At 41.3% G+C, this 72,089-nt stretch overlaps 2 protein-coding genes and 1 long non-coding RNA gene across 6 annotated transcripts; 1 reads left to right on the forward strand and 2 right to left on the reverse strand.

Moving 5' to 3' along the window:
- Positions 1-1,676: 1,676 nt before the first annotated feature.
- LOC116193287 lies at positions 1,677-6,309 on the reverse strand. The gene is made up of 2 exons (XR_004154229.1): positions 6,076-6,309; positions 1,677-2,781 (listed from the first exon to the last, which is right to left on the reverse strand). It is a non-coding gene; the product is annotated as an uncharacterized LOC116193287 (long non-coding RNA).
- Positions 6,310-14,766: 8,457 nt separating this feature from the next.
- LOC116206013 (kinesin-like protein KIN-UB) lies at positions 14,767-23,077 on the forward strand. The gene is made up of 16 exons (XM_031538738.1): positions 14,767-15,265; positions 16,033-16,133; positions 16,260-16,418; positions 16,605-16,848; positions 17,089-17,177; positions 17,463-17,666; positions 17,988-18,110; positions 19,048-19,182; positions 19,353-19,487; positions 19,744-19,879; positions 20,035-20,127; positions 20,786-20,911; positions 21,046-21,171; positions 21,477-21,620; positions 22,142-22,270; positions 22,516-23,077. Exons 1-16 carry the CDS (start codon positions 15,088-15,090, stop codon positions 22,674-22,676), a joined length of 2,283 nt encoding a protein of 760 aa, XP_031394598.1. The 5' UTR covers positions 14,767-15,087; the 3' UTR covers positions 22,677-23,077.
- Positions 23,078-25,007: 1,930 nt separating this feature from the next.
- LOC116210293 lies at positions 25,008-29,322 on the reverse strand. Of its 4 annotated transcripts, none has more exons than XM_031544160.1 (4): positions 29,222-29,322; positions 29,062-29,129; positions 28,026-28,206; positions 25,008-26,316 (listed from the first exon to the last, which is right to left on the reverse strand). In XM_031544160.1, exons 1-4 carry the CDS (start codon positions 29,247-29,249, stop codon positions 26,147-26,149), a joined length of 447 nt encoding a protein of 148 aa, XP_031400020.1. In that variant the 5' UTR covers positions 29,250-29,322; the 3' UTR covers positions 25,008-26,146. The 4 variants fall into 4 exon arrangements, 3 of the variants coding, with proteins under 3 accessions (XP_031400020.1, XP_031400028.1, XP_031400013.1); XM_031544168.1 differs by lacking the exon at positions 25,008-26,316 and adding an exon at positions 26,781-27,305; XM_031544153.1 differs by lacking the exon at positions 25,008-26,316 and having other exon boundaries at positions 27,693-28,206.
- Positions 29,323-72,089: the final 42,767 nt, after the last annotated feature.

Below are 72,089 nucleotides of genomic sequence, written 5' to 3' on the forward strand. Positions count from 1 at the left end.
GTGGAACTCGTGTACCTCATCCGGAGTGTGACATTGTTGAAGTCAAACATACTGGCAGGTATGGAGTTTATGATCCTTTCATCATTGCACAAAAAGCTCGACAAGTGTACTATGTTCCAGATCCAGGGAAAATAAAAACCAAATTGGAATGGTGGGTTGTTATTAAAACTAAAGCAATCGGTCGAGTGGAATTGGAAGACTCATTGGAAGTGGCGTATCAAAATGATGTGGATTCTCATGTAGCTCGAGTTCAATCCGATGCGTTTGTGGAGCCATTGACCGATCATAACAACATTGTAGAAGATGTACGTGTTATAGATATATTCTAGGAGGATCCCGATACAAAGTGATATTGAAGGTGCGGGTGGTTTCTATTACAAACTTAAATTTACTGTATAACTTTTTACATGCTAATATAAATTATAAATTCAAATCAATTATTGTTTTCATATTTAAACTTTTGTAATATATTTTTCTTTATGGATTCGTGCAGCACACGATTCCAATAAATTGATATTATATAAAATTGCATCACACCCTATCATAAAAGGGTGGAATAGTAAATATCTCTATTAAATAGGGTTAGAATACTCAATGTATTGCTTTGTTTGGTTTGTTAGTGTGATTTTAAAATCACACTTCAACTTAATTCTACCCACAATAAAACAAAATAACTCATACAAAATCAAAGGATGGGCTCCATTTATATCATTTTTTTCACAACAAAACAAAATAACTCATACAAAATCAAATGGTGGACCCCATACATAACCATTTATACAATTCTTTTTCAAAATCAAAATCTAATTTTTAAATATTACTTACAAACCAAACGCAGCATTAATAAATTAGTATGTTATACAGAAATTGAATTAAAAGCAATATTTCTAAAGGAAACATTAAGGAAGAATTCTAATCATATAAGCAATCGCTATTTTATTATTAGATAAATATACAAAATTTTAAAAAATTAAGAATTACACTTAATTTATTTTGCAATTGCTATTTATTATTAGATAAATATGCGTAATTTAAAGATATTAAGAATTATTAAATTTTACTTAATTAATTTTAATCATCATTATTAGCCTTATAAAATTTAAATTAAATAAATCTCTTATCAAAGTGATTAATCATTTTATCTATAATTATTCAAATTTATAAGACTCAATCTGCGAAATATGAGAGAAAAAGACAATTGCGAATACATAATGTTAAAATTTTATAGACTGTATGAATACTAATCTTTCTATCATTAACTAAAACTAGGAATTTTGTATTTATTGGATTTCATGATTACTAGTTGGAAAGGCCATGTGCGTTGCACGTCGTATGTATCTCTATGGGTTGTTCATATATATAATTTCCACTAATTTTAAAAACGTCATTATGATATATAAAATTATAGATAAATTTAAATAAACTTAAGAGTACTCTTTTTTCAGTTCAGAATTTTAAAATGAGAGATTCCATATAAGAGTACAGATATAGCGTGGACCAATCTCAAATAATGAAAAAACATACCATTGCATGAACTCGCTGCCAGGAATTATATAATATATGTTGTTTCTTTATACTGTAAGGAAAAAAAAATGCAGCTAATGAATCTTATTTGATTCCTCGACGAGCCAAAAGACCTAAAAATAAAAACATAATTAGATTTTAACCGTCAAAAAGGAGAAAAATAAACCTCCATTAAACAACTAAATAGTCGAAACATGACGGTCAGGAAATACGGTGACAATAGTATGAAAATGATATTCCATAATTCAATTGGTTTAATCTGTATAAGTTGGTGATGCAAGAAGAATAACCATGAAACATAAATTGCCCCCAAAGTGAAGTAACAAGAAACGAATATCAGAAGAACTGCAAAAAAATCCATAAGGCTGAATCTGGCAGCCATATCCGCGCCTCGCCTTCATCTGTTTTTGCTTATTGACCTAAATCTTCTTCATAAAAATGATTCCACCCAATACTCTATTCAGCTGCAAAATCTTTTATTTAGAAATAAGACTTTGAAGTCAAGTATGAACTAACCAAATCCTGCTAGAATCGAAACTCATTAGATTCAGAGAAATTACGCCATATATTCTATAGTTTCGCCGGATTTTCAAATCTATCATATGCTTTAAAAATTACCAAAAATATCTCATGGTTTACATTTGGTTCCAAATCTATCATGCCGTTATATATTCCGTCAACATTTAACGATGTTACTGACGTGGAACGTAAGTGGATCCATTCTTGCCACTGTGACCCTTTACCCGGGATAGATTTGAGAAAAAAATTAAAACCATGAGATAGATTTGAGAAAAAAATTAAAACCATAGGATAGATTTGAGAAAAAATTAAAATCATAGGATAGATTTGAAGCCTACTTACGTTTCATTAATAGATAAATTGACGGCGGGATAGATTCGGAATCAAATATAAAACCACGGGATATTTTGGGTAATTTTTAAAGCATATGATAGATTTGAAAATCCGGTGAAACCATAGTATATATGGGGTAATAACATAATATGACGACAAGTACCTTTACCAGTGCAAGAACAACAGGAACTACTCGTATCCAGTGGGGGGTCACCATTGAAAAATTGGTGATATAATGACAACTACCTTAATCTGTGCAAGTGGTTTGATGTAGCTTACTGTTTGCAGCAGAGTCTCGTTTTTTGTTTTGCCATTCTATTGCTCTTTTGACACGGGCTTCTTTCTGTTCTGGGGCCAAAGTAAAATACCGAACTCTATGGTAAGAGCTCTTTGAATTTGAGCATTCTGTAGCAAGTGAAAAAGTCAACAATCAATCATCTACTGTTTGCAAAGCAAACATGCATAAAAGTATGTACAGTCCATTTGCAAATGCGCAAGAGGAGTGAAGCAGGAGGCTAGCATTTATGATTTTGCATAACAGAAAAATGAAAGAAAACACCCTCGCAGCACTCATTTCATGGCCAAAATACTGTTAAGAAAATGCTAAGTTGTTATACTTTCATAAGTTAAAGCAACAACGATATTGCATTGTCAAGTCACTCCTGGGAACAATTTTCCATTACTGAATGATTATCAATTTTTTTAATGACTCCTAACTATTAGCTATTTCCCATTTTGGGTTGGCAAAAATGGTATGAAAGAAGCAGCATATTGACAAACATATTTTTCCAAAATCAAAAAAGAGATCAGGTTGATGTTTGGGCTTTAGCGGGGTTTGGTGATGCACATATTTTACAAGAGATGCTTACTTATACATCTGATCGCAAAAAAATTCAAAAATATATCACTAATATTATATTATTAATATGAGAATCAATCCTACTACTTCGGGCCCTGGAAGTTCCACAGTTGTAAAAAAAAGAACCTTGGGACCTATAGCTCAAATCACTGGTCATGATTTTCTACAGGCCCTTAATTTAATGCAGTTGTCATGGTTAAATGTCTCAAAAGTTAAATGAGGGAACGAACTATAAGCAAATCATTAATAAAAGAAAAGAGCAGCACGTTTTACATTGCAAGAAGAACAGGAACATATGCTCAATAGTATCTGTTGTACAATGTAATATATGACTTGGTCACTACCCTATATAGTTACTAGAGGGTTCCAAATAAACAGCCACTACTCTATACTGAATTGAAGCACAGGTGTTACAAGGCAAAGGCAACAGTCATAAATTGGTTGGAAGAAACTACCGCCTCTCCTTCTGGCCACTCTACGTAATTATAGTCAAACAAGAAGCGTTCACTGTACAGGAAAAGCATTATTTGGGAGGATATGGATGCTGGTGAGCGCAGTTGTTTCTGAGCACTATATAAAAAATGTTTTAAGCAATACTTTGGCAAAGCAGTAGTCTAACAGATCCTCCCCCGTGCAGCTGACAAATAATAATGCAGACAGGGGTGGCACGAGGCAAAGGAAGCAAGGGAAACAAAAGGACAGCATAAACCGGGCAAATTATGAATAAAAATGTGCCCTCTTAGATAGATTCCCACATACTATCAAGGGAAGCTTACGGGGACAACATCTAATGAGTAAATTATGTAATCGACCGTTCATAAAATGACTGCTGCGATTTATGCTCCTACATAGATTCCAGCCATATTAACTTTGTCTCCGATGCACAGCATTAAACCAATAAGTAAAAGCATGTACATCCTTTTCAAATCGCGAGTAAGCACTCAGGTACATTTATATTCATAACAGAAAAATGAAGAAAATGGTACCAGTATGAGAGCACTCATCAAGCCAAAAACTGCAAAAAATGCAGTTGTGATGGGCTTTCAAAGTTAGCAAAAAGATATTGCATTGTCAAGCACTCAATGAACAATTTTCCATTACTGAAGATTATGAATTTTTGATGATGAAATATAGTATTTCCATTGGGGGCAAAAATGAGAAAGAAGCAGCATATTGCAAAATATTTTTCAAAATTAAAAAAGAGATCAGGTTGATGTTTGGGCTTTAGCGGGGTTTGGTGATGCACATATTTTACAAGAGATGCTTACTTATACATCTGATCGCAAAAAATTCAAAAATATATCACTAATATTATATTATTAATATGAGAATCAATCCTACTACTACTTCGGCCCTGGAAGTTCCACAGTTGTAAAAAAAAGAACCTTGGGACCTATAGCTCAAATCACTGGTCATGATTTTCTACAGGCCCTTAATTTAATGCAGTTGTCATGGTTAAATGTCTCAAAAGTTAAATGAGGGAACGAACTATAAGCAAATCATTAATAAAAGAAAAGAGCAGCACGTTTTACATTGCAAGAAGAACAGGAACATATGCTCAATAGTATCTGTTGTACAATGTAATATATGACTTGGTCACTACCCTATATAGTTACTAGAGGGTTCCAAATAAACAGCCACTACTCTATACTGAATTGAAGCACAGGTGTTACAAGGCAAAGGCAACAGTCATAAATTGGTTGGAAGAAACTACCGCCTCTCCTTCTGGCCACTCTACGTAATTATAGTCAAACAAGAAGCGTTCACTGTACAGGAAAAGCATTATTTGGGAGGATATGGATGCTGGTGAGCGCAGTTGTTTCTGAGCACTATATAAAAAATGTTTTAAGCAATACTTTGGCAAAGCAGTAGTCTAACAGATCCTCCCCCGTGCAGCTGACAAATAATAATGCAGACAGGGGTGGCACGAGGCAAAGGAAGCAAGGGAAACAAAAGGACAGCATAAACCGGGCAAATTATGAATAAAAATGTGCCCTCTTAGATAGATTCCCACATACTATCAAGGGAAGCTTACGGGGACAACATCTAATGAGTAAATTATGTAATCGACCGTTCATAAATGACTGCGATTTATGCTCCTACATAGATTCCAGGCCATTATTAACTTTTGTCTCCGATGCACAGCATTAAACCAATAAGCAACATAAATCACCCGCATTGTGCACGATCCTTCTTCCTCTTAGTTAGAGTCCTGCGTTTTAGTAAATTTGCACTCAAGGTACACGGGTTTAATATTCACAGTTTTAAAACCACAATAAGTATGCGTGGAAGGGGGCAATATATGGTACCAGTATGAATGAGCACAAAGTCAATCAAGCTAACACAGACAACATGCAAATAAAATGGGGACAGTTGGCATGATGGGCTATGGTACGAACAGTTTGTAGGCCGAAAAAGAATAGGCGGCATTGACATGGGGAATGTGTACTTCACTCAATGCCAAACGTCAATAAAGACAGCCAATTAACAAAGTAATCAAAACTGGGCAGCATTATACATGTGGGAAGATGTCAGTGAGAGGTAACTTTGACCATGAATGCAGTAGAAGCAATTTCTCGAACATGTGGGGGGCACAAGGAATGAGGGAACGCACGAGACAGCAGTTCAGTAATAATTTGCAGGATGAATATGGGTAGCATTTTGCAAGATATTAGGAAGATGCAAATGTAAAAAAAAAGAAAAAGAAAAAAAAAGCATCCAATTCAAGCAAGCTTTCGAACCAGAAATCAGGAAAAACCAACAAGGTCAGCGTTCATGGCAGTGGAAGCAGCAGGGATTAGATGGGGATTTCTGTGAAGAGGGAGAAGGGAGCAGGTTACCTGTTCAGTTCAGATAGGCGGTGGCCGTTGCGTTTCCAGAAGAGATGGACGATGATGTCATGGTGGGGCGCTTAGAGACGCGTTTGATAAAAGCAAAGATAAGGAGAAGCAGAGCCGGAACAGGGGGGTGAATGAGTGAAAGGGAAAGTTCTTTGCTCTGGCAAAATGGAAGGAGCATAAACTGACGTTCAGGGGGGAGCGATGAGCGAAAGGGCATGTTTGGTGTCTGCAGGTGCGAAAACAGTCGGTGAGGTCCATATATTTTATTAGAGGTATATAGCTTGTTTGGTTTGCAAAATGTGATTTTAAAATCATAATTTTAACCTAATTCTATCCACAACAAAACAAAAAAGAATGAGCCACATTTATACCACTATTTTTCACAACAAAGCAAAATAACTCATATAAAGTCAAAAAGTGGGCTTCATTTATACTACTTTTTTTCAAAATCAAAATCTGATTTTAAGGCTGCGTTTGAAAAGTTATGCTGATTTTAGAATCATGATTTTGATTTTAACTCAACACACTACACAACAAAAATACACGTTTCCCAAGTCAAATTTATAATACCATCTCATTTGTCTTTTTCCACAATCAAAATCAAAATTAAAATCAAAATCAAAATCAAAATCATGATTTTAAAATCACACTAACAAATCAAACGCAGCCTAAAATCCTACTTTGAAACCAAACGCAGCAATAGATTTTCTTATAAATTGATTTGATAATTGAGATTATGTCAATAAAATTATTTTTTATATAAATTATTTGCTTATGAGCTCTAAACTTAATATTATATAGCGTGGGTGTGAAATTTATTGTATTAAAGTTTATGTAGCATAAAAAAATCAATATTAATAATTGTCTTGATATTTTAAAAGCATTTCATAATAAGTTTTCATAATAAATTTCTTTTTACAGAACCTGTGCAAAGTACGGGTTCAATAACCTATTATATTTAAGTAAATTGACTCCAATATAATAAATGCTTTCGCATTAAATCAAACCAAATTATTAGAATAATTTATTGAAAAGATTAAAAACATGATTTGAAGAATTCATATATCTCATATAGTTTCTTAAGATAATGTAGGAACTTATTGCAGTGCAAAAGATAAAATTATATATTTGAAATAACGATGTCATATAACTTCACATTTAAAAAAAAATTGTAATCAAATTTGTGTGGATATCTATAAAACAATATGTAACATACAATGATTACATAAAATTTACAATTCACAATAATTGAGACCGTTAATTGCAAATATTTATCAAACCATCCAAAATTAGTCTAATTTTATTAACTGATTATCTTATGAAACTTAAAAGTGATATTAAAAATATATGTTATTGTGTTAAGAAGTAAATAGATCTTTCAAAAATCAGAATCACTGTTATAAGAAATGATATGTACATATGTGTATGTGTGTGTTAATGAACATATACATACATTGCGAATAATATAAACAAAAATAATTAATATTTTATATAGAATTTTCAAAAAAATTATGCCCTATAAAAGAGAATTTTATGGCATAGCACTATGAACTTACTTTCATTAATAAATATAAAATAAAACTTAAAGATAAGGATCCCATATCCAATGGTTTAAAAAAAGGATGAAACAAATTTTTATTCTAATTACAAAACTTATTGTATTTGACAAATATATATCAATAATTAATTTAAAAACATGATGCATATAAATTGAAATAATTTGTTGCAAATTAATGTTATAATAATTAACTTAATCTAATTTTTAAGGAAATATATAAAAGATTAATATTTACCTAAAATAATTTAAGATTATTATTTGAAAATTAAATTAAAAATTAAAAATTATTAATATTATTAGAAAATTAGCGTTTTAAAATATAAATAATTACTACTAGGAATGGTATAGAGATATATGAAAACTAACCAGGCATAGGACAATAAAGCTCATGTATATATATATATAGAGAGAGAGAGAGAATACTTTCATACGAAACTTACCTGGATTAGTTAGCATGATAATTATTTGGGAACAAAGACAATGATTAGACATAATCTTTCCCCGCAGGTAGGATTGCTCATAACCTACCTATCAATAGAAAATTTTGGTCAAAAAGAGAAGCCCGACAAAGAGGCAATTGAGACTTCCCATCACTCTATATTAGGGACCCACAGTGCTCCCTCAAACGTACGAAGTTCCGCATTTACAAGAACAAGTGGGCCAATTTACTCGATTGTCAGAAGCCCCAATGTCGTGCTAATTTTGCATGAATACTTTAACATTTATCGACACTGGTTGATAACTCCCACGTCCGTCTTATCGGTATTTTTTTCAACTAAGAAGAAAGCATAAAAAAATAAAAATTTTAATAACTAATAAAAAGATATAAATAGTCCCATCACGATAATCGAATATAAAACGTTTTGATTATTAGGCTAAAGAGTGTTCAACTGTCCTACACCGTTTTTTCTCTTATAGTATCAACACTTAATTTATATAAAATCTGAGCATAATTTTAATTATTTTTATGCATAATAAATATACATCTAGTCTAGTAGTATACTACGCAATTGATCCCGCGTGACCCCTCGAAGTCAAAAAATTATATTTCATAATATACTAGAAAAATACAGATTAAGAAATTATTATTTCTTATTTATATTGAGGGTTAATTTTAAAAGAAAAGCCCTAATTTTACTCTCTTATTAAATATAGACAAAATTAAAATATGTTAGAAATTTATATATGTTCTTTCAAAATTAATTCTATTTATAAACACTTTAAGTTTCATGAATTTTTCATTACAAATAAGTTTTTTAATTTTAGAAAAATGAAGAATATATTATATTCACACCCGAGTTTGTTCATCTGGTAACATATTTCACTTATAAAACATAACTTTATTAGAACATCATAAGTGAAGTGTTTCTCTATAATTAGTAAGTGCAAATTTGCGTCATCAATAAGAATTTGAAATGGTATATATATGTTGTCCTACTATAATTGTCTAGAATATATGAAAGTATTAATCTCTAAATTTATATATATGCCAGATTTCCTCCACGTAGTGTAAAATTTTTCACCTAATTTATTTATTATAATCACATTGTGTTTCATCTATACATACATATATATATATAATATATAAGTTGTAACCAATGCATTAAATAGGGGTAGAAAGGAAATGTCAAAATAATATAAGGTAAAGGTAAATGATAATCATTAGTAATTTATATATCAACACAATATATTATAAAAAAATATTCTGAAATATACGAAATATTTCAATTATTTATTATCATATCATTAACAAATAAACATATTCACCATTTTAAGAAAAAACATAATCATATATACTAGTATAAACTTATAATTAATTTAAAATATGTAAGTATTATAGCTAATCTTTTAAAAGGATAATTAAGTAAAACTCTCATATATATATATATATATATATAATGTTATATCTCCCATAACCAATAGAATTAAAAAAGTAATTTTATATATAGTATAAGGTTATAAAGGTAAATGTCTAAATAAACAATTATAAATGTATATAGTACTAAATTAGTAAATGCATATAAATCATTAAATACTTAATAATTTTATTACACACAGCATATTCTTGATTTAAAATATATAATACCAAAATTTACTTATAAAAAATACAATTTCTTAAAATAAATATCTATAGAAAACATTTCATCATAATTAGTAACTAAAATAAAAATCTATTAAATGCAATAAATATATTTAAATATTGAACACTTATGAAATAGTAATAGATAAATCTATTTAAAAATTATTAAAAATAGATTATTTGTTGTTCTTTTTGTTACAAAATACATGAATGTCATTTTTTAGAATTTGATGCTTAAGAAAATATAACATGTTTTCTAAGTAATATCATTTTTTCATGCATATTTGGTATTATAATTCGTTTCCAATTTTTCTAAATTTGTTAGTATGCACTAATATTTGAATGCTTTCAATTTAAGAATATATGTATGTATGTATATCTTAATGAAAATTTAAACTGTGATGTTAAAAATTTTAAAAATTCATATAAAATAACCACTCTAAACACTGGCAAAAAATCTAGTAATTTAATAAATTTATATGCATAATAAATAAGGTCATCAAAATACATTTCAAGAAGTATATATTTGGATTAAAATAACATTGAAATGATACTTGAATTACAAATACAAAATTACATGTTATATTTAAAATAATACTGAAATTAAACCTTGTGGTTATGCATATCACTACAAATATATAGAAAAATTTATTAGAATATAAATATAATGATTATACTATAAGATTTTTACAAGGTATGTATAACATGATAGTTCCTTCAGTTGTTTTGGATGACATGCATAAAATAAGAATTGAAATCATCTAAAAATATAATTGAAGATAAGAGTGAAATTTTTGAAAGATATAAATGAAAAAAGAGGAAAGTTCAAAATAAAAGTTATAAGAAAATATTTTTTCTAGTAATAATTAAAAGCTTAGGCTAGAGTTCAAAATAAAAAAGAAGGCAATACGTGGCAAAACATGCTTGCGCATTCACTTTATAAGTGTTCTCTTTGTCAAAAGTAAAGTCTTGGATTTGATTGTTGTAAATGGGAAAAATCCAATATTAAGAAAATTTTACTTCTTAATACTCAAACTTAGATTATTCGAGACCTATTGGAATTTCGGGATATCATATGATGCAGACAATTGCCCCATTGCATTTAGCATGGGATGATTGACTTTAATTGCTACGGACGGAGAAAAATCGTGATAGGGGAGTTTCAAGCATTAATGGGCCGACCCAGCTCAAATCGAAAATTAGTTGGGACCTATTAGATTCGGGATATCAGGAGTGCATACTCGAAAAAAAAAATTAGAATTGTACAAAAGAAAAGAAAGGAAAAAAAAAGAAAATGGGGAAGGTCCCGGTGTATGGGGAAACCCATCTTGCTTGTCCGATGCATTAAGTATTGGACAAGTAGAAAGAGACTACTTTTTTTTTATTACTATTGCAAGGGGACCCATGTACAATGAAATAAAATTCCTAATAACTAATGGGGGCATGAGTAGGGATAAGTTATGCAAATAGTACAAAAACATTTACAAAATAACACTTTGGTACAAACATAAAAACCTATAACATTTGAATGCAAATCGTTTTCATTTCGTAACAAAGTTGTGCATTTTGTCAACTTAAAGCTAACGGCATTGATGGCTACTGATGTGGCTTCCTATGTAGCTATTGACATGTCAAACATCATCGATGTGGCTCCGACGTGGCACTTGAGTGGAATTTTCTCATTAAAAATAAATTAAAAGTTAAAAAATTAAATTAGTAACAAATACTAGAAATTAAAATAAATTAAAGAAATATAAAAATAAAAAGGGAGAAAGATAGAAATGGTCCTAAAAGTTTGCGATTCTTATAAGTTTGAATCTTATAAGTTTGACTTTGCAAAAATCAGTCCTAAAACGTTTAGAAAAGTGATAAATTTGGTTCATTCCGTAACAGACCGTTAACGGTCGCTGACGTGAGCATAACACCGTTAAAAAAACCTCAGCTGGTAGTTAATTAGTAAACGTGGACTAACTATCGCGCGCCACGTTAATAATTCTAAAAAAATAAAAACCATAATAAATCAAATAAAAAACCAAAAAATATATATAAAAAAAGAAAATAGAAAAGTAAAAAGGATTTGAAAATAATAAAATTTAAAAATATTTTGTCATTTTTATAAAATATCAAAAATTAATAAAAAGGAAAAATAATTTGAAATTTTTATAAATCAGAAAAATAGACATATAAAATTGGCATTTTTTATAAAATAAGAAAAAATTAAAATAAATAAAATTAAAATAAATAAAATTTAAAATATTTTTGTATTTTTTTATACAATATGAAAAAAATTCAGAAACATAGAAGAATAATTTGAATATTTTATAAAAAAAGAAAAATAATTTTAAAAAAGCAAATACAAAAATAGTCAGAAAATGAAAAAGTAATTTAACTTTTTTATAAAATAAGAAAAAATTACAAATTAATTAAATTGAAATAAAAATCAAATAAGAATTGGGAAAAATATACAAAACAATAACAAATAAAATAAAAACAAACTAAAATGAAAAATAGAAAAATAAATTAAAAAAACGGAGGACCTAGCCTTGACGGGTCTAGGATGAGGGGGAAGAACTGGACGAGGAGCCCTTTTGGGCCCTTCTCTTTCCCAGCGAGGTCGATGGGGTTTAGAGAAACAGGGATGGGGGGGCGCTCGGATCGAGGGAGCCCTTTCGGCCTCTCCTCCCTCTCGACGAGGTCATTAGAAGCACTAGAGCCCCCGTCGACCTCACCGGGAAAGAAGGGAGGCAGGAAAGACTCCCTCTCCCGTCCTTCCGCCTATATCCCAACCCCAATTTTTTTTTCTTATTTTATAAAAAATGTTAAATTATTTTTCCATTTTTTGAATTTTTCTGTGTTTTATTTTTATATTTTTCTTATTTTATAAAAATGTCAAATGATTTTTCCATTATTTATTTTTTTTCTATATTTTTTTTCATATTTTATTAATAATGCTAATATATTTTTATATTTTATTTGTTTTATTTATTTTCAAATTTTTTACTTTTTTTATTTTATTTTTTTACATTTTTTTGTTTTCTATTTGATTTATTATGGTTTTTTTTAAGAATTATTAATGTGGTACGTGATGGTTGGTACATGTATACTGACTAACAACCAGTTGGGATTCTTTTAACGGTATTATGTCCACATCAACGACCGTTGACGATCGGTCACGTTAGTGACGTGCCATACCGTGATTGGTACACGTGTCATGATGAATATGGGCGTGGCGGTTTTAGGTGACGTGATAATGATGGGTGACGTGGTGGAATGTGATTAGTACTTGTAGCAGGAAGATTCGAGATCAGTGGTGTAGTATTCTAGGTGAAAATTGTAAAATGAAAGTATAAAGAACTAGAAATAATTGTGCAAAATATGTAAATAATGGAAGGATGAGATTAAAAGTTGGTGGGATCTAATAACTGAAATTAATATTCCACCATATAATACAAATTAACGTTCCATCCTAGAATCACCCTTTGTTGAATATGGAGAAGAATAGAGTTAAGTTGGGTAAAGTTGGGTTATTACTTAAAAAAAACAAACAAAGCATGACAAACTCTATTTTAACCAAGAAGATCATCAACTTTTAGTATGGTCTTGCCTCTGTGGTACAGTTAATTGTTTCATCTATGTGTTGATGCAAAAATTCTGCACCACCAGCATGGTGGTCTAGTGATTAAGTTCCAAGTGTTCCACTTGAACATCACGGGTTCGAACCTTATTGAGGATGTAGAGCTCGCGCACTATGTGAGTGTATTATGGGATGGCGGTGGTCGGCCCCTAATGCTTGATTCAGTGGATCTTGGACATAATCCACTAGTTGTTGATATAGCTACGGTGATAAAGTTGGGCTAAAGTCTCAGCAAGTTATGGCGAAATGAACATTTTGTGGCGGTTAAGTTCTCTTAGTTGAGGCAGCCACAGCGGACTAATAACCCAACCTAATCTTTTATTCAACTAAAAAAAAAGAGCGAAAATGCTGCACTGGGTGAAAAATAATCTAGCTAGAGATAAAACTTAAAAGAATTCAAATAAACAATTTGAAACGTTAAGTAAAATTTTTATAAATAATTATAAAAATAAAACACAAAACTCACCTCCAATGAGGGGTGGGTGTTTTTTTTTTTTTGGATAGATGGGGGTGGTTGGTTATTTGCGGTGTTAGCCTTGTGGGGGCCCACATCTCGAGAGTAATTGCCTCTAACAAACACATAAAGTGTTGGTGTTCCCAATCTCGTGGTGGTTTTCGGCGAGGTACCATTCTTAGGGTGGACGTTGAATTTGCTCTTTTTTTTTTTTTTTTTCTCTTTTGAGTTTTTCCTGAATATTTTTAATTTTTCTCTTTTATTTTTTGGTCCAGCGTTCTACCTCAACACATAATGGAATATTTGACAGGATGATAAATGTCAGATGATATTGAAAGTTGATGGTTTTGTTATTAAAATTAAGATCATGATAGATTTGCAGAAGAATTAAAAGCTGGTAATTTTCTAAGTATTTACCAAAAAAGAGAACAGGATTATATGCGTGGCATGCTCCGTTCAAAAAATTTTCTGCGCATGGAAAAATTAAATTCTTGTCACGTTTTTCTCCTCTTAGGAACAAATGCAAGCACCGCGTGCCCTCCTGATGGCAATGAAATCAATGCGGGAAAAAGGCTTGTTTTGGCAGCAGACACCAAGGCATGATTTTGCCCATGCAACCAAAATTGTTGCCTGTCTTAATGATTATATATACAGACTTTTTTGTTTTTTTAACATGATATCTCCGATTTATTGATTTAGACTAATTCCTTTAGACTAATTCCTGCTTGGACGCTGATAGGATTAATATCAGTTACGAACACCGTTCATACAGTGCAGTTTATTAACTGACCGCGCCCTTTAGGATGAATCGCGGGCCGGCCGGCCCCGGGCAAAAGATTTCCTTCCACCGAATTTTGATCCGACCAAGGGCAAGACAGTAATTTCGCCCACTGCGTCCGCCATTATCACCCGCAAGCTCTGCCTCTCCTCCGCCAAAATTTTCCCATTCCCCGAAGCACCGGCGGAGAGGAGACCACCCCCCTGCCACCCCCACCCCCCACCCCCAGTGGGTCCCAGCCGCCATATTCGCCCCTCTCTCCCTTCTCTCTCCTCTCTCTCCTCCCCACTTTCATTTGAACTTCCCACTTTCCCCTCTCTCTCTTTGCAACTCGCCCACTGTTCACTGTACTCTCAATTTGCTTTGCTCCTGTTCAATTCCGCCATTGCATTCTCAGTGCTCTGTTCTGCAAATGCCCTTCTCGGGGTGTCCAGATTCGAATCCGATCCCTCCGTCTCTGTAGTGTACTCCCGGGTTTCGTTGGTTCCTGCCTTAATTTCGGGGGGCGATGTCTTCTGTCGCCCACCGCAACGGCAATCACAAGGTAGGCCCCAGGCCGCAGGGATCGGCCCTCAAAGCTTCTTCCTTCAAGTCCAGGTTACCCCCATCTCCCTCCCCTAGCCCCGCTGCCGTTCGCCGGAGCAGCCCCGCCTCGCTCTGCGGCCCTGTCAAGGACCCAGATGGAGGTTAGTCGCATCCTGACAAATTCCCTCGATCTTGCCCCTGCATTTGGTTCGTGATAACTTGGGTGGATGTAAAGCTTAGTAAATTGCTTCTGCTCCTAGGACATAAGATTTTGTCGGTTGTAAGAGAATGGCAACATGCTGTGTAGCACATCAATTTCCATATCTTTGGATCAATTGTAGCCCAATGTCGCAGTGTTGGAGAGTCTGATCTAGCTAAGCGAACATGAAAATTTTGATCTTTTTATTTTGGAGATTCTTGGAAAAGTGCCGAATTTTAAGCATAATGAGGGTGTGCTTGTGTGCTAGGTTAAAACTTGGACTCCGATGACAAATGTTTTGCTAATGGAATTAGCCACTTTTTAATGGACATGGAGGTTCTTGTTTTATTTTTGAGGGAACATGAGAGTTTGATGCAAATTCAATGAGACATTTTTAGACTGACAAGGGAAAAGATAAGACTTAACTGAGCCCCTTGTGGGGAGTCAGAATTCTGACTAGATTTATGATTGCAATTTGCATCTTTCCTACTGGCTTTTGCCATTACAATTTCAAATGGGAGCTTCCATCGTCTACTAAAGTGATCATCGGATATCACTGTGAGATGTTTGATCAACTTAAATTGGCGTGTTGGACCCACCACTTTAAGTTGATCGAATGGATCATAGTGGCAGGTGATGATCAGCAAAATTCTATTTATTATTAAAAACTGATAATTCTGATGCTATACTGCCATAAGATCATTTGTTTTATTACATGGTCATGTTCAGTACCTGGAAGAGTACGTGTGGCAGTGAGATTGCGGCCGCGCAATGCTGAAGAGATGGTCGCAGATGCAGATTTTGCTGACTGTGTGGAGTTGCTGCCTGAGGTGCTCCTAAGTTCACTTGTTGATAAGAATTTGATTTTTGAGTTCCCATGCATAAGCTTAGATTATTATTTGTTTCTGTTACTTGTGCTCATTGCATTGATGATTTCTACTCTTTCTTTCTCTCAGGTTAAAAGGTTGAAGCTTCGGAAAAATAACTGGGATGCTGATACTTATGAATTTGATGAGGTGCTCACTGAATATGCTTCACAGAAGCGTGTGTATGAAGTTGTTGCCAAGCCTGTTGTTGAGGTAAGTGATACTATTAAATGTAAGTTCTCGATAGTAGTAAGAGAGAATCGGTAGTAGATTTGGCAGTTCAGAACGTTCACATCTTTACTAACATCTTCCACCTTAATGAAAATTACCAATAATTTTATCTTTTGGAATCATTTGAAATTTCATCATGAGAAACATTCGAAGGACCTAATTCAAAGGTGGATGTACTACCTGTGACGTAATTAAAATTTCCTCCATATTGAAATTTTGTATTTTGGCTTTACGTTGAATATATATATATATATATTTAAAACATATCATCAAATTTCATCCAACTTTGTACCTGCAGGAAGTGAGGGACACACTCTAGAGGAAGCGAAATCCATTAACCTTTCGCTCAGTGCACTAGGAAAGTGCATTAATGCCCTGGCGGAGAATAGCTCTCATGTTCCGGTTCGTGATTCCAAACTCACGAGGTTGCTGAAGGATTCCTTTGGAGGTGAGATGTTTTATTTCCATACCACATAAAAAAATCGTCAGTTTTAAAATAGATATGGTGAGAATAAAAAGTTTAGTTGACAGCTGCAACCTGTCAAATGTGTTGATGTGCTTGAAGCCCTTTGTGTTCCTACTATAACTTCTCTGTTCTTTTGTGAAATTAGTCTTCATCAACTTACCAATCATTCTGCTATCTCGAAGCTTTCTATGTTCTGCTTCTAAATATAATCTGTGATCACAGGCTCAGCAAGAACATCACTAGTTATAACCATTGGCCCATCTCCACGACATCGAGGAGAGACATCAAGTACCATACTATTTGGCCAAAGGGTGGGTTTAGCACCAAGCTCTACTTTAATGATGAAATTATTGGCTTATGTCTTTGTAGTAATCTCTTTCACACTTTATAACAAAGTCATAAACACAATTACTCATAGCAGAGTGCTGTTGGCAATAAGGATGTGGATAAAGATTCTTTAACTTCTTTTGCTGATTTGCTTTATTTTGCTTGTTTGGATCGGCTTTTGTGTCCTTCTGCTTACAATTCAATGTCTAATGACCTTGGCTCTTTTTCTCCCTTTTTATTTTTCTTTTCATGAACTTGTGCTCACATAGGCTATGAAGGTGGAGAACATGTTGAAAATAAAGGAAGAGTTTGATTACAAGAGCCACTCCAGGAAGCTGGAGATACAGTTGGACAAATTAATTGCAGAGAATGAGAGGCTGCAGAAATCTTTTGAAGATGAAATTGAAAGAATAAATGCAGAGTCACAAAGTCGAATCTCGGAGGTTGAGAGAAACTTTGCTGATGCGTTGGAGGTTTGTTCAATATCACTTGACCCACATCTGTTCTCGATAGCCTAGTGGGGAATGATGCATGTTGTGGTATCTAAGTCTAATGGTGATGCTGTTACTGTAATCTTCATTGGATTAAGGGACTTATGATAGTGTTTTCTTCCCTGAAGTCGGGGCTGGATTGGAACATGCTTCTATCCTCTACTTATAGAGGACATACCTCAAACCTCAGACTACTTTAGTGCCTGATAATCAAGTTTAAAATTTAACCTTTCTGATGCCTCAAGTTTTGATTTCTCTCTCTGATCTTTTCTCTGTCACTGGCTATTTGAATTCTCTTTGCAGAAGGAGAGACTAAAATGCCAGATGGAATATATGAAATCAATTAAGGAGCTTGAAGAAAAGATGGTGTCCAATCAAAGAGGGAATCGGCGGGATGACTTGGTTGATGACAAGTGCATTGATGAGGTATTTCTTCTATAAATATTAATCTGTTGGTTGTTCTATGAATGGGAATCAACGGGATGGTAAGCAGGCAAAAAATTGAGAATATCACATACATCTCCAGTTGGGCTCTAAGTTCTGTCAAAAAAATTTCTTGGTAAAAGCAAGTGACATCAGGCCAAAAAAAAAAAAGAATGCAAGTGATATCTATTATCTAGTATCTATTTTTAATTACTATAATAAAGCGAGAACATTTTCTTCTGTTTTTCAGTTCTTGAAATTCCAATAAAAAAATGTAAGAAAATTACAAAATGTCATTATCTGGGTATATATGTCATTCCAGAAAATCTTCTCTCCTTTTATTTCCACTTTTCTCTCCCTCTCCCCACTTTCCTCTCCATTCTCACGTCTCTCACCTTCTCTCTCTTTCCTCTCAAGCGAATATTATTTTGAGTTTTTTGTAATTTTATTTCACAACTAAATTTCAATTAATTTAGAAAAAAATATATTTCACAAAGTATAATTTTCACAATAAATCATGATAAGTAATTTACAATAATAAAAATACACCACAGGGAGCTAATTGTCCCTAGTAAAAATACATGGTGCAATTTGTCCCGACCCCAAACTACAAGGGGGTTTTCGTACTTTTTCTAAAATTTTAATCGATGAAATTAATAAAGAAAAATTAAAAGAGATTATTTGATCTACTAGTGAGAGGGAAACATAATGTAAAGAGAGAATTAGAGGGAATGTGAGGGAGGAGGGGGATCAGGAGAAAATTAAGGGAGAAGAGAAGAATTGTTAGTTAAGAAAAAGTTTAAGATTACTAATCTAACCCATAAGTTTATCATAATTTGATAGACTGTCAAGTTTCATTGTATTCCTTGTGGGCATTTTTGGAAGTTCTTCGTGGTTGGTTTCTTTGTCACATATAATTTCCCTAACTTACCTCGTGCAGGGCCTTGGTGCTTCTGTTGCTGCCGAAGTTGCTGAAATCAAAACACGCCTAAACAATGAGATTACCCGAAGGAAGGCAGCTGAGGATGAGGTCAACAATCTTAAAAGTCAGCTGGCACAATATAGACATCCAGAGGTATGTTTTCTTTCAAGTTCAATTTGTATATGCATAAATAAATGTAATGCTTAACTAAATTTCCATTATTTCTAGCTGTCATTTCTAGCTGTCTAGAAGAAAAATGGTTGTATGAACTTTTGCCTCAGAAAATGAAATCCTCACCAGTTCTTATGTGGTATATATACTAGGCAGATGGAGATGCTGAGATTTTTAGACTTCGAAAGAATCTGGAAGAAGAGGCGCGTCAAAAGAAGAAACTTGAAGAAGAAGTAATCATCCTGCGAAGTCAGTTATTGCAAATGAATATTGAGGCTGATCATCAGGTGAGCTTTTAAGAAAATTCACTTCATTGCAATGTTTATATAAGTTGCCATATACAGTGGATGTGTGTGTCTTATCAGTACTCATTAACATCTCGAATCAGCTTAAGTTTTCACATCCTTTCTAGAAAGGAGGTGAGGCAGGATAAAAGACTGCTAGTTTTCCTCACACATAAAAGGATATCTGCAAGCAACTACTTTAAAGTTAATTTGACAAAAAAAACAATAGAAATTTAGGATGTGATTTCGTTCTGTGTAGACAAGAAGATACCATGAGAGAGGTGACTCAGGAGATGCTTTTACTTTGAATTCGCTCATGGCTCAAGCTCGGAATATGCAACTGAGAGAAAATGGAAATGGACAGAAGCCATCAATTGCCACACTTTCTGAGCAAGGTAATAAGAAATCTTGGGGAACATGGTCTTATGCTTATGCAGATGCATCATCGTAGCAGTTGTGTGTGTGTGTGTGTGTCTGTTTGTTTAGTAGTAATTTGAAATTATCTTTGATAACAAAAAAAGTTGGATCTGACCTAAAACTTTCTTTGCAGTTGGATTGAATAAGATCCTATCCCTACTCGAGTCGGAAGATGCCACAGTAAGAATTCATGCTGTGAAAGTGGTGGCCAACCTTGCAGCCGAAGGTGAGTCCTTTTTCTTTAAGGATTTGCAATTGGTTTTGCTTGCTTTTACTTATAATAATAGCTTGCTGTACGAACAAGTTTGGTTACACAGCCATTAATGCTTGCTAAGTTTTGGGACCAGTGCTGGGATGATATTGGGTTTCCTGTTCCTTTGGGATCAGTTTTCAGTTTGCTTGCTTCTGGCTATGCAATATACCGGTGCCTCTCGGCTAACCTAGTTTGAAAATGTTTTAAATGGCTCATTGTCTAGCATTTGTGATGGTGAATAAACATTGCTCCACCATAACTTAAGGAAATTCCTAGTATGAAAATAGTAGTCTTGCTGGGTAGGGGATTTTTCCCATGCCAATGCTGCTGCTTCTTTTTTTTGGTTGGGTCAACAAGGGACTCCTTGTTGAGCTCCATTGGTCCCATCAATAGCCTGCAAGCCCATCAGAAGTGCTAAATATGAGCTTTTTTGCAAAGCCCGTGCAGGTGGCCGCATTAAACTAGCGTGGGTGAAATTGAAAGGACTGATGGATATATTAGGATAAATATCATGCATAATTCTATTGCATATTCAACATAATTTCGTTGATGTGATTTAGCGGCAAATTGGCTGACATATGTGACTACTTATCTATTAGTAATAAATTGCATATACATGATTTATTTGCAGAAGTTAATCAGGAAAAGATTGTTGAAGCTGGTGGTCTCACTTCATTGTTAATGCTTCTAAGACGCTATGAGGATGAAACTGTTCGTAGAGTAGCTGCGGGTGCAATAGCGAATCTTGCCATGAATGGTAACTGTACATCGGGTTTTCTTATTTTCAGAACTTTTGGAAGTATTATATCACAAATTGCCCTGTAGTCTTATTTTAATCAGTGTCAAGGTCAAGTTCATGCTTTTGACCTGGTTTTATATTTGCCTCTACAGAGGCCAATCAAGAACTCATAATGGTCCATGGGGGAATTGGTTTGTTATCTATGATCGCTGCCAATGCGGAGGATCCTCAAACTTTGAGAATGGTTGCTGGAGCGATTGCAAATTTGTGTGGCAATGGTAAATATTTTGAGTATTATAGTATTATTCCTTTTGCTCTCTATAATGTTTGACTTGCTGAAGGTTAGTTAACATAGAAAAAAGCCTTCGCTATATACTCCTTTCTCAGTATGAGATTTATCTGAAGATATCAGAGTAAACTTGACCCTTTCATGCTGCTATCCTTATTAACAGTAATTGTTTCCACAAAGCAACCCAAACCATGGATAAGCACACCTTTGCTGTGTTTCAATGACATTACTGTCACGTCTATTTTCCTAATCTGAAATTTCATGATAAACATTTGGTTTGTATTCTTAAATTAGATAAGTTGCAAGTGAAGCTGAGGTTAGAAGGTGGCATCAGAGCTCTTCTAGGAACAGTTAGGTGTGGGCATCCTGATGTGCTTTCTCAAGTTGCACGTGGAATTGCTAATTTTGCAAAATGCGAATCCCGCTTGGCTTCTCAAGGTATCTTCCTCACATATATGGGCATGTCATCTTAACTTGGACTGAAGGAGCAGATAGTTTCTCGTGATTATTGACAATATTTCTTACCTTCAAGATGCTTGCTGAAAATTGGCCCAAAAAAATGAAATGCTTGCTGAAAAGCAATAATTTAAGTGGTAAGGTCTAGTCAGAATGCTATATACACAGTGTTTATAGATCTAATTTGATGCACCAAGTCTTTGGGTGCCTAATAACCTGATATAGGGAAGTGATTTCAGAATATGAACTTATTTTTGAATTTCGTAATGTCCTTTCCATTTTACTATATTATGTTTTATAATGTCTGTTATGTCGTTGGGAGTTCTTCCACTGCTGAATGTGCCTATCGATTCTTATGAAAACATGAAAATGCTGGATATGTCCTATTTCTAAGAATATTGGAAGCTACACAATAGGTTACTACAAAGCTAAAACTGATTTGGTGTTGAAATGGCTATAAACTTTACCAGGTAGCGTGTCTAACATAGCTTTTGCCATGACAGGGATAAGGAACGGGAGATCTCTTTTGATAGAAGACGGAGCACTTCCATGGATTGTCCATAATGCCAATGACGAGGCTGCGCCAATCAGGCGCCACATCGAGCTTGCCCTTTGTCACTTGGCACAGCATGGTAAGTCCGAGATCTCAATCCTGTTTCTTGAATGGTTAGTTAAGAAAAGGTAATAACTGATTGGATTACACTCCATAAGATGCGCTGTGGAATGAAAGCATGATAACTTATCTCAGTTTTCTTGGAAAATTGAAAGAAAATGAGTTTCATATTCAATGCAAGAAAATATAGAACCGAGATCATCCTTTATTTCCAAATATGAAAACTGAACGCGTATATCTTTCACTTACTTCTGGAACTTGTAGAAGTGAATGCCAAGGACATGGTCAGTGGTGGGGCCCTTTGGGAACTAGTTCGAATCTCGCGGGACTGCACTCGCGAGGACATCAGGAATCTCGCACGGAAGACACTGAGTTCCAGCCCGACTTTCCGAGCAGAACTCCGACGGCTGCGGGTAGAATATTAATTATCGAAGGAAAATCAAAAGTCATTTTTTGATCCCACAGAAGGGATCTGGACTATGGTTTATAATTATACCACATGTCTAGTCCTGTTGTTATATAGTAGATCTTATGATTAAGTAGTCGGGCACCGACATCCTCGAACATGCTAGCAAGATTTTCCTTTCAGAGCTAGATGGAACTGAGTCATTGGGTCATCATCCCGTGTTTTGTGGAGCTAGCATGTACTTGGCTTTTCAAGGTAAAGAAAGAACGAACTGGAAGTAGGAAATCGAATTAGTTATTTTTTCTTGGATCTTCATTACAATGTAAAGGGGCCACTGGAGTTGTGTCCCTGTGTAAATATGAACTTAACACCTACTTATTTACAGGCAATGAAAGTTCTTATTCTTTTGCTCCAATTCTAGATGATGTGCTTCGCCACTTCCCGGAAGGTATTTCATATACTCATTAATTTTCTTGATGCAAAAAGCGAGTTCGTGGCTAAAATAATTAGACTAATAAATGATACTGATGGAATCGAGGAGGTAAGATGATACACTCAGCAAAGGCAACTTGGTTTTCCTGACAAGCCTAACCATTGTTGAGGATCCTGAAACTCTAGTAGGGCCGTTTGAAAGACCCAGTCAAATCGAAAATCCGAGCTGCTTCCATGTCCGAAGCAATTTCTCTTCGAAGGTTCAGGTTAATCACTTCTAGCTTTAGTTTTCCCAGGTTTCAAACCCTTTTATGCCAATATCCTTCAAGGGATCAATCCAATGTCGTTAAGATCTCTCTGCGATCCTACAATCTTTGACCCAGCCACAGATCCCGATCCTACGTAGGATTGGTGTGGGTAAAATGTTAAGATCCCTTGGTGATCCTATGATTTTTGACCCAGCCACCGAGGATCGGTGTGGGTAAAATTTATCCCTTGGTGATCCTATGATTTTTGACCCAGCCACCGATCCCGATCCGACGTAGGATTGGTTTGGGTAAAATGATTCTGGTCCAATGCGCATTTTTATAATTTTACGAAGATTTGTGGGTAAAATGATTCTGATCCAATGCGCATTTTTATAATTTTACAAAGATTTAGATCATGCCTATGTATGATCCATTGCTCCAGTCCCATTCATTTCTTTAACATGACTTATAATATCTTTATTTTTATGGGGTGTTTTTGTGGTGCAATACCCCATGCGTGTTGTACCATATAACACCAACTATTAGAGTCCATTTAGAGATTTATCTTTTTAGGAATTATCTATTTATACTTTCCTCCATGTAGCAATATTCCTTTGGCAAATAAGTTCTCTGACGTGGCCTATTAATTATTGCCACATCATCCACCCAGACAATCCAATTAAATCTGTTGGTTAATTAATTTGGTTCATGATTTTGGTTACAACATCGCCTAATAATTCGATCCAATTTTTCATGACATATTAATTTAATTGTCTTAAAAAATAATCATTCTCACACATTTATTCAGTTATTAGCGGAGGAAGCATTGTTGTTGCCTCTACTATTCTTCAGAATCCATACATCATTGTTTGAACAATTAGATTTAAATGTCTATACAAAACATGTGTACCCTTTCGTAATAGATGTGAACAGTCATAGATATCCATTGGCAGTGCACATCACATATGTTGTCAAGACATGTATAATCTCACTAGCCTTTCAATAGAGAACGTGTCTCTTCAGTGCAAATGATATTAATTTTTTTTAATAATTTCGTCAATTTTCTCTCTCTTTTGGCTTCTAGGCCTATATTAACTAACTAATAGGACTGGTGAATGCACTATCAATTTGCAAATAATGTTCTTCTCTTCTTTTAGTATCCACTATAGATGATACAATGCTGCCCCTAAAAAAGTACAATGACGAGGTGTTCTTTCTCATCATCCAGACCGTGTTGGCCACCTGGAATATTGGGAGCATGATTACTCTTCGCCTAGTGCAAATGTTAACAAATTCTTATCCCTAAGTTTTTGTTTTTCATCAACTTTACGTCTAAGATATTTATCTAACTCCGAATTATGCATGAGTGACATACTGAGACAATCTTTGGCAACTGGTTTCTCCCGTTTGAAGAAGGATTAAACTTGCTCATAATATAGGTCGGAGCCCAACTCTTAATGTAACTTCTAGAACCTTTCATGAAGGAAGTAGTAAATGTTGGGAATATGCATGCCAAGTTAATCCTTAGTACAAATTTAATGTAATTTGCCCTGTTTTAATAACGTTGTTCAGGATAATGTTTTGAGTAATAAAATGTTTCAACTTATCTAGTTTGTTGTCATGACAATTAGGCCTCTCACTGGCTATATATTCTCATCCACATGCTTATATCACTTGGACTGACACATTGCAAAAGATTTCAAGACAATATTGAAAACAATGTCATTAATCCGTGCTGATTACACGAGTACCAAAAATTAGAATAAAATGTATTGACGCAACACATCTCCCCAGTTAACTCCAAGAGATTTGGTCTAGTGGTTAAGGTGCACCTAAACTTGCACCCAATCCCGGGTTTGAATCCCCTTGGGGCTACTGGAGCGCTTTTGACGTAATTACCCGCTCTGTACGCCGCTGGGGGTTCAAAGAGCCCCGGGGATTAGTCGGGCGAAGCCTGAACACCCCGGGTTAGCCCAAAAAAAAAAACACATCTCCCCAATTTATTCCATGTGGACGAGTGCCTAATGATATTACTCTTTCTTAACATTCCCAACTATTCCCTCGCACCCTATCAATGGCCAATGGTTATAGTGCTACGTTCGGTTGATAGGTTCATGCATTTCTTCCATGATAATTCTTATCGAGATATATGATGTTTGAACAAGTGTTTGCCTATATCAAGACAAGTAAGTATTAGGGGTGTGCACGGATACCGGGTATACCCGGAACCGATCAGAACCTACCCGGTAGGGTAGGGTCCGGGTAGCTCGTATTGAAAATAGGGTAGGGTCCGGGTATCAAAATAAGGAACCGGTGAAATCCGATTTCGGTTCCGGTTCCAGCCTATGGGTATCCAAAACCGGAACCGGAACCGGAATCCAGAACCGGATGGTAATTACTAATTACTTAAAAAAAAAAAGAAGGTAAGGTTACCCTCATCTGTATCAGTCGGGATTGCCGGATTGGGAAGAGCTGTTCTCAACCTGTTCTCTCTCTCTCTACTCTCTCTGTGGTCGCCACTCGTCTGCCGTCGGGGACTCGGGGTTAGGGTTTCCCTTTCCCGGGGCTCTTGCTCTGATCGAAGTCGGAAACTCCCGATTAGTGAGTGGGAAGCGTCAATTTCATCGATTACTCACCTTGGAAGAAGACTGTGAGTCCGTTCTCCGGCGGTTCTCCTCCAACTTGCTCTCAGTCGTTCTCCTCTGCCTCCTCCAACTGGCCTTTGCTGGCCGTCTTCTCTCAGGTGGTTCATCTCCTCCAACTTTTCCTTGATTTTTAGATGGACATTTTCAGATTTCGTGAATATCTTCTATATGTTTATCGTTCTACCTGTGCCCGAGCCTCCTCCCACCGGCCTTTGCTGGTCCATTTTCTCTCCGGTGCATTCGATTGTAATGAGCAATTTGAAGTAGGGATTAGTATGGCTGATTGATTGTTTTCCCTTCAATCTCTTCTGTTGGATCAGTTCTTGATTCATTCCTGTCATTGTTGTGATGATTTTTAGTTGTCGGAGAAGAGAAAGGTGACGATTCAGGAGTTCAGAGGCAAAACGTTGGTCTCAATCAGGGAGTATTACAAGCAAGGAAGCAAGGAGCTCCCTACTTCAAAAGGTAATACATACACACACCAACACACTCTGTTATCATAAGATGCTTTTGATTGTTGCCTTTTTAGTGAAAAGAGCTAATGTTACATGGGACTTCTGCGCTACCTAGTTGTTCGTTGAATTGCTTTCAAGAATAAGTTGCAGTTGAATTGATCCTAAGCTCTGGCTCTTTTTCTCTGAATTTTGACAATGAGGGCAGCGGAAAATTTATGGAGTTATCCTGTTAGAGCTTCCAGTTTTCATTTCTGATATGAGAAGAGATCAAGTTTAGAATTCTGCATTCCTAATTATAAATGGATACATCCACTTGTCCCTCCTGACTGCTCTGTGCTATTCGTTTCTGTCTCTTGTGACTTGCAGCATGTTCTTATTGAATTCAAACTTTATTGTACACATTTAAAAGATTTTCATAACAGTTCCAGTTGTCTTCTGAGTGCAACAGATCGGGTGTCATGGCATTACTAGGGCCATCTTTGAGCAGATTTGTCCTTCTCTCGTTGAATGTTCTGTTGGCCTTTTCTTGGTTAAATAAAAAGATGAGTTTCAGTCGGTTCAGCAAATTTACAGGTTCCAACAGGGTACCCGGAACCTGTGGTATAATACAGGTTTCGGGTAGGTTCCGGTTCCAGGATTCAACAGGGTAGGGTCCGGTTCCAAAATCTTGGAACCGGTCCCTTACAGGGTAGGGTCCGAGTATCGTGAAAAAAACAGGGTACCCGGAACCGATCACCCTTAGTAAGTATAATATTAACTATTACACATAGATTAGTCCGACTTGGGTTCTCAATGCTTAAAGAGTCCCACGTGTTATGCCACGTCCATTCAACTGTGATGACATAACTTCAGCACAATCATATAAGGCCTACATAATTGATTAATTAGCCACATGTCCAAATAACAAAGCAGTCTACCTAAATTGTTCGCAGATTAACATTTAAATTAACAAAGTAGTCTACCTAAATTGTTCACAGACAAGCATTTAAAATAACAAAGCGGTCTACCTAAATTGTTCACGCACTAGACAAAGCAGTCAACTTATACTGTTCACAAACTAGCATTCATATATGATATGATTAAACTCCACAGGTAATCTTCTCTCTCAGATGATCTAATTGTGTCGTCACGACGATCTCTCAATAAAAGAAATCCGTAAAAATGTTTCCCGATGGTTATATGAATTAATCGATAAATTAGAACAATAGAAAGGAGGAGAAAATGAAGAAAATGCCGCAGAGGATCATGAGATTCGTTCAAGAAAAGCCAAACGTGTAGTAATTTTTACTGATAAGCAAGAAAAAACGGATACTAATACCTCCAATACTAATGACCCTGATCAAACAGAGGAAGTGGCTTTGATATGTTATTCGCAACAATCAAATTTTTGTCAAGACATAATCAAAGGATCCATGCGTGCTCAAAGATGTAAAACTGTTACTTGGGAACTGGTTCAAGCAAATGTGCATTCCCCTCTTTTTTTGGATAAAATAGACAGACTTGCACATCGAAAAATGGCAATTTAAGTTAAATAGAAATAGATATACTACAATTAGTATTCCTGTAATGTATTCATTAAATAGTATACCTGAATTTTGAGAATTGGATGTGTCTCCCTCAGTACCACTAGGATGTTCGATTAGCTCAGCATCCACATCCATTTTTGCTTCTTTCTTCAGTTCTTTCACCGATGTTTTTATCACACCTCCTTTTTGATTGGTTGTGTCAAAGTGGGCATAGAACTGCCTCGCCAACATGGGATATACATCCTGCATAGTGGATAGAAAATTCATCCAGTCTTAAAACTCAAACCATTCATAAACTATATCCATTCCAGTTCATCCTCCTACCCTCTGCTACAAATCTACTGGCAAATCTGTTGATGAAGATTTTCTGGTATGTATCATCCTTCACATTCATTCCAACACCAACGCTAGGCTCATCTAGTTGGTATTCAATGATTCTTTTTACCTTCTTCCTCGCATTTGGCAAGTCAAATCTGACTTTCAACCTATGTAGCGAGGCTCCCCATACCCTTGTTTTCCTTTCCCTTAGGTGTGGAGACTGTCGATTTTTCTTCTCATCTACTTGATTATTTTTGCCCTTGTTGGATCCAACATTCTTAACTCTAGCTAATTACTGCGAAAAATCAATCAATCAGACTTTAGATAGACTACCTTCCTTTCAGCCATTTCAACGAACATATTATGAGCATAACTGGGAATTCGTGTTACTACTCCAAGGAGAGATAGCTGATATCGCCAGAAAATTCGATCAAAATTTTAAAAAATTAACTCAAATCCAAAAAAAATTCAAGGAGAATCCAAGTAAACATGAAAACAAACAAATAAACATATACACAACCGACAAATTGGGAGATGATGTGAAGATCAATCCGACGTTAAACAGACCGCCTAGCTTCTTTCAGGCATTTCAGCAAGCATGTAATAAGCATTACTGGGATTTCATGATACTACAAGGAGGATAGTTGGTATTGCCAGAAAAGCTTATCGATGTTTAAATATATTCACTCAAATCCAAACAAATTCAAGGAGGATCCGATCAAACATGAAAACAAACAAAGAAATATACAATAAACTGGGAATAATGTGAAGACCAATTACCTGGCCCGCTGCTTTGAAGAATGAAGAGCTAAGAGAGAATATGAGAGTAGGGTGAAACTTATTCGCGCCTGAGAATCTCACAGAAGAGGGATCATACAAACAATGGGAAACCACTAGGGCTATGGTAGATGACGGAACGTCGATCAAGAAGCCGTCGTACCAACGACAATCGTGCTGCCAGTGGCCATCCAGCAGGTCAGCAGCGCTACCTTTTCCGGTAACGGTTCGGTCGGGATGTGTATCGGGGTGCTAAAGATGTAAACCATCCGACTACTAAAACCAATTGGATCACTAAACCGACATTAAAAAACCGCTGTGGAGGGCTGACACGTGGCGTAATATAAATGATCCACGTAATCAAACCAAATCAAACCGCATTTTGGATGAAATCACAAACTGACAAAACGTTTTGGGGGCTAAAATCCAATTTCAAAAAATGGAAGGACCCAAAAATAAAGTCTTGTACCAAATGGGGTATTGCACCATATAATCTGCCATTTTTTTTCTTTTCGTTTTCTAATGTGAATATAATCGTCAATGTGTTTTGGCCTATGCTTCTTCGGAACTCCAAATCAAAACTGTCATCATGCTAAATGCCTAAAAAAGGTGTAAATAGGGATTCATGAGTTCAAATTTAGAAAAGTATAGATTTATATTTCCATATATATGTTTTTTTCTTTATAACGAGGGTATCCAAACTTTACTGACCAGTCCCATAGTCCACGTGAGCACCTTACAAACCCATGGGACATGTCAGTTCAATCATAGACCGTGCAAATAGTCAAATATGGAGTATTTTCTACATGTTTTCCGTATATATTCTTTTAATTACAAATAAGATTTTACGATCCTTAGTTCAATCCCATGCATTACCACAATCTTATTTGGACCCCGTGTGATCTTAAGTAGGATCACGATCTTGACAGCCTTGATAGATGTATATACAGTATATGAAAGTAGAGGCAACGCGAAGGAGGATACCACGTAGGACAAACCTAGGCCATGGTCGAACGATTTTTCAAGTTACCACCAACGAAGACACGATACATACTGTGATATTTTCTCATTCAACATATAAGTTTAAACTTCCCTAACTCATTAAAGTGTTAAAGCTCTTAATTTATGAACTCCAAAAACTTCTAATTCATAAGAGTCCTAAAATCTCTTACTTCAGGGAAGTTAAAATGTTTCTAATTCATACAAACCCAAAATTCATTAACTCAAGGTAGACCAAAAGCGCCCTACGTAGAGCACAATCATCTTTCAAATGCTATTTGATGAACATAGATTTTGCTCTCATGATTTTCTTATTTGTCAATTGCTTATGTAACACCCCAAAATCTCACATTCATGGGAGAAAAGTTAGTAAAGTGGTTAATAAAGATCCGCCTAAGTGTAGTAACTTGGGCTTAAGCAATTTGAGTCGGTGGTTGGCCCCTTGATAAGTTGCTAGGCCAGTCCTATAGATTGGGTCGAGTCTTTGCGAATGATATCAGAGCAATGCACTAGCCGGAAGTGTAGGAACTAAGTGCTATGTGGACAAAGTGCTATACTCGACGGACTGGGTGTGAGCCTCCTCTTGAACCACAAGAGCCACCTTTAGAATCCGACCTCCCTGGTGAAGTGTCCCGAGTTTGGATATGATTTGTTTGAATAGCTTGATGAGGATGTGAAGCCTCTGAGCGGGGGATGTTGTAACATCCTAAAATCCCACATTGATGGGAGAAGAGTTAGTAAAATAATTAATAAAGATCCGTCTATGGGATTTTACTAACTTGGACTTAAGCATTTTGGATCGAAGGTTGGGCTCCTTGACAAGTTGTCGGGCCAATCCGGGTCGGGTCGTTATAGCTTCGTTGTTAGACCAATTGAAAATTTTACAGAGAAAGAGGGGTTAATTGCACTGGTGGTCCAAAAAATTTCATAAAAATTACAAGTTTTTTTGGTAATTTGTTGGTACATTAAGTTTCAAAACTATTTTGATATAGTACATTCCGTCATCTAATGCTTGACGCCGTTAGTTTGACGCTGACGTGGCTTATTACATATCAGTGCTTATCTGATGTGGCTCAAATTTTAAAATAAAATATTTTTTTCAAATTTTAAAATAATAATAATAATAATAATAATGAATAAAAACAAATCTAAATCTTTTAAAAAATAAAAAACCAGAAAAAAGTAATTTTCTCTCTCTTCTCTTTCCTCTATATTCCGTCTCTATCTTCTCTCTGCTCTCTATTTCGTCTCTATCTTCTCTCTCTCCCATCTCTCTCATCTCTCTCTGCTATCTCTTGGCAAGATCGAGTTCGATCTCAAAAGGTCGAATGATGGGATGAGTTTCGACCATGTTTCTTTGTCCTTTTCCTCTGCTCAACTTTCAACTTTCAGCCCGATTGGACCAAGGGGAAAGAAAATGGGAGGAAGAATCAGGGAAGACAAAAAAAACCCATCGAAATCTCGGGTTTTTCGAAGTGACAGGGCAGTGGCAAAAATGGGGAACATTTTGCGTCTAATTTGATCTCACTGTGAACTCTTAAGTTACTTAAAGAAACATTTTGTACTATTAAGTTACAACTTCAAAAGAGTCTGCACCATCATGTAACGTTCCACAAAAAACAAATAATAGTCATCTTCTTTGCCTGTCTCTATGTAAAGAAACAACATAAGTAAAAACCCACAAACACTGAAAGTGACGATATAATTCAATTTCCCTCAAGCCATTGAAGATGAGCCCATATTCAAGAATCGGCCGGGGAGCTCTATTTCCCTTTCAGGGAGGGCTCGAGGCAGCGGAGGAGGCCATGTCGAGATCTTGCCGTAGAGGTCGACCTCAACGAATAAGCCGAGATGGAGGGAGTCCCATTGGAGCAATTCCCCGAAGCCTCCGATGACAATGCCTCTTCCATTTTCGAGGCGACTTGGTCCTAATCGATTTGCTGGGGCAGGTTCTTGTCGTCGTCGTCATCTTTCCACTTGAAGGGCATGCTCAGAATGGGGACACGAATCTCGTCCTTCGCCACATGGACTTGTCCCTTAGCCTCAAATCCCTCCCCCTACTCTCGTCCTTGTCCACGGGATCAGACTCCTTCAAGTCGTCCTCATTCTCCATGCCTCATATCTCTCCTTGAGCAGTCGAGGGTGGTAGGATAGAGAGAAAAGACATGGAGGAGAGAGACTAGATAGAGATGGGAGAGAGATGAGAAAGAGGAAAGAGAAGATAGAGACCGAAGAGAGAGAGAAGAGAGAGGAGAGAGGAGAGAGAAAATTACTTTAAATAAGCACTAACACGTAATAAGCCACGTCTGCGTCGAACTAACGGCATCAAGCGCGAGATGACATAATGTACTATATCGAAACGGTTTTGAAACTTAATGTACCAACAAGTTATCAAAAAAACTTCTTGGACCAACCTGTAACCTTTATGAAACTTTTTGAACTGCCAGTGCAATTAACCCGAGAAAGAGAGACAATAGCATTTGTTGCGTGCATGATTGTTGACTATCTGAAAATAGAGTTATTGAGTACTTTCTATAGGGGTAATTTAGGGTTTTAGGGGTCGGGTTGGGTCGGGTCTTGTAGATTGGGTCGGGTCGTTACAGCTTCGTTGTGAGACCACCCGAAAGTTTTGCGGAGAAAGAGAGATTAATAGCATTTGTCATGTGCATGATTGTTAACTCTGTGAAAATAGAGTTATTTAGTACTTTCTACGGGTATAATTGATACTAGTTTATCAAGTTTTGGTTAGTTCTAGTATGTTTTTAGTTTAATTTTCATATAAATGAATTTTGATAGGTTTTAGGAGTTTTAATTAGTTTTGGTTTGATTTTATTTGAATTTGAGTTAATTGAGCAATCTTTTTTAGCCTCTAATTTTTTGGTATTTTTGGACAGGTTAGACTCAAGCTTTTAGTGTAAATTGCATATGGATAGAAAACTTATCGAGTTAAGAATGCAGCGGTTCAAACGGTTCATCAATTGGAGCCAGGATGAAGAAGATATGACCCAAGGAAGTTATTTGGCTGGCCCCAGCTGCAAAAAATGAGGGCTGCAATCCTTCAATTCAGCCAAATCCGACCAAAATTCAAATTTCTCGATATTTTGTATAGGTCCTAGGCATATTTGGAGAAGAAAATTAAGGAGTTTTTTCTGGTCTATTTTGGATCATATTCTTGGGTTTTAGGAAAGATATTCCTTGTTGCATAATTTAGGAAATTGAACTTTGATTTCGAGAGAAATTAGAGAGAACTAGATATAGATGGGATTTAATATTTTTCTCCTATAAAAGGAAGAGTAGCCAATAGATTAGGGTGTGGATGACAGAGGAGAGGAATGCACTATAGAAGAAGTCGACTTGGATTTTAGTGAGTGTTCTTAATACATTTATTGATCTCTTTAGAATTTAATGTTTATGTTGTATTCGTCCTTTTGTTTTCTAATTCCTAGGATAAATTTCATATGCTAGAATTACAATTGAACCCACACGTGATCTTGATCCAATTCGTTTATAATCTTGATCTATTTATTCTATATTGTGCTTAATGCCTGTAATTGCCTGATCAACAGTTGTTATGATTTGTTAATTTAGATGAACTTGGAAAAAGGGATTTTGGTTTAGAACTGTGATAGAAAAGTCTAAGTTTAATCTCGAGGAGTCGAATTGATTAATGGGTAAGATAAGAATATTCTTACACACTTTAAGTAGCCAATTCAAGTTGGAACTTAATAAATTTTGCTTAATTGCAATTCCCGTTGGAATATAGGGGATTGATTGAGTTAGATATTTTTTCCTAAGCAATTCGGAAGATACTAAGGAGATGATTGTGAATTTGAGGTTAATAGATTGGGTCTTTAATCGAATTAGGGAAAGGGGGAGTAAATCGAATTAGTGAAGTGTGGGGAAATTATAATTCTAGGTTGTTTCACCAATTGATTGTTGGTTGCATGGTTGTCAGAATCATGATTCGAATCGTAGAATTGTATGATTTTACGATTCGAATGGAGGGCATTGATTTCGATTCCACAAGAGGTAGAATCGGTTATGAATCGGGCCGAGAATTGCGGAATCGCAGAATCGGGCCGATTCTACGATTCCGGGTTCAACCCACTGTCAGGCCAAATCCAGCCTGGTCGGGTCGAAGCCCATCCCATTCCTCAGCTCAACCTCGCAGGAAACTGTCTGCGATTACTTGGGAGTGCCCCGGCTTAAGCAAATTATTTGCTCTCCATCCCGTACCTCTTTATTAACTATTAAGATTTTTATTTCATCCCATTAGGCCCATAGAAAAAAACTTTCTTCATTTTTCTTCCTCATTTTTATCTTAGGACAACATCAACCAAAATAAGGAGGGGTTCTCTTATATTAGGTGTACGAACCATAATGTGGACTCTCGTCGGGGCCCGTATGCGTGCTTTTGGATCGCGTGACTTGGGAGTGTTCACCTTCCCGGGGATGCGTGACGGACACGCGTGAGAAGGAGTCGCCACTTATCATTTTATGACCCGAAAGGTTGAGGGCCGATAAGTTACCCGAGTCTAGGGGTATGGAACACCTAGTTTTGCTAAAGCATTGATCTGTGCGGAACCAAAAAGTCCGTGTTCGAGGGTTCATGTTATGTGCGGGCCCATATACCGCACGCCCTTTCGATACTCTGGTTTGCTAAGCTTGCAAGTTTATTTCATTTATCGCGTGAATTAAGCTGCGCTCGGCTTACACGTTTTGACACCGGAAATTCGGTGAACTAAACGATGTCGGTTGAGTGGCCGAGAGAGAAGTAAGCTTGTTTGTCGAGGAATTAGTTCACTATCTTGCGTTACAGTTTATCAAACTATAATGTTTGAATTCCTGCGTGAACCGGAACCGCGAAATCTTGGGATTACTCTTGTCTGGGCAAGCATTGGACCGATTCGATTAATTTGACTCTCGGACCATTCGCTCATTGACTGTGATTCTTACAGAATGAATGTACAAAGTAAAATCCTTACAATGCTCTCAAATACAATAAATACAAATTACAAATGCTCGAATCCCAGTCAGTTTGCTTTCGGTTACTATTCCGCTCCAACTTGCAGTGAGTTCAAGGAAACACCGAAAAGCTGAAATTCAAGAGCTCTCAGTGAATAGGGCGTTGAGCCCTGTGATCGATGGTTAGGGCGTTGAACTCTAAGTGCAATGCGTCTTATGGGTCGGGCTCGACTCGTATGGACAAACAAGAGCAGAAAAATAACAAACAACATGCAGATTGCAGACAATGTGTTTGTTATTGCCGAGTTTACTTGGATTAACAAGTTATTAACCCAAGTGTATTTTTGCAAGCAAATACCATATGCTAAACAAGTAATCGTGCAAAACATTTTGCATTCGGCTTTGCTTTGAGAACTTGACAAATAGAGTCAAATCTCGTGTGTGTGGATTGCTTTTACAATTATTCTGTATTGTGACGCTGAAATTTCATTGAATTAGCCAAATTAGTGTTTTGACTCTAGATTTGGAACCTAAAGTTCCGCCTAACTATTATCTAGTGTTTGGTTAGGTCGAGTGAAATGTTAATCAGTGTTTTGCATGTTTTGCGACAGAGATAACCGTTCTAGTTACCCGAATCTACGATAGAATGACAGAAACTCATCAGTGGATAAGAAAAGACTATTTAGATGAACTTGTACCTAAACAGATAGCCCGTCCTTATCCTGATACTATAGTGTTTCCATCAAGCTAACCCTAGGGGTGTCGCTAAATTATGAAAATACGATTTTTCCAATTTGAAAATTTGTTTTCAGAAAAGGGAAATATTGCAGTACGATCCACCTCGGCCTGTAGCCGGTGTTGACTAATTCTCTGGATTGTCCAGAGTTATGCAAGAACCCCGAAAAAGCCAAATAACTGATCGGTCTAATCGGAAGTTATCTAGAAAGGTCTTCTATATTCTGACCTGAGTTACCTGAAATCAGGTAAAAACTCAAGTTGAAACACACAAGTTCTTTCTAGACGTCCATGCTACATCGGACTGTGCGTTTCGGGATTTTGGAAATGCAAGTTTTGAAAAGGGCATTAACGTCATTTGACAACTCATCGACGCGAGTTATCAGTTAATTACCAATTCATGCAAAAGTTGTCAATGTGAAATGAGTTTAATCATGTGAGTGTCCTGATTAACCCGTTTGTGAATTACAATTTAAAATTAAATGTCGAATGCAGTAAATGTGTGGGTTACAAACAATTAGACAGATCATGAATTAATCCACTGAATGAAGTCTGAGTACCCGAAAAACTTAATTTAATGAAAACAATTCATAACACGACAACCAAGATGGGTCCAGGAAGATCGAGGATAATTAAGTCAAAATGACCAAAATACCCTTGGAACTCAAATGGCCTCCAAAGAGTCACCGATACATGAATCCATGCGTTTTGCTTTAAAAACAATGTTTTAAAGTTATTAGCATGCAAGATTTGCGACGATATTGAAATTTGTAATTTTGTACAAAATCCGAGAAATAAATTTCATCGAGGTAAAGAGACCGTTCTTGACCCGAATAAAGTCCCGAATAAAGTCAAGGAACCTTCGGCTCTTTCCTCTTGGGAATAGCCGTGGGTTTCCTTGACCCGTTCCGAGTTTTAAGCGTTCTTTTTAACCTAATTTCGACTATTTCTAGCATGCTCAAATGTTAAACACGATAAATGACACATATTTAACAAAAGCTGGTATCGCCATGATTTGGAAAACGCATTTAAACATACAAACATGCACAAACACGTTAATTATGGAATTGATAAAACAATACCGGCTTCATGGATGTGGTAAAAGCATAAAATTCGGGAAACAACTTAAATCGGGGCAAGGAAACCGATTATAACCCGAAGAACCAACAAAAGGCCACGGTTAACTTTCCTCAAAGGAAACCCGTGAGTTTCTTTGGTCGTTCGGGTTCAAATCGGTCTCCTCGACTTTGATTTAAACATTTCCCGACATGTTCGCACGTCCAATAATGATGATCATGCATGATATAATATGTAAATGCATAAAAGAAATGATCTTGAAGATAAAACATGCTTGAAACGCCCTATAACTCCGTAAATGCAACGAAAAATGTAAAAGTCCTAGCTCCTCTAAGTCGGGAATGGTTATACCTACTCCTAGTGTCAGCACCCCATTTTGGCTTACTAGTTCAGGCAATGCCTATCAACAGCAATTCATATTACGACTTGAGCATCGATACAGAAGAGGGCTCGACAGAGCAGCAAATTGCTATTCATTCTCAAGTCAACAGAAATAGGCAGATGATTCAAGCATATGACAGAAGAACATACAAAATCATCCAAACTGGCATTTTCAGAATACATCACCGACAGTGCTATTTTCCACTGGTCCGCTCGACCATCAGAAGATAGTCAATATTGGGCTTCAAAAATTCCTCGCAACGTCAAACAGATGAAAAGTGTCTCCGAACACATTTCGCAGATCAACTGCTCCAAACAGACCAATTTCAGAATACAGACAACTTTTCAGTGGAAGTCCAAAAATGCCGGTTCATCCAAGAAAAGTTAATGCCCGATGTCAGATATAGTCATGTCCAACAATTATACAGAGCATGATCATTGCTTCAAACTGTCTTTCAGAAGTCATATAAGCTCCTCTAATGACTCCCAAACGACAGAACAAGCATACATTTCAACGAAAAACCTTATCCGAAAACTGGTCTAATAGAACATCGGCAAACCAAGTTAGCCATGCATTGCCCAGAAAACTGCAGCGGACATATGCAATTGGGCAAATCAGACAACAATATCTCTTTCAGTTTCCCGAGTGACATCCGAAGAGCAGAAAAGTCCGTTTTCAACGGAAATTCATAAACGGAGGTCATTTTCGTGGAAACTTGACGCCGAATGGTTGGCAAATGCAGTGCTACTCATCTCAACGCTCAACGTGAAATCCTCAGACGAAATCTCACAATCCATCTAAACCCTCATAACACCGTTTTAGGGTTTCAGATGCAATTTTTCAGTCCTTCGAGCCCAGTTCTCAACGAACAAAGATTACTGTGATCTCCGACTTGCCCAAGCAATTTAGAAAGCATTCTGAGAAATTCGGCTTCAGACTCTTAGGACGTCTCCGGCTTCACAATACTGACTTATTGGTCAATAATTCAGTCTGATTGACAATGCATGTCAAAACGACTGATTCGGAATACAGACAAGAGGTGCGCATTCCGAAATGGCTAACTTTGCTCTTAATGCCTGAAATGAGCAAAATCGACTTCTGAGCCAAAAATCACACAAATCCTCCTTTGGGCAAAATGGAGGATTTCGGGCTCGATTAAATCATTTTTGCGCGCGCAATGACAATTCGACGTTCGTTTGATCCACGAACCTTGAACACGCAATCAATCGAGAACCGAACTTTGTCCCGATCCTTCCTCAAAACACGTGGGACCCACGAGATGCCCTAGGGCAGCCGTAATTCCCATTGCCGCCCTCTCCATTGCCTCTTGTCTTCTCTTGCACACTTGCACCAAAATATCTTCAAGTCTTCCAAGATCACACTCCAACTTCACTTCCATGCCGTTAATCAACGGAAATTTCTTCATGAAGAATGCATGGATGACATTCATCCTTATCTTGCTTAGCAAAATTCGGATCCCACAAGCATGCCCTTAATCAAGCTTTTCTTCACTTAATTGTCATTAAGCATAGCCTATATATACTTTCTAAGTCATTAACTTAATCACAACTCATGACACATCATCTCTTTAGCATTCCTCACTCTTCAAAAGCTCTCAAGCTCCCTCAAGAACTCAGCAAAATTCGTAGCTTAGGTTCAGCAAAAACCAAGCAAGAACATCAAAGACTTAAGTCGGAATCATCCTAGCTTAAATCCAAACTTCACCAAACTTCATATCCCACATGTTTTCGACCTCCTCTATCCATTTCCAGGCTTATATTTTAGTTTTGGATCCTCCAACTCACAGGAACAAGCAACCGCAGAATCTGGACAGATTTGGTCCTTCTCGGGTCAAAACTTCCAACCCGGATTCCAAGCCCTTCCAAGTCGGTTTGAGCTACCAAAACCCATCAAACACCTCCCCACACAACCCTAGGGTGTCAAGGAGTCAAGAAATCCAAGAAAAACCCGTCGGTTTAACCCCAGGAAGAAGAAACAGCCCGACTGCGCAGTCGGATTGAAATTTCTGACTGTTTGTGCGGTTTTCTTGCAGATCGGGTCTATCTGAGACTCTTTTCGGAAAACTACCACCACAGTCACCTCCGGGGGTCAGTTAGGAGTCAAGAGCCGTTGACCGTACCTCAAAATTCCATCGGGAGACACCGTGGCGATGTCCGATCCGACTGGTGCCAGACGGGTCCGAAATTCCAGACGTGCTATGTTTTCCGTGATCTTTGCAGGACTGTACGGGTCGACCTGATAACTCTGGGACCAAACGACCACCACAGTCACCTCCGGGGGTCAGTTAGGAGTCAAGAGTCGCTGACCTTGCCTCAACATTCCATCGGGAGCCTCTGTGGCGATGTCCGACCCAACTGGTGCCAGATGAGTCCGAAATTCCAGACGTGCTATGTTTTCCGTGATCTTTGCAGGGCTGTACGGGTCGACCCGATAATTCTGGGACCAAACGACCACCACAGTCACCTCCGGGGGTTAGTGTGCGCACCCGAATTTCGTCTCGTCGAGGCACGCATGCGCGCGCCTAAATGCAACGCTGCTTGGGAGTGTCCACCTTCCCGGGGACGTGCGACGGACGCACGTGAGAAGGAGTCGCCACTACCTGTTTACGACCCGAAGGTCGAGGGCCGGTGAGTTTCCCGGGTCTAGGGGTACGGGGTACACCTAATTGCTAAGGCATATGGTCTGCGAAACCCGAGGTTCCGAATTCAAGGGTTCTGTTACATGCGAGCCTATATCTCGCATGCCCTATCGGTACTCTAGCTTGTTTAAGCTTGCCATTTTTTATTTAATTACCGCTTAATTAAGTTCCGCTCATCTTACGCGTTTTGACACCGTAAATTCGAATAGACACTTGTGATTAATTTGTTTTCCCATATTTTGACCAATTCTATGCACAAACCTACGCTAGGATCAGACAGAACAAGAACCGGTAATCAGGCCCTTGAATTGGTAAATATGTGTGTGCATGAAAATCAAGATTACGTTGTACGTATCTCGGTGCTTTTGAAATTGTGAATTTTGAAAAGGGCATGACTAACAGTTCTTGAACTGTCGACGCGATTACAAATTATTAATCGATTTGTGCAATCCAATTAAAGAAATCAAGTGATTTAATTTAGCCGAATTTAACGTCCCGATTATCTCGTATGTAGAATTTTAGGTTAATTAAAAAAATTGCCGAATGCTTTAGTCTACGGATTTCGAGCCGTCGAGATAGCCATTAGTTGACCGCCCGATAAACTCTAATTTCCAACATGGTCACATTGTATATAATTACAAAAATGAAATATTTAAATGGGGCACATACATGGTCGGTGGGTGATCCAAGTAGAAAAGGATCGGATATTTTTAGAAAATGTCCAGGGGACTGAATTGAACGATTTTAAAAGAGCAGGGACTGATTTGAAAATTCTGGAAAAAATTGGAGACTGATTTGAAAATTCTAGAAAATCAGGGACTGATCTGAAAGTTCAAAAAAATGGGGACTGTGTAAAAAAATTTACTGAAAATGTCCTAGGACTTATTTGAAATGAATTTGAAAATCGAGACTGATCTGAAAAACAAAAAAATGGCCCCAGGACTAAACTGAAACAACTCGAAAAGTTCCTAGGGATTCTTGAAAAATTCTGAGAATTCCAGGGCTGATTGGAAAATAGTAAAATGACTGGGACTTTATTGAAAAGAATTTTTGAAATTCGGGGCAGATTTAAAAAGGGCGAAAAATGGCCCCGGGACTAAACTGAAACAACTTGAAAAGTTCTTTGGGATGCTTAGAAAATTCTGAAAAATCCAAGGACTGATTGAAAAATAATAAAATGACCGAGATTGGATTGAAAATAATTTTTAGATTCGGGGCAGATCTTAAAAAAAAATAAAATACGTCCCCTGGGCTGAAATGTGACAAAATAGAAAGTTCGTAAAATCGAGTTCAGGACAAATCCGATCACCCACGCGACCCAAGAACGCTCATTTCACATTTTATCCATCAAGCAAACAATAATATTTAGGAATGGAGCCCTAATCATGCCGCTAAGTCGAGAATTTACCTTGTTTGAAAAGAACGGTGGCAGTTATGTAAATAGAGGAATTTTCAATGAATTGGGCTGCTGAGAGATTGGCCGAATTGGGCCGGACTGGGCCGATGGGGTGGACTGGGCCGATGTGGGCGGACTGGGCCGAAATGGGCTGTTGGTTGGACTGGGCCGAACTGGGCCGAGATCCGGGCTGGATTGGGGCCGAATTGGGCCACAAGGCTGGGCTGGACCGATGGCGCGAGCCGGGCTGCTGGACACGCGACCTGCAATGACAACAGAGAAGAGAAGAAAACGGTGTCGAGAATCCCGGGGAAACGCGAACTCAACGACTCGGTGGCAGCTCCCAAACGCAGCAATGAAGGGAAGCGAAGAGGAAGAGGGAGTCGTGGAGCTGAGGAGAGCGGAACTGGTTGGAAAGGGAGGAGCAGCGAGGAGAGCCGAGAGAAAGGAACCAACTGAGGGCCAATGGAGGTGAGAGGAGATTCAATATGAGCTAAGGGTTTTGCATGAGGCCGGGATGTCGCGGCTAGGGAGACGATGAGCTAAGGGGTATTCGGGTTCACTGAGGGCGTGTGAACTGCCGGTTTTTTTTCGGATCCGAGACCCCCGAGCGAGAGAGAGAGAGAGAGCGAGAACCAGAGAGAGAGAGAGAGAGCTCCTTCCCCCCCCCCCCCCCCCCCGGCCTTTTCCCCTAGAGCCGGGGTTTCGCTAGGAAGAAGAAGAAGGAAACGGAACCGAGATCGGGCGAGATCTTCGCCGGAAATTTGCGAAAGCGGGAACGAAAATCCCTGTTTTTCGGTTGCAGGGACCAAAATGAAAGGAAGGAAAAAGGAAGGAGGAAAGAGGGAGAAAAGGAAAAGAAGTGGGCGGGAAGGAAAGAAAATGAAAAGGCTGTCCTGTCGGTCAGACTGGCTCTGATCGGTTCTGACCGACTTGACCCTCTTTTTTTTTTGTGTGTGGGCAACAGTCGGTCAGACTAGCTCTGACCGACCCTGCCCATCCGTCCTGTCGGTCAGACTGGCTCTGACCGGTTCTGACCAACTTGACCTTTTTTATTATTATTATTTTTTAAAAAAATTAATAAATTAGGAAATGACAATTTTGCCCCCCTGGAGCCGAAGGACCGAAATTGGGTGCTGACAGCTTGCCCCTCTTTGGTTGCGTGCTTGGATAGAGGATGCAGCCAAAGACTATGAGAAGCACCTCGTTTGGTCCTGGCGATCGTCTGGCCTGTTGCAAAATAGTAAAAACCATAGATTAGTAAATGTGGACGCATACTTGAAAGACATTAAATGTGGACAAGAAGTCCAGAAAGCAATATGGACATGAAGTCCGAAAAGCAGTAAAAGTGGACACGAGGTCCAAAATGCAGTAAATGCGGGCATGAAATCTGAAACGTAGTAAATGAGGATATGAAGTCCGAAACGAAGTAGGTGCGGACACGAAGTCCTGAAAACAGTAAAAGAGGACACGAAGTCTGAAACAGAGTAGATGCGGACACGAAGTCCGGAATGCAGTGGATGCGGACACGAAGTCCGAAAAGCAGTAAATAAGGACACGAAGTCCGAAGTACAGTGAATGCGGACACGAAGTCCGAAATGCAGTAGATGCGGACACGAAGTCCGGAATGCAGTGAATGCAGACACGAAGTCTGGGAAGCAGTAAATGAGGACACGAAGTCCGAAAAGCAGTAGATGCGGACACGAAGTCCGAAATGCAGTAGATGCGGACACGAAGTCCGGAATGCAGTGAATGCAGACTTGAAGTCCGATGAGGACACGAAGTCCGAAAAGCAGTAGATGCGGACCCGAAGTCCGAAATGCAGTAGATGCGGACACGAAGTCCGGAATGCAGTGAATGCAGACTTGAAGTCTGGAAAGCAGTAAATGAGGACACGAAGTCCGAAAAGCAGTAGATAAGGACACGAAGTCCGGAATGCAGTAAATGCAGACACGAAGTCTGGAAAGCAGTAAATGAGGACACGAAGTCCGAAGAACAGTGAATGCGAACACGAAGTCCGAAATGCAGTAGATGCGGACATGAAGTCCGGAATGCAGTGAATGCAGACACGAAGTCTGGAAAGCAGTAAATGAGGACACGAAGTCCGAAGAACAGTGAATGCGGACACGAAGTCCGAAATGCAGTACATGCAGACACGAAGTCCGGAATGCAGTGAATGCAGACACGAAGTCTGGAAAGCAGTAAATGAGGACACGAAGTCCGAAGAACAGTGAATGCGGACACGAAGTCCGAAATGCAGTAGATGCAGACACGAAGTTCGAAATGCAGTAAATGAGGACACGAAGTCCGAAAAGCAGTACATGTGGACACGAAGTCCGAAATGCAGTAGATGCGGACACGAAGTCCGAAATGCAGTGAATGCGGACATGAAGTATGGAAAGCAGTAGATGCGGACGCGAAGTCCAAAATGCAGTGAATGCGGACACGAAGTCTGGAAAGCAGTAAATGAGGACACGAAATCCGAAATGCAGTAGATACAGACACGAAGTCCGGAATGCAATGAATGTGGACACGATGTCCAAAATGCAATAAAGATGCGGACGCGAAGCCCGAAAAGCAGTAAAGATGGACACGAAGTCCGAAAAGCGGTAAAAATGGACACGAAGTCCTGGACGCAAAGTCCGAAAAGCGGTAAAGATGGACACGAAGTCCTGGACGCGAAGTCCGAAAAGCGGTAAAGATGGTACGCGAAGTCCGTGGACGCGAAGTCTGAAAAGCGGTAAAGATGGACACGAAGTCCTGGACGCGAAGTCCGAAAAGCGGTAAAGATGGACGCGAAGTCCGAAAAGCGGTAAAGATGGACGAAGTCCGAAAAGTCCGAAAAGCGGTAAAGATGGACACGAAGTCCTGGACGCGAAGTCCGAAAAGCGGTAAAGATGGACGCGAAGTCCGAAAAGCGGTAAAGATGGACACGAAGTCCTGGACGCGAAGTCCGAAAAGCGGTAAAGATGGACACGAAGTCTTGGACGCGAAGTTCGAAAAGCAGTAAAGATGGACGTAAAGTTCGAAAAGCAATAAAGATGGACGCGAAGTCCGAAAAGCGGTAAAGATGGACACGAAGTCCTGGACGCGAAGTCCGAAAAGCGGTAAAGATGGACACGAAGTCTTGGACGCGAAGTCCGAAAAGCAGTAAAGATGGACGTAAAGTTCGAAAAGCAATAAAGATGGACGCGAAGTCCGAAAAGCGGTAAAGATGGACACGAAGTCCTGGACGCGAAGTCCGAAAAGCGGTAAAGATGGACACGAAGTCTGGACGCGAAGTCCGAAAAGCGTAAAGATGGACACGAAGTCCTGGACGCGAAGTCCGAAAAGCGGTAAAGATGGACACCTGGACGCGAAGTCCGAAAAGCGGTAAAGATGGACACGAAGTCGAAGTCCGAAAAGCGGTAAAGATGGACACGAAGTCCTGGACGCGAAGTCCGAAAAGCGGTAAAGATGGACACGAAGTCCTGGACGCGAAGTCCGAAAAGCGGTAAAGATGGACACGAAGTCCTGGACGCGAAGTCCGAAAAGCAGTAAAGATGGGCATGATGCGAAAATGCAGGGAATGTAGAAGCAACGACTAGTGTTAGGGAATGGCGCGGGGCGCCGAAGAGAGGTGCTTGGCATTGGGTCGTGGCTTTGTTGGGATGGTGTAGTGGTAGGTGTGGCTTGCATTGCCGCCGGGGGTGGTTGTGCTTTGCTGGAGGCCCGCTTTGCCCCTCGGGCGGTTGTGCGTCTGATCTGCCAGAAGCCGACCTTGTTGTTTGATCGATTGTTTGTTACTCTTGTTGGCAGCTGGTCTCGCCGCTGAAGCGATTGCTTGCTGGGAATGCCCTGGTCTCGCCAATGGGATTTTTGCTTGCGAGGCGGTTGCTCGTTGCTGGTTGGGCGGTTGTTCATTTGCTAGGGACCGGCGTCTAGCGATGCGGGACTCGAGCTCTGAGAGCGCCTGCGTACCCTCTTGGACTGGGGATCAGAGTCTGCCGTAGTTCTTGCGTTTGCTGTACCTGTGATCCTGGCATTATCAGTAAGTCATGGGGTTACTAGCGATTTGTAAGTACAGGTAAAAGGATGTGTTCGCGACGCATGTTCTCCCGTAGAGAGTTTTTGCTTTGGCGATGCGAATGAGATCCCATTTTCGAAGGCCTCAATGTGAGGCCTCCAAGGCTCCTGTTGGTCATGTACGAGCATATCGAGACATTCTTAATTATGCCATAGCGGCTCTATCGATTATTCGACACTCCCGTCGGCTTAGGACCCTTCTTGTCAAGGTACCGTAGGGCAGCTGCGCTTGTGACCCGCGTGGGGATTTTTTTGCCTAGATTTGATCAGACTCGGTTTGACCATTTCCAGAATATTATTACTAGACCTCAAAAAGGAATGTCTAGGATTTCGGCTTTGTGGTAGCCTGTTGAAGGGTGGCTGTGACCCATTCTGGAGTAAAGCAAAGACAAATAGAAAAGAGAAAGTTTGGGGGAACGCGTTGCCCCAAGCTAAAATGATACACGAGTTCACGCTTGTAACGAGATGTACCATTTTTCCTCTGTTCTTCTGTTGTGTAGGCTATATTAAACTGCTTGGATAGCATGCCCGGTTTGCCCACTGTGCTTGAGGAAGAATCCACGCTGGACGGTTGAGCTGTGTTGGAGGGCTGATCAAGGATCATGTTGGAGTAGATAATCTGACCATTTTCCTTAGGGATTCCTAGTCCGCGCAGTGTGCGAGAGCCTAGGGTGACTGTTTTGTTTATCTCTCGTTTTACTCTCAACCTAAAGGGGATTAGCTCTCCTTCTGCCACGACTGCCTGCCTCGGGATTTTCAGTCGTGCCTCTCTCTTGCCCAAACTTTTGCCTAGGTCACCCCGAGGGGTTTTCGACCTAGCGGACTCGATTCTTTTGTCTCTCGAGTTTGCAAGGGTGAAGGGTTCGAAGGATTCGACCTCCGAGTGCGTTGCGTTCTGTCTCCATCGAGGAGTTGCATCTGCTGCTCCCCTTTTGTCGGGGTTTGTTGATTTCTTCTTCGAATTGGCGGTGCCGGAATTTTAAATCTCGGGGATGCCTTGTTTTGTTCATTGGCGGGTTTTTCCCGCGTCTTTTCTCTCTTTCTTCATTGGCAGATTTTTCTCGCTTCTTTTGCTCTTTTTTTTTTCTTGCAGCTGGGTTTTGTTTTGTGCCCCATGTCTTTGTTTGAAACTTCACGATTTTGCATCGCCGAGGCCACTTTGGTATGCTTCGCCTCGTGGAGACTTGTTGTGTGTTACTAGCCCTATTTTGTGAGGACCGACTTTCTTGGAAGTTTGACTCTCGCGCACTCGGAAGTCGAACTCCGTGTCATTTGCCCTTGCAAGCATTACATGTGAACTTCCCCTGTTGTCTAGGAAAAGAAAATGTCAAATTACCCCATGTGGAATAGGGAACCGAGGTTGTCTCGGCGCGAATGTTGAACGGGGATGCCCCGGTCTTCATTTGTTGAAGTAGCCCGTGGTAGGCGCCTGTTGTGATGTCTCCGATAATCTTTTGTTGTTCTTTACAGTGCGTGCCTCTTGGAGGGTGCACGCTGTTGAAGCCACTGGATGTTCGAGGAAGGCGGTTGCATCAATGCTGAGTGATTCGCTCGATTGTCCTTGTTTTCGACTTCACAGGGGGGGTACCTCATCGTCGGACACCTCCCTCGTCAAAGTATAAGGAAAGGGTCCAAGACAAGTTCTCAAGGAAGCGTGAACTCGTGCATCGCTCTTCGCCTGTGGTCAATGTGCCCCTGCGAAGGATGACAAAGAAGACAATGCATTAGGCGATTATGCGGGGAATATGTGGTAAGAAATATGAGGTGGTCCCATAGGAAAATCCATTTTTGTCTCGCGCGCGACCCATGGGGTGCCACGTGTAGGTGACATTTGTTTCTGGGAATCTAGTCATCACTACTCTGGAGTGGTTAGACCATGACTAAAGGTCACATAAGCATATTTTCCCTAGTTGCAAGTAAGCATGCGCAGCCGTCCTAGGGAAGGCTCGAGGAGTCAAGTCCCATGAGGACAGGCGAGTCGAATAGATCCAACAGAACTAATAGGGCGTCACAAAAACTGTCCTAATGCTCCATTGAAGGATTTATTCATATCGAGAGCCCATTTGGGGAAATGCATTAAAGCAAAAGAGAGTTTAAAGAAGACTGAGCATATTGCCCCCCGTATTCAATTGGCGACCACAACAGATGTGGATGAGATCCATTCTTTGATCGGAGGCATGATCGTGCTGGTATCTCCTGCGATCAAGAGTTGGGTCATGCTCTGCTTGTGGAGCTGTCACTTCCAATCTTTGCAGCGAAAGGATTAGACTTGCTCCTCGGAGTATCGCTTGGATGAATTTGAATCGAAGTCAATTTTGGATTTCAGATGAGCCTGAAAGCAGTAAATGAGAGGTGTCAAAACCTGAATGTAATAAATGCTGGGCTGGTGCCCAAAAGCAGTAAATGCTGGGCAAGGGCCCGAAAGCAGTAAATGCAGGACCGAGGTCCGATACGGGGCCGAAGCTCAAAAGTGGGGCAGAAGCCCAAAAGTGGGGCAGAAGCCCAATGCGGGGCCAAAACCCAAAAGCGGGCCCGAAGCCTGATGCAGTAAATGCGGGGGCCGGAGCCAGATGTGGGGCCGAAGCTCAAAAGTGGGGCCGAAACCCGATGAGAGGCCGAAGCCCGATGCATGGCCAAAACCCAAAAGCGGGCCCGAAGCCCGATGCAGTAAATGCGGGGCCAGAGCCCGATGCGGGGCCGAAGCCCGATGCAGTATATGCGGGGATGGAGCCCGATGTAAGGCCAGAGCCCGATGTGGGGCCGAAGCCAGATGCAGTAAATGAGGGGTCGGAGCCCGATGTGGGGCCGGAGCCCAATGCAGTAAATGCGTGCTCGATAAGAAAGTGCAAGAGATGCAAAAGCAAAGGTCAATGCTGAGAAACAGTGCATGGCACTGCCAAGCGGTGACTCTGATTTTTCTTGCGGTCTTGCTTTGTGGAGCAAGGATGGGGACTTAGTGTTGAAATCCCAAGGAGCTGGATGAGAGACGCCTGTTGTCTCAATTGTGGTCGCTCAGTATTCAGGCTGTCTTCTTGTTAGGAATTTCCTGCAATGGGAAAAGAAAACAATGAAAGAGCATAAAATGTTCAGGATTTCAATGCAAGAGTGTATGGAAGCGGACTGGCCTGGTGGGCGTCGTGCGAGCGCATCGAGGGATGTATGCTGAAGATTCGGCATGGGCAGGGAGAGATGTGCTCGCACGACGCATAGTGACGAGCTCTGTTGCATTGAGGGAGGTGCATAGGACAGGCCAAGAAATATGTTGGAACACGTGGAGGTGTAGAGGAATGGTGAAGACTGTAAGTTGTCTACCAGCGAAATTTGGCACGACTCACCTGTCATGTGGGAATGCGTGGTAGCTGCAAAATAATAAATAAACAGAATACATGCGATGCATGAGTTTTGAAAATACTAATGCGGTCATTCATATTGACTAGGACGGTTCAAAGTACAATGCAAGTTTTGAAATTGAAGTCTTAAGTCGATTTTCCACTGCGCTCGGGCAGCAAGCAACCATCACCATGGAAAGTCCTAGTTCGAGGGTCTGGCAGGGGTGTCTATCCTATGGTGTATATGGACCCCCGCGGGCCCTTTTCCTGGGCCTCTCCAAAGCGGCGTTTGCTCGTACCAATTCCTGATCGCGCCTCTGTAGCTCGACACGGGTCTGGGCGAGCTCTCTTTGTAGTTGGCGCTGATCAACAAGCTGCTCGTCCCTCTCTGCATCTTCTCGACGAAGACGATCTCTTTCGGCTCTGAGATGAGTGAGCTCGGCTTGGATGACCATATTTGGAGTGGGAGTTGCGTCGGGTGACCCTCCATCTCTGACTCGCAGAGAGTTGACAAGATTCTCGTGTGCTGCTGGACCCCATCGGTAGAAGCGAAGGATGTATTCTTCTGTAGCTTGGAAATCCTGCTCATCAAGGGTCGGATGCTCGGGGAAGTATGGAAGCTCAGTAATCACAGTTCGCCACGCATCCAAGATCTGTTCGACGTTAATTTGGCGATCTGCGGGTGTCTGATCCTCCCGCCAATTATGTTCAAACCTAGTTCGTGCCGTATCCTCGGGGATTGTCCGTAAGTCACCGAGCTGCCTCACTACTCGCGTCGGAAAATAAGTGGTGGACTTCGCATGACTTATGAGTGGGACTCCATAAAAATCAGGATACCTAAGGGCCATGGGTCCGGGTGGCATCCATGCGGCACGCCACTTGAATCCCTTAGGTGCTATTTCACGAAAAATTTTGATCCACTCAGAGACCTTGCGTTCTTCCACACGCAGGAGGGGTAGCAATCGAGAAATAATTGACTTCGGACCATTAAAATACATAATCGAGCGCAACAGACGCAGAGGGTTTGCGTGACTTTGAAGCCAAATTTGTAAAAGCATAGGGGATCCTCTTATCCTTCGGTCGCATGTTCTCAAGACGCGGTCGAGGGACCGGATGGTCTCAGCCACGAGGGTACCTCACAACCACGCCCTCCGACCACTTGGAGGACAACACTGGCCAAGGCCGCATCGATGAGACTATGCGAGCGAGGGAATAAGAGGGTCCCAAAAATTAGCAATAGAACAGCATGACATAAATCCTTTCGAAGAAAATCCCCTAGACCCTATGCGCTCGGGACTCAATAAAAAATAGGAGTTTCTCGATTGCAATCTCCGTGCTGCCGGAGTATGCGAGTTCAGCATTCAAACGAGTCGTGGGAACCCCGAGTAGGCGTGAGACTAGGGTTGGTCGGGCGGTGTGGAAGTTGGGTTCTACAATGCCGTGGACAACTGCGGTTCGACCGATGAGTGTCCGGTACTCCTCAATGGTTGGCGTGAGCTCGGTACCCTGTATGTCGAAGACGGCACGACTTGGGTTCCAGAATGCGATGGCGGCTTCGAGGAAATTCCAATCAACTTGCTGAGTAGCCAGCAAAGGGATATCCCCTATGAACGCAGAGATGTAACGGCGGTCGACTGGGCGTAATGCTCCCCATATACGGGTAATCTCCTCGAGTGGTGGTGTGACTCTGTCGAGGCGCGGGCAGAAGACCGGGCGTGACATCCCTTACCAAGATGAAAGGAAAATCGACTTAAGACCAGTCAATACAAATGACACCCTAATTTTGAAATTGGATGATGCATGCATGTAGAAAATAAAAAATGCCCACGGCTTAATGAATAGTATACATCGCGCATCTCTCTCAAGAACAGAAAAAATTCAAATTGGCGCGCAGGCCGACTCAAGGACTGTTGTTGGAGTCGGGTTGGAGGATGGCGTGAAGCTCCTGCAGAATGCATGGTTTTAGTACTACAGGGACCGTGCTATGTAAGGATAGGGGGCTCCCGACTCAAGGGTGTCAATTCCTTGAAATCCAACGGGGATCTTTGGGGGCCTAATCGACGGTCCAACCGTGCGACGTACCCTTACTCGGAACCCCTATCTAACCTGTGTTTCCTAAAATCGGTCGTGGGACGCGACCCGTAGGTACTTGAATCTAGTATAATGTGCAATGTGCGTGCGAGAAATAAAAGTGGGTAAAGTAGATAAACGGGAATTTGCGAAAAGCGATAAATAAACATGCAAACAAAGCAAGTGGGAACGAGCCCGAACCCTCTGAGTGTCCCCAGTAGAGTCGCCAAGCTGTGCGCACCCTAATTTCATCTCGTCAGGGCACGCATGCGCGCGCCTAAATGCAACGTGGCTTGGGAGTGTCCACCTTCCCGGGGACGCGCGACGGACGCACGTGAGAAGGAGTCGCCACTACCTGTTTACGACCCGAAGGTCGAGGGCCGGTGAGTTGCCCGGGTCTAGGGCTACGGGGTACACCTAATTGCTAAGGCATATGGTCTGCGAAACCCAAGGTTCCGAATTCGGGGGTTCTGTTACATGCGAGCCTATATCTCGCATGCCCTATCGGTACTCTAGCTTGTCTAGGCTTGCCATTTTTTATTTAATTACCGCTTAATTAAGTTCTTCTCATCTTACGCGTTTTGACACCGTAAATTTGAATAGACACTTGAACCTTCCACTCTCCGACCGGGATTATTACATGAATAAATATGCATCATAAAACCCTTACATTGTTCTCTCAAATAAAAGATAAATTACAATGACTGAATCCCGATCGGTTCGCGTTTGGCCGTTATTTCACTCATGCTCACCGTATGATTTTGGAAAAGACCGGAAATTAAATTAAATGCGCACTCGGTGCATGGGGGCATTGGACCCCGTGATCGAAGGTTATGGACATTGGACCCAGTGAATCGTATCCTAAAGGATCGGGCTCGACCCGCATAACAGATAAGTGTAAAAGATGTAACAAGCAAGCTCAAATAAACAATCGATGGGGTTTTGTTATCGCCGAATTTACGTGAATTAACTGATTATTACCCGAGGCATCTTGGCATACAAATCCTACCTTAAAACAAACAAAAAGGGGTGATGGATAGGATATGTAGCATCCGGCATTATTTTAACGGACCCGACAGACGTGATGTCCATAGTCAAGTCTCGAATGTGTGGGTTGTTTTTAGATTATTCTGTATCGTGACAATATGCCTTTTACAGATTAAAAGTATTTTCACCTAAAACCCAAAAAACCCAACCCTCTAATTGACTATTGCCCATGTTTGATTTAAGCCGAGTTTGTGATTAATTTGTTTTCCCATATTTTGACCAATTCTATGCACAAACCTACGCTAGAATCAGGCAGAACAAGAACCGGTAATCAGGCCCTTGAATCGATAAATATGTGTGTGCATGAAAATCAAGATTACGTTGTACATATCTCGGTGTTTTTGAAATTGTGAATTTTGAAAAGGGCATGACTAACAGTTCTTGAACTGTCGACGCGATTACAAATTATTAATCGATTCGTGCAATCCAATTAAAGAAATCAAGTGATTTAATTTAGCCGAATTTAACGTCCCGATTATCCCGTATGTAGAATTTTAGGTTAATTAAAAAAATTGCCGAATGCTTTAATCTACGGATTTCGAGCCGTCGAGATAGCCATTAGTTGACCGCCCGATAAACTCTAATTTCCAACATGGTCACATTGTATATAATTACAAAAATGAAATATTTAAATGGGGCACATACATGGTCGGTGGGTGATCCAAGTAAAAAAGGATCGGATATTTATAGAAAATGTCCAGGGGACTGAATTGAACGATTTTAAAAGAGCAGGGACTGATTTGAAAATTCTGAAAAAAATTGGGGACTGATTTGAAAATTCTAGAAAATCAGGGACTGATCTGAAAGTTCAAAAAAAGGGGACTGTGTAAAAAAAATTACTGAAAATGTCCTAGGACTTATTTGAAATGAATTTGAAAATCGGAACTGATCTGAAAAACAAAAAAAATGGGCCCCAGGACTAAACTGAAACAACTCGAAAAGTTCCTAGGGATTCTTGAAAAATTCTGGGAATTCCAGGGCTGATTGGAAAATAGTAAAATGACTGGGACTTTATTGAAAAGAATTTTTGAAATTCGGGGCAGATCTAAAAAGGGCGAAAAATGGCCCCGGGACTAAACTGAAACAACTTAAAAAGTTCTTTGGGATGCTTAGAAAATTCTGAAAAATCCAAGGACTGATTGAAAAATAATAAAATGACCGAGACTTGATTGAAAATAATTTTTAGATTCGGGGCAGATCTTAAAAAAAAAAATACGTCCCCTGGGCTGAAATGTGACAAAATAGAAAGTTCGTAAAATCGAGTTCAGGTCAAATCCGATCACCCACGCGACCCAAGAACGCTCATTTCACATTATATCCATCAAGCAAGCAATAATATTCAGGAATGGAACCCTAATCATGCCGCTAAGTCGAGAATTTACCTTGTTTGAAAAGAACGGGGGCAGTTATGTAAATAGAGGAATTTTCAATGAGTTGGGCTGCTGAGAGATTGGCCGAATTGGGCCGGACTGGGCCGATGGGGTGGACTGGGCCGATGTGGGCGGACTGGGCCGAAATGGGCTGTTGGCTGGACTGGGCCGAACTGGGCCGAGATCCGGGCTGGATTGGGGCCGAATTGGGCCGCAAGGCTGGGCTGGACCGATGGCGCGAGCCGGGCTGCTGGACACGCGACCTGCAATGACAACAGAAAAGAGAAGAAAACGGCGTCGAGAATCCCGGGGAAACGCGAACTCAACGACTCGGTGGCAGCTCCCAAACGCAGCAATGAAGGGAAGCGAAGAGGAAGAGGGAGTCGTGGAGCTGAGGAGAGCGGAACTGGTTGGAAAGGGAGGAGCAGCGAGGAGAGCCGAGAGAAAGGAACCAACTGAGGGCCAATGGAGGTGAGAGGAGATTCAATATGAGCTAAGGGTTTTGCATGAGGCCGGGATGTCGCGGCTAGGGAGACGATGAGCTAAGGGGTATTCGGGTTCACTGAGGGCGTGTGAACTGCCGGTTTTTTTTCGGATCCGAGACCCCCGAGCGAGAGAGAGAGAGAGAGCAGAACCAGAGAGAGAGAGAGAGAGCTCCTTCCCCCCCCCCCCCCCCCGGCCTTTTCCCCTAGAGCCGGGGTTTCGCTAGGAAGAAGAAGAAGGAAACGGAACCGAGATCGGGCGAGATCTTCGCCGGAAATTTGCGAAAGCGGGAACGAAAATCCCTGTTTTTCGGTTGCAGGGACCAAAATGAAAGGAAGGAAAAAGGAAGGAGGAAAGAGGGAGAAAAGGAAAAGAAGTGGGCGGGAAGGAAAGAAAATGAAAAGGCTGTCCTGTCGGTCAGACTGGCTCTGATCGGTTCTCACCGACTTGACCCTCTTTTTTTTTTTTGTGTGTGGGCAACGGTCGGTCAGACTAGCTCTGACCGACCCTGCCCATCCGTCCTGTCGGTCAGACTGGCTCTGACCGGTTCTGACCAACTTGACCTTTTTTATTATTATTATTTTTTAAAAAAATTAATAAATTAGAAAATGACAATTTTGCCCCCCTGGAGCCGAAGGACCGAAATTAGGTGCTGACAGCTTGCCCCTCTTTGGTTGCGTGCTTGGATAGAGGATGCAGCCAAAGACTATGAGAAGCACCTCGTTTGGTCCTGGCGATCGTCTGGCCTGTTGCAAAATAGTAAAAACCATAGATTAGTAAATGTGGACGCATACTTGAAAGACATTAAATGTGGACAAGAAGTCCAGAAAGCAATATGGACATGAAGTCCGAAAAGCAGTAAAAGTGGACACGAGGTCCAAAATGCAGTAAATGCGGGCATGAAATCTGAAACGTAGTAAATGAGGATATGAAGTCCGAAACGAAGTAGGTGCGGACACGAAGTCCTGAAAACAGTAAAAGAGGACACGAAGTCTGAAACAGAGTAGATGCGGACACGAAGTCCGGAATGCAGTGGATGCGGACACGAAGTCCGAAAAGCAGTAAATAAGGACACGAAGTCCGAAGTACAGTGAATGCGGACACGAAGTCCGAAATGCAGTAGATGCGGACACGAAGTCCGGAATGCAGTGAATGCAGACACGAAGTCTGGGAAGCAGTAAATGAGGACACGAAGTCCGAAAAGCAGTAGATGCGGACACGAAGTCCGAAATGCAGTAGATGCGGACACGAAGTCCGGAATGCAGTGAATGCAGACTTGAAGTCCGATGAGGACACGAAGTCCGAAAAGCAGTAGATGCGGACCCGAAGTCCGAAATGCAGTAGATGCGGACACGAAGTCCGGAATGCAGTGAATGCAGACTTGAAGTCTGGAAAGCAGTAAATGAGGACACGAAGTCCGAAAAGCAGTAGATAAGGACACGAAGTCCGGAATGCAGTAAATGCAGACACGAAGTCTGGAAAGCAGTAAATGAGGACACGAAGTCCGAAGAACAGTGAATGCGAACACGAAGTCCGAAATGCAGTAGATGCGGACATGAAGTCCGGAATGCAGTGAATGCAGACACGAAGTCTGGAAAGCAGTAAATGAGGACACGAAGTCCGAAGAACAGTGAATGCGGACACGAAGTCCGAAATGCAGTACATGCAGACACGAAGTCCGGAATGCAGTGAATGCAGACACGAAGTCTGGAAAGCAGTAAATGAGGACACGAAGTCCGAAGAACAGTGAATGCGGACACGAAGTCCGAAATGCAGTAGATGCAGACACGAAGTTCGAAATGCAGTAAATGAGGACACGAAGTCCGAAAAGCAGTAAATGTGGACACGAAGTCCGAAATGCAGTAGATGCGGACACGAAGTCCGAAATGCAGTGAATGCGGACATGAAGTATGGAAAGCAGTAGATGCGGACGCGAAGTCCAAAATGCAGTGAATGCGGACACGAAGTCTGGAAAGCAGTAAATGAGGACACGAAATCCGAAATGCAGTAGATACAGACACGAAATCCGGAATGCAATGAATGTGGACACGATGTCCAAAATGCAATAAAGATGCGGACGCGAAGCCCGAAAAGCAGTAAAGATGGACACGAAGTCCGAAAAGCGGTAAAAATGGACACGAAGTCCTGGACGCAAAGTCCGAAAAGCGGTAAAGATGGACACGAAGTCCTGGACGCGAAGTCCGAAAAGCGGTAAAGATGGACGCGAAGTCCGTGGACGCGAAGTCTGAAAAGCGGTAAAGATGGACACGAAGTCCTGGACGCGAAGTCCGAAAAGCGGTAAAGATGGACGCGAAGTCCGAAAAGCGGTAAAGATGGACGCGAAGTCCGAAAAGCGGTAAAGATGGACACGAAGTCCTGGACGCGAAGTCCGAAAAGCGGTAAAGATGGACGCGAAGTCCGAAAAGCGGTAAAGATGGACACGAAGTCCTGGACGCGAAGTCCGAAAAGCGGTAAAGATGGACGCGAAGTCCGAAAAGCGGTAAAGATGGACACGAAGTCCTGGACGCGAAGTCCGAAAAGCGGTAAAGATGGACACGAAGTCTTGGACGCGAAGTTCGAAAAGCAGTAAAGATGGACGTAAAGTTCGAAAAGCAATAAAGATGGACGCGAAGTCCGAAAAGCGGTAAAGATGGACAGGAAGTCCTGGACGCGAAGTCCGAAAAGCGGTAAAGATGGACACGAAGTCCTGGACGCGAAGTCCGAAAAGCGGTAAAGATGGACACGAAGTCCTGGACGCGAAGTCCGAAAAGCGGTAAAGATGGACACGAAGTCCTGGACGCGAAGTCCGAAAAGCAGTAAAGATGGGCATGATGCGAAAATGCAGGGAATGTAGAAGCAACGACTAGTGTTAGGGAATAGCGCGGGGCGCCGAAGAGAGGTGCTTGGCATTGGGTCGTGGCTTTGTTGGGATGGTGTAGTGGTAGGTGTGGCTTGCATTGCCGCCGGGGTGGTTGTGCTTTGCTGGAGGCCCGCTTTGCCCCTCGGGCGGTTGTGCGTCTGATCTGCCAGAAGCCGACCTTGTTGTTTGATCGATTGTTTGTTACTCTTGTTGGCAGCTGGTCTCGCCGCTGAAGCGATTGCTTGCTGGGAATGCCCTGGTCTCGCCAATGGGATTTTTGCTTGCGAGGTGGTTGCTCGTTGCTGGTTGGGCGGTTGTTCATTTGCTAGGGACCGGCGTCTAGCGATGCGGGACTCGAGCTCTGAGAGCGCCTGCGTACCCTCTTGGACTGGGGATCAGAGTCTGCCGTAGTTCTTGCGTTTGCTGTACCTGTGATCCTGGCATTATCAGTAAGTCATGGGGTTACTAGCGATTTGTAAGTACAGGTAAAAGGATGTGTTCGCGACGCATGTTCTCCCGTAGAGAGTTTTTGCTTTGGCGATGCGAATGAGATCCCATTTTCGAAGGCCTCAATGTGAGGCCTCCAAGGCTCCTGTTGGTCATGTACGAGCATATCGAGACATTCTTAATTATGCCATAGCGGCTCTATCGATTATTCGACACTCCCGTCGGCTTAGGACCCTTCTTGTCAAGGTACCGTAGGGCAGCTGCGCTTGTGACCCGCGTGGGGATTTTTTTGCCTAGATTTGATCAGACTCGGTTTGACCATTTCCAGAATATTATTACTAGACCTCAAAAAGGAATGTCTAGGATTTCGGCTTTGTAGTAGCCTGTTGAAGGGTGGCTGTGACCCATTCTGGAGTAAAGCAAAGACAAATAGAAAAGAGAAAGTTTGGGGGAACGCGTTGCCCCAAGCTAAAATGATACACGAGTTCACGCTTGTAACGAGATGTACCATTTTTCCTCTGTTCTTCTGTTGTGTAGGCTATATTAAACTGCTTGGATAGCATGCCCGGTTTGCCCACTGTGCTTGAGGAAGAATCCACGCTGGACGGTTGAGCTGTGTTGGAGGGCTGATCAAGAATCATGTTGGAGTAGATAATCTGACCATTTTCCTTAGGGATTCCTAGTCCGCGCAGTGTGCGAGAGCCTAGGGTGACTGTTTTGTTTATCTCTCGTTTTACTCTCAACCTAAAGGGGATTAGCTCTCCTTCTGCCACGACTGCCTGCCTCGGGATTTTCAGTCGTGCCTCTCTCTTGCCCAAACTTTTGCCTAGGTCACCCCGAGGGGTTTTCGACCTAGCGGACTCGATTCTTTTGTCTCTCGAGTTTGCAAGGGTGAAGGGTTCGAAGGATTCGACCTCCGAGTGCGTTGCGTTCTGTCTCCATCGAGGAGTTGCATCTGCTGCTCCCCTTTTGTCGGGGTTTGTTGATTTCTTCTTCGAATTGGCGGTGCCGGAATTTTAAATCTCGGGGATGCCTTGTTTTGTTCATTGGCGGGTTTTTCCCGCGTCTTTTCTCTCTTTCTTCATTGGCAGATTTTTCTCGCTTCTTTTGCTCTTTTTTTTTTCTTGCAGCTGGGTTTTGTTTTGTGCCCCATGTCTTTGTTTGAAACTTCACGATTTTGCATCGCCGAGGCCACTTTGGTATGCTTCGCCTCGTGGAGACTTGTTGTGTGTTACTAGCCCTATTTTGTGAGGACCGACTTTCTTGGAAGTTTGACTCTCGCGCACTCGGAAGTCGAACTCCGTGTCATTTGCCCTTGCAAGCATTACATGTGAACTTCCCCTGTTGTCTAGGAAAAGAAAATGTCAAATTACCCCATGTGGAATAGGGAACCGAGGTTGTCTCGGCGCGAATGTTGAACGGGGATGCCCCGGTCTTCATTTGTTGAAGTAGCCCGTGGTAGGCGCCTGGTGTGATGTCTCCGATAATCTTTTGTTGTTCTTTACAGTGCGTGCCTCTTGGAGGGTGCACGCTGTTGAAGCCACTGGATGTTCGAGGAAGGCGGTTGCATCAATGCTGAGTGATTCGCTCGATTGTCCTTGTTTTCGACTTCACAGGGGGGGTACCTCATCGTCGGACACCTCCCTCGTCAAAGTATAAGGAAAGGGTCCAAGACAAGTTCTCAAGGAAGCGTGAACTCGTGCATCGCTCTTCGCCTGTGGTCAATGTGCCCCTGCGAAGGATGACAAAGAAGACAATGCATTAGGCGATTATGCGGGGAATATGTGGTAAGAAATATGAGGTGGTCCCATAGGAAAATCCATTTTTGTCCCGCGCGCGACCCATGGGGTGCCACGTGTAGGTGACATTTGTTTCTGGGAATCTAGTCATCACTACTCTGGAGTGGTTAGACCATGACTAAAGGTCACATAAGCATATTTTCCCTAGTTGCAAGTAAGCATGCGCAGCCGTCCTAGGGAAGGCTCGAGGAGTCAAGTCCCATGAGGACAGGCGAGTCGAATAGATCCAACAGAACTAATAGGGCGTCACAAAAACTGTCCTAATGCTCCATTGAAGGATTTATTCATATCGAGAGCCCATTTGGGGAAATGCATTAAAGCAAAAGAGAGTTTAAAGAAGACTGAGCATATTGCCCCCCGTATTCAATTGGCGACCACAACAGATGTGGATGAGATCCATTCTTTGATCGGAGGCATGATCGTGCTGGTATCTCCTGCGATCAAGAGTTGGGTCATGCTCTGCTTGTGGAGCTGTCACTTCCAATCTTTGCAGCGAAAGGATTAGACTTGCTCCTCGGAGTATCGCTTGGATGAATTTGAATCGAAGTCAATTTTGGATTTCAGATGAGCCTGAAAGCAGTAAATGAGAGGTGTCAAAACCTGAATGTAATAAATGCTGGGCTGGTGCCCAAAAGCAGTAAATGCTGGGCAAGGGCCCGAAAGCAGTAAATGCAGGACCGAGGTCCGATACGGGGCCGAAGCTCAAAAGTGGGGCAGAAGCCCAAAAGTGGGGCAGAAGCCCAATGCGGGGCCAAAACCCAAAAGCGGGCCCGAAGCCTGATGCAGTAAATGCGGGGGCCGGAGCCAGATGTGGGGCCGAAGCTCAAAAGTGGGGCCGAAACCCGATGAGAGGCCGAAGCCCGATGCATGGCCAAAACCCAAAAGCGGGCCCGAAGCCCGATGCAGTAAATGCGGGGCCAGAGCCCGATGCGGGGCCGAAGCCCGATGCAGTATATGCGGGGATGGAGCCCGATGTAAGGCCAGAGCCCGATGTGGGGCCGAAGCCAGATGCAGTAAATGAGGGGTCGGAGCCCGATGTGGGGCCGGAGCCCAATGCAGTAAATGCGTGCTCGATAAGAAAGTGCAAGAGATGCAAAAGCAAAGGTCAATGCTGAGAAACAGTGCATGGCACTGCCAAGCGGTGACTCTGATTTTTCTTGCGGTCTTGCTTTGTGGAGCAAGGATGGGGACTTAGTGTTGAAATCCCAAGGAGCTGGATGAGAGACGCCTGTTGTCTCAATTGTGGTCGCTCAGTATTCAGGCTGTCTTCTTGTTAGGAATTTCCTGCAATGGGAAAAGAAAACAATGAAAGAGCATAAAATGTTCAGGATTTCAATGCAAGAGTGTATGGAAGCGGACTGGCCTGGTGGGCGTCGTGCGAGCGCATCGAGGGATGTATGCTGAAGATTCGGCATGGGCAGGGAGAGATGTGCTCGCACGACGCATAGTGACGAGCTCTGTTGCATTGAGGGAGGTGCATAGGACAGGCCAAGAAATATGTTGGAACACGTGGAGGTGTAGAGGAATGGTGAAGACTGTAAGTTGTCTACCAGCGAAATTTGGCACGACTCACCTGTCATGTGGGAATGCGTGGTAGCTGCAAAATAATAAATAAACAGAATACATGCGATGCATGAGTTTTGAAAATACTAATGCGGTCATTCATATTGACTAGGACGGTTCAAAGTACAATGCAAGTTTTGAAATTGAAGTCTTAAGTCGATTTTCCACTGCGCTCGGGCAGCAAGCAACCATCACCATGGAAAGTCCTAGTTCGAGGGTCTGGCAGGGGTGTCTATCCTATGGTGTATATGGACCCCCGCGGGCCCTTTTCCTGGGCCTCTCCAAAGCGGCGTTTGCTCGTACCAATTCCTGATCGCGCCTCTGTAGCTCGACACGGGTCTGGGCGAGCTCTCTTTGTAGTTGGCGCTGATCAACAAGCTGCTCGTCCCTCTCTGCATCTTCTCGACGAAGACGATCTCTTTCGGCTCTGAGATGAGTGAGCTCGGCTTGGATGATCATATTTGGAGTGGGAGTTGCGTCGGGTGACCCTCCATCTCTGACTCGCAGAGAGTTGACAAGATTCTCGTGTGCTGCTGGACCCCATCGGTAGAAGCGAAGGATGTATTCTTCTGTAGCTTGGAAATCCTGCTCATCAAGGGTCGGATGCTCGGGGAAGTATGGAAGCTCAGTAATCACAGTTCGCCACGCATCCAAGATCTGTTCGACGTTAATTTGGCGATCTGCGGGTGTCTGATCCTCCCGCCAATTATGTTCAAACCTAGTTAGTGCCGTATCCTCGGGGATTGTCCGTAAGTCACCGAGCTGCCTCACTACTCGCGTCGGAAAATAAGTGGTGGACTTCGCATGACTTATGAGTGGGACTCCATAAAAATCAGGATACCTAAGGGCCATGGGTCCGGGTGGCATCCACACGGCACGCCACTTGAATCCCTTAGGTGCTATTTCACGAAAAATTTTGATCCACTCAGAGACCTTGCGTTCTTCCACACGCAGGAGGGGTAGCAATCGAGAAATAATTGACTTCGGACCATTAAAATACATAATCGAGCGCAACAGACGCAGAGGGTTTGCGTGACTTTGAAGCCAAATTTGTAAAAGCATAGGGGATCCTCTTATCCTTCGGTCGCATGTTCTCAAGACGCGGTCGAGGGACCGGATGGTCTCAGCCACGAGGGTACCTCACAACCACGCCCTCCGACCACTTGGAGGACAACACTGGCCAAGGCCGCATCGATGAGACTATGCGAGCGAGGGAATAAGAGGGTCCCAAAAATTAGCAATAGAACAGCATGACATAAATCCTTTCGAAGAAAATCCCCTAGACCCTATGCGCTCGGGACTCAATAAAAAATAGGAGTTTCTCGATTGCAATCTCCGTGCTGCCGGAGTATGCGAGTTCAGCATTCAAACGAGTCGTGGGAACCCCGAGTAGGCGTGAGACTAGGGTTGGTCGGGCGGTGTGGAAGTTGGGTTCTACAATGCCGTGGACAACTGCGGTTCGACCGATGAGTGTCCGGTACTCCTCAATGGTTGGCGTGAGCTCGGTACCCTGTATGTCGAAGACGGCACGACTTGGGTTCCAGAATGCGATGGCGGCTTCGAGGAAATTCCAATCAACTTGCTGAGTAGCCAGCAAAGGGATATCCCCTATGAACGCAGAGATGTAACGGCGGTCGACTGGGCGTAATGCTCCCCATATACGGGTAATCTCCTCGAGTGGTGGTGTGACTCTGTCGAGGCGCGGGCAGAAGACCGGGCGTGACATCCCTTACCAAGATGAAAGGAAAATCGACTTAAGACCAGTCAATACAAATGACACCCTAATTTTGAAATTGGATGATGCATGCATGTAGAAAATAAAAAATGCCCACGGCTTAATGAATAGTATACATCGCGCATCTCTCTCAAGAACAGAAAAAATTCAAATTGGCGCGCAGGCCGACTCAAGGACTGTTGTTGGAGTCGGGTTGGAGGATGGCGTGAAGCTCCTGCAGAATGCATGGTTTTAGTACTACAGGGACCGTGCTATGTAAGGATAGGGGGCTCCCGACTCAAGGGTGTCAATTCCTTGAAATCCAACGGGGATCTTTGGGGGCCTAATCGACGGTCCAACCGTGCGACGTACCCTTACTCGGAACCCCTATCTAACCTGTGTTTCCTAAAATCGGTCGTGGGACGCGACCCGTAGGTACTTGAATCTAGTATAATGTGCAATGTGCGTGCGAGAAATAAAAGTGGGTAAAGTAGATAAACGGGAATTTGCGAAAAGCGATAAATAAACATGCAAACAAAGCAAGCTGTGTCCCCAGCACCCACCCTAATTTCATCTCGTCAGGGCACGCATGCGCGCGCCTAAATGCAACGTGGCTTGGGAGTGTCCACCTTCCCGGGGACGCGCGACGGACGCACGTGAGAAGGAGTCGCCACTACCTGTTTACGACCCGAAGGTCGAGGGCCGGTGAGTTGCCCGGGTCTAGGGCTACGGGGTACACCTAATTGCTAAGGCATATGGTCTGCGAAACCCAAGGTTCCGAATTCGGGGGTTCTGTTACATGCGAGCCTATATCTCGCATGCCCTATCGGTACTCTAGCTTGTCTAGGCTTGCCATTTTTTATTTAATTACCGCTTAATTAAGTTCTTCTCATCTTACGCGTTTTGACACCGTAAATTTGAATAGACACTTGAACCTTCCACTCTCCGACCGGGATTATTACATGAATAAATATGCATCATAAAACCCTTACATTGTTCTCTCAAATAAAAGATAAATTACAATGACTGAATCCCGATCGGTTCGCGTTTGGCCGTTATTTCACTCATGCTCACCGTATGATTTTGGAAAAGACCGGAAATTAAATTAAATGCGCACTCGGTGCATGGGGGCATTGGACCCCGTGATCGAAGGTTATGGACATTGGACCCAGTGAATCGTATCCTAAAGGATCGGGCTCGACCCGCATAACAGATAAGTGTAAAAGATGTAACAAGCAAGCTCAAATAAACAATCGATGGGGTTTTGTTATCGCCGAATTTACGTGAATTAACTGATTATTACCCGAGGCATCTTGGCATACAAATCCTACCTTAAAACAAACAAAAAGGGGTGATGGATAGGATATGTAGCATCCGGCATTATTTTAACGGACCCGACAGACGTGATGTCCATAGTCAAGTCTCGAATGTGTGGGTTGTTTTTAGATTATTCTGTATCGTGACAATATGCCTTTTACAGATTAAAAGTATTTTCACCTAAAACCCAAAAAACCCAACCCTCTAATTGACTATTGCCCATGTTTGATTTAAGCCGAGTTTGTGATTAATTTGTTTTCCCATATTTTGACTAATTCTATGCACAAACCTACGCTAGAATCAGGCAGAACAAGAACCGGTAATCAGGCCCTTGAATCGATAAATATGTGTGTGCATGAAAATCAAGATTACGTTGTACATATCTCGGTGTTTTTGAAATTGTGAATTTTGAAAAGGGCATGACTAACAGTTCTTGAACTGTCGACGCGATTACAAATTATTAATCGATTCGTGCAATCCAATTAAAGAAATCAAGTGATTTAATTTAGCCGAATTTAACGTCCCGATTATCCCGTATGTAGAATTTTAGGTTAATTAAAAAAATTGCCGAATGTTTTAGTCTACGGATTTCGAGCCGTCGAGATAGCCATTAGTTGACCGCCCGATAAACTCTAATTTCCAACATGGTCACATTGTATATAATTACAAAAATGAAATATTTAAATGGGGCACATACAGGGTCGGTGGGTGATCCAAGTAAAAAAGGATCGGATATTTATAGAAAATGTCCAGGGGACTGAATTGAACGATTTTAAAAGAGCAGGGACTGATTTGAAAATTCTGAAAAAAATTGGGGACTGATTTGAAAATTCTAGAAAATCAGGGACTGATCTGAAAGTTCAAAAAAAGGGGACTGTGTAAAAAAAATTACTGAAAATGTCCTAGGACTTATTTGAAATGAATTTGAAAATCGGAACTGATCTGAAAAACAAAAAAAATGGGCCCCAGGACTAAACTGAAACAACTCGAAAAGTTCCTAGGGATTCTTGAAAAATTCTGGGAATTCCAGGGCTGATTGGAAAATAGTAAAATGACTGGGACTTTATTGAAAAGAATTTTTGAAATTCGGGGCAGATCTAAAAAGGGCGAAAAATGGCCCCGGGACTAAACTGAAACAACTTAAAAAGTTCTTTGGGATGCTTAGAAAATTCTGAAAAATCCAAGGACTGATTGAAAAATAATAAAATGACCGAGACTTGATTGAAAATAATTTTTAGATTCGGGGCAGATCTTAAAAAAAAAAAATACGTCCCCTGGGCTGAAATGTGACAAAATAGAAAGTTCGTAAAATCGAGTTCAGGTCAAATCCGATCACCCACGCGACCCAAGAACGCTCATTTCACATTATATCCATCAAGCAAGCAATAATATTCAGGAATGGAACCCTAATCATGCCGCTAAGTCGAGAATTTACCTTGTTTGAAAAGAACGGGGGCAGTTATGTAAATAGAGGAATTTTCAATGAGTTGGGCTGCTGAGAGATTGGCCGAATTGGGCCGATGGGGTGGACTGGGCCGATGTGGGCGGACTGGGCCGAAATGGGCTGTTGGCTGGACTGGGCCGAATTGGGCAGAGATCCGGGCTGGATTGGGGCCGAATTGGGCCGCAAGGCTGGGCTGGACCGATGGCGCGAGCCGGGCTGCTGGACACGCGACCTGCAATGACAACAGAAAAGAGAAGAAAACGGCGTCGAGAATCCCGAGGAAACGCGAACTCAGCGACTCGGTGGCAGCTCCCAAACGCAGCAATGAAGGGAAGCGAAGAGGAAGAGGGTGTCGTGGAGCTGAGGGGAGCGAAACTGGTTGGAAAGGGAGGAGCAGCGAGGAGAGTCGAGAGAAAGGAACCAACTGAGGGCCAATGGAGGTGAGGGGAGATTCAATATGAGCTAAGGGTTTTGAATGAGGCCGGGATGTCGCGGCTAGGGAGACGATGAGCTGAGGGGTATTCGGGTTCACTGAGGGCGTGTGAACTGCCGGTTTTTTTTTCGGATCCGTGACCCCCGAGCGAGAGAGAGAGAGAGAGCTCCTTCCCCCCCCCCCCCCCCCCCCCCGGGCTTTTCCCCTAGAGCCGGGGTTTCGCTAGGAAGAAGAAGAAGGAAACGGAACCGAGATCGGGCGAGATCTTCGCCGGAAATTTGCGAAAGCGGGAACGAAAATCCCGATTTTCGGTTGCAGGGACCAAAATGAAAGGAAGGAAAAAGGAAGGAGGAAAGAGGGAGAAAAGGAAAAGAAGTGGGCGGGAAGGAAAGAAATGAAAAGTCTGTCTTGTCGGTCAGACCGGCTCTGACCGGTTTTGACCGACTTGACCGGTTCTGACCAACTTGACCCTTCTTTTTTTTGTGTGTGGGCAACGGTCGGTCAGACCAGCTCTGACCGACCCTGCCCATCCGTCCTGTCGGTCAGACCGGCTCTGATCGGTTCTGACCGACTTGACCTTTTTTTTTTAAAAAAAAGTAATAAATTAGGAAATGACAATTTTGCCCCCCTGGAGTCGAAGGACCGAAATTGGGTGCTGACAGTTAGGAGTCAGGAGCCGCTGACCTTGCCTCCAAATTCCATCGGGAACCTCCGTGGCTACGTCCGACCCGACTTTTGCCAGTCGGGTCTGTTCAGTTTCCAGCCGGGTCTGTTATGGCTATTCGGGTTTGTGCAAGACCAAAACAGCCCAAATCCGACCCAACAAAGGTCCAACCCGACTTTTTGCAGTCCCATCCCGTATCTCGGGATTAGGTATGACCATTCCCGACGTAGAGGAGTTAGGACTTTTACATTTTAGTTGTGTTTACGGAGTCATAAGGCGTTTTTATGCAAGTTTCACTTGCAAACTTTAATATTATGCAATTTCCTTATTATATCATGCATGTTTATCCTTGATTAACATGTCAACATGTCGGAAAACACTTGGATAGTAGTTAGGAAGAACATCTCGGCCCGGGAAAGGCAAAGAGCTCACGGGTTACCCTCCATGGGAGGTGGCCGAATGCTCTCTTGCTCCCTTTCGGGCAAGGAACGGTCTTCTTGGTCCGATCCAAGTTCGATTCCCGAATTTCCTCGTGTTTTCCTACGTGCATGAAGCTGGTATTGTTTTATCGATTCCTTAAATAATATGTTTATGCATGTTTACATGTTTGAATGTGTTATTTAAATCATGGCAACACCGACTTTCATTTAATTGTGTTATTTAACATGTTTGATGTTTGAGCATGCGAGAAACGATTCAAAACAAGACGGGGAAAACTCGTGGAACCAAATACAAGCCATGAGACCTCTCGGCGTACTCTAAGGAGAATTGGCCGAAAGTCTCATGGAGTTATTCGGGTTCCACGAGGCTTCATCTTCTCGTTTTAAATCCGTTCTTGGATTTCGTGTAATTTGCAAGTTCAATTATATCGAGAATCTCACATGAAATGTCTTTCCAAACCAAAATATGCATGGATTCGCAATTCGGACACCCTTTCGAGCCTATTAAGACCAAAGGGTGTTTCGGCCATCGTTGGCCGAATCATCCTCGGTCTTTCTTGACCCATCTTGGTCACCAAGTCATGAGTCGTTTTCATAATTAATGTATTCGGCAATAACCTTAAGCATTAATGTCATGAACGGGTTAATCGGGACGCTCGCACGGTTAATTCATTCAACTTTAAATAACTTTGCACGAATTGGACATTAATTTGTACCTCGCGTCGCGTCGACGAATTACAAAACGGTGTTAATGCCCTTTTTCAAAATATGCATACTTCCAAACCCGAGACATGCAATACGAAGTAACATGGACATCTAGGAAAAACTTGTGTGTTTTGACTTGAGTTTCACCTGACTTCAGGTAATTCAGGTCGGAATACAGAAGTTCTTTTTAGACCACTTCCGGATAGATCGACCAAATCTTTGGCTTTTATGGGGTTCTCGCGTAACCCTAAAAGATCAAAGGAATTGGTCAACACCGGTTACAGGCCGATGTGACCCGTATTGCGTTGTTTCCCTTTTCTGAAAATACATTTTCAAGTCAATGGCAAGAACATTATTTTGTGATTTGGCGACACCCCAGGGATTAGTTTGATGGAAACACGATGGAATTGGAATAGGAACAGGCTACCTGTTCAGGCGCAGGTTCATCTGCATAGCCTTTCTTATTCCCATTGATGAGTTTCTGTCATCCTAGCATAGTTCAGGGTGTTAGTAAGGTATTCTGTATCAAAATACAATTACTTGACTAATCATTTCACTCGATCTAACCAAATGCTAGAAAATAGTTAGGTGGTACTCTAGGTTCCAAATCTAGAGTCAAAACACAATTTTGGATGAATTCAGTGTAATTTCAGTGTCACCACACCGAATCACTGTAAAAGCAATTCACACACAGGAAACTTGACTACGGACATCTAATATGTCAGGTTCTCAAACCAAAGTCGAATGCTAAAACGTTAGCACGCGTTTGTTTGTCTAGGGTAGGATTTACATGCCAAAATACCCCGGATTAACAATTTCCTAAGACACGTACATTTGACAGTAACAAACACTTTGTCTGTTATTAACATGTTAAGTGTTACCTTTCTGCATCTATTTGCCATGTAGGTCGAGCCTGATCCCTAGGCCGAATAATATTAGGGTTCAACACCCTAATCATTGTACAACAGGGTGCCCTAATCATCACTCACAGGGTCCAACGCCCTATTCAGTGAGAGCGTGCATTGAATTTCAGTTGTGCGGTCTTTTCCTGAAACTCACGTTGAGTTAGAGCATAATAATAACCAAACGTGAATCGACTGGAATTCGACCCTATTTGTAATTTGTATTTATTGTTTTCGAGAGCATTGTAAGGATTTTATTTTGTACATTCATTTTGTAAGAATTCCAGTCGGTGAGCGAACGGTTCGAGAGTCGAATTAATCGAATCGGTCTAATGCTTGCCCAGACACAAGTAAATCCAAGATCTCGCGGTTTCGGTTCACGCAGGAATTCAACCTCCATGGTTCGATAAACTGTAACGCAAGATTGTGAACCAATTCCCCGACATATGGGTTTACTTCTCTCTCAACTTCTCCACCGACATCGTTTAATTCACCGAATTTTCGGTGTCAAAACGTGCGAGCTGAGCGCAACTTAATTCATGCGGTAAATAATAAAACATGAAAGCCTAGCAAACCAGAGTACAGAAAGGGCGTGCGAGATATAGGCCCGCACGTAACATGAACCCCCGAACTTGGACTTTCTAGTTCCGCACAGATCAATGCCTTAACAACAACTAGGTGTTCCATACCCCTAGACTCGGGTAACTTATCGGCCCTCGACTTTCGGGTCGTAAAATGATAAGTGGCGACTCCTTCTCACGCGTGTCCGTCACGTGTCCCCACGGGAAGGTGGACACTCCCAAGCCACGCAATGCAGGCCCCAACGAGAGTCCACATTCGGGTCCGTACACCCGGGATGCGGGATGGGACTGTAAGAAGTCAGGTTGGACCGTTGGTGGGTCGGGTTTGGGCTGTTTTGGCTTGAACAGACCCGAATGGCAACAATAAACCTGACTGGAAGCTGTCTCGACCCGACTGGGCGGTTTTCGGGTCGGAGGTCACCAGGGTGGCTCTTGATGGAATTTTGATGCAAGGTCAGTGCCTCCTGACTCCTAAGAGATCCCCCCAGGTGGCTGTGGTGGTCGTTTGGTTCCATACCTGTTAGGTTGACCCGTATAGCCCTGCAAAGATAACGGAAAATAGAGTACGTCTGGAAAACAGATCCAACTGGACAGTTTTCAGGTCGGACGTCACCACGATATCTCCCGATGGAATTTTGAGGCAAGGCCAGTGGCTCCCGACTCCTAAGAGACCTCCGGAGGTGACTTTGGTGGTAGTTTTACGAAAAGAGTCTCAGATCAACCCGATCTACAAGAAAACCACAAGAACAGACAGAAAAACTAACCCGACTGGACAGTCAGGCTGTTTCTCCTTGCTAGGCTAAAACCGACGAGTTTTTCTTGGATTTATCGACTCCTTGACACCCTGGGTTGTGTGGGGAGGTGTTTGATGGGTTTTGACAACTCAAACAGGTTCGGAAAGGCCTGAAACCCGGGTTGCCATTTGTGACCCGAGAAGATCGTTTTCTGGATTTGGGTATGTGGCGGCTGTTCCGATGGGTTGAAGGCTTCAAACTTAAAATCTAGGCTCGAAAATGGATAGAGGGGGTTGAAAACATATGGGATATGAAGCTTGGTGAAGTTTGGATTTAAGCCGGGATGGTAAATATCATGATTCCGACTTAAGTCTTTGGTGTTTTGCTTGGTTTCTGCTTGCCCTTGCTTGCTGCGATTTTTACTGGAGCTAAGGGGGAGTTGAGAGCTTCTTGAAGAGTGAGAAATGCTGGAGAGATGGTGTGTGATGAGTTGTGATTAAGTCAATGACAATTGAACAATATATAGGAAAATATTAAGTGTAATTAAGTGAAACAAAGTGCAATTAAGCCCTTGAATAGGGGGGATCCGAATTTTTAATGAGGATGGGGATGAAGACTTCTTCAAATGCATTAATGAAGAAGATCCAAATGCATTGATGAAGGTGAAGTGTAGAATGGGATTGTGGGCTTGATATTTTGAAGAAGATAATGCAAGTTGTCTTGATGAAGAAGAAGCCAAGGGAGGTGATGGTCATGAGGTGTTACGGCTGCCCTAGGGCAGCCCGTGGGCCCCACGGTCTTGAGGGAAAGTTCGGGTCTCGATTGATCGTGCATTCGAAGTTCGTGGCACAAACGAACGTGGAATTGTCATTGTGCGCGCGAAAATGGTTCAAATGAGCTCAAAATCATCCATTTTGCCCAAAAGAATGTTCGTTGGTTTTTGGGCTCGGAAGCCGATTTTGCTCATTTCAGGTGATCAGAGCAAAGTTAGCCGTTTTTGAATGCGCATCTTGTGTCTACATTCAGAATTGGTTGTTTTGACGTGCATTGTCAATTAGACTGAATAATCGACCCTTAAGCCGGTACTACAAATGTGCCGGAGATGTCCTAGAAATCTGCAGTCAGATTTCTCAGAATGCTTTATGAGTTGCTTGGATGATTCAGAGATCGCTGTGACCTCTGTTCGTTGAGAATAGACTCCGAATGAATGAAAAAGTGCATCTGAAACCCTAAAAGCACTGTTTTGAGGGCTTAGATGGATTGTAAGATTCTGTCTGAGAATTTCACATTGAGCGTTGGGATAAGTAGCACTTAGCCAACCATTCGGCATCAAGTTTCCACAAAAGGACCTTCGGTTATGAATTTCAGTTAAAAACGGTCTTTTCTGTCATTCGGTGGTCATTTAGGAAACTGAAAAGGATTCTGCAGTCTAGTTTTCCCAATTGCGTGTGTCCGCTGTAGTTTTCAAGGCAATGCATGACTAACTTGGATTGCTGATGTTCTGTTAGACTAGTCTTCGGATATGATTTTTCATTGAAATGTATGCTTGTTCTGTCGCTCGAGAGTCATTCGAGGAGTCTGTGTGACTTCCGAGAGACAATATGAAGCAATGTTCATGCTCTGTATAATTGTTTGATGTGACTGCATCTGACATCGGGCATTAACTTTTCTCTGGTGAACCGGCGTTTTTGGACTTCCACTGAAAAGTTGTCTGTATTCAGAAAATTATTCTGTATAGAGCAGATGATCTACAAAATATGTTTGAAGACACTTTTCATCTGTTTGACATTGATGTGGATTTTTGGAGTCCAATATTGGATATCTTCTGATGGTTGAGCGAACCATCGAAAAATAGCGCTGTCGGCGCTGTACTCTGAAAAATGCTGGTTTGGGGATTGTTTGGCTTCTTGTTTGCTCTGTATGTTGTTAGATGATTCTATATTTTCTTCTGTCGTGTGCTTAAATCATCTGCTTGTCTCTATTGACTTGAGAATTAACGCAGCGTATACGCGAGTAACCAATCACAGATCTGTTGATTCACACATGAATACCGGAACTACGACCTTCTATCACCTGTTGATTCTACGAATACCAGGAAATATGCATCAAACTCGAATCAAATCCGAGATTGGGCAAAGAGCACGAAAGCTCCAATTTTTATTATCTGATCAAAAGACAAAACGTTCTTAACCCAGGGCTTACAAAGCTTAAATAGGATTTAAAGAAAACCTAAATTGCACAAAAGAAATAAACTTTCCTAAAATTGTAAAAACACTCAAATAACATAAAATTGCATGTTTGAGGCCCTAAACGGTGGAATTTGCCTTAAATATCGAAAAATCACGGCGGGGCGGTGAGTTTTGCTCCGGAGGCCGTTAAGATAGAGTCTTCAGAACCTATTTTTCTCAAGGTACTGATTTGCCGCTACTTCTGCCGCATCAAGAATGAATGACAACTCTCTGCTCTATTGAATCGTTTTATGCATCGATGCTCAAGTCAGGGCCTAAATCATTGCTGATGTGCATTGTATGAACCGGTGAGCCAAAATGGGGTCCTGACATTAGGTCGCGAGAATAAAACCTGGACTTCTTCAGTATTGTGATTATCTAGTGTCTTGCAGTTTGAGTTGATCTTTGCGTAGTTGTTGTAATTTCAAAATTTCAATAATGTCTTAGGCTAAGAGATAGCTTGTTGCAAAAGCTATGCGAAGCCAAAGACTTGGATTATGATATAATAAAATAGGACCATTGTTATTATCTCTCTAATAATAAAAATTAAGTTTAAACTTGTTTTCCTCCATTACCTAGGATTCATCATTTTGGTTTCCGTTCACGATTTTAATTGCACCAGC

Source organism: Punica granatum, chromosome 1, assembly GCF_007655135.1.
Source record: "Punica granatum isolate Tunisia-2019 chromosome 1, ASM765513v2, whole genome shotgun sequence".
NCBI lineage: Eukaryota > Viridiplantae > Streptophyta > Magnoliopsida > Myrtales > Lythraceae > Punica > Punica granatum.

Excerpts from the sequence above, each read along its gene's own strand:
- LOC116206013 (XM_031538738.1), top strand. The coding sequence starts at position 15,088 with ATGTCTTCTGTCGCCCACCGCAACGGCAATCACAAGGTAGGCCCCAGG. Across the intron at positions 17,667-17,987 it reads ACTTTGCTGATGCGTTGGAG|AAGGAGAGACTAAAATGCCA; the intron begins GTTTGTTCAATA and ends TTCTCTTTGCAG. Across the intron at positions 20,912-21,045 it reads AGCGAATCTTGCCATGAATG|AGGCCAATCAAGAACTCATA; the intron begins GTAACTGTACAT and ends TTGCCTCTACAG.
- LOC116210293 (XM_031544153.1), bottom strand. The coding sequence starts at position 29,249 with ATGGCCACTGGCAGCACGATTGTCGTTG. Across the intron at positions 29,130-29,221 it reads TGGCAGCACGATTGTCGTTG|GCGCGAATAAGTTTCACCCT; the intron begins GTACGACGGCTT and ends TGAGATTCTCAG. Across the intron at positions 28,207-29,061 it reads TCTTCAAAGCAGCGGGCCAG|GATGTATATCCCATGTTGGC; the intron begins GTAATTGGTCTT and ends TCCACTATGCAG.